Raw genomic sequence first — 54,937 nt, 5'->3', positions numbered from 1 at the left:
AATGACTCCCATCAAAGGAAACGGTTGTTTATTGTATATTTTTCACATCATGATAGCAGGTCTACAGAGCTTGCATATGTTGCTCTGTAGTTCTAACTGTTGTGTTGCACACAAAAACACCTAAACTCTCCCTATTTATGACTGTAAACAGTTTAATGCTAAATTTTGTCATGGACATCAAAAATTGTGTATAGTTTTCTAATATTTCTCATGTTGGTACGATTGGATGATATATCATTTTTATGTTTTAGGTTGATTTATTTCTCCCCCATTTGGGAATTGTTTTGTGTTTTCATTTTGGCCTTGATACAGAGGCTATAAGGACTTCTGCGGCATTCTGTCCAGAATCCCGTAGTTTAGGTGATTACCGTATCATGCCACCATTGTGGTTCTGTTTCCTTTATACCATTGGACCACAAAGGTCTGTGTGTGAAGCTGGACTAAACAACTCCTCTCTGTGTTACTCATGGAACTGTTGTCTGGCTCTTCTATGAGGGGTTAATGTTGACTTGACTGTAAAATAATGACAAATAAATAGATAAATTATCTGTTACACATAAGGCCTCTTGTCAGATGGAATTTAGTGGATTTTGCCTTCAGGACATCTGTCTATTCTTCCGCACAAAAACAATGATGGTTTCGACAGAACTTGCTCAGTTCCTATGAAACACACACATATACCTAACAACACTTTCTGTATGTGGCTGCTGTCTATACATCTGATCCGTTTCTACCCCCCAGCCCTTTCACCTAACCCAACCACGAGAAGAAACCGGTAGAAGTCTACCTGAGAGCGTCATACATCACAGGATTGGAGACAACCACTGTAAAACAACAACGACAACTTCACTTCACACCACTGTTTACCATGGCTAGACAAGCACAGACTGTGTCTCAAAATTGGTCCCATCAAATGAAATGGTGTTGTTTATTGTATTTTTATGTTTGACAGTGGAAGCATATTCTTTGTTCACATCATGATAGCAGGTCTACAGAGCTTGCATATTTTGCCTTGTTGTTCTAATTGTTGTGATCCACATAAAAAACACCCAAACTATCCCTATGTATAACACATTATCACTTTTTCTCACTAACAAGTTGATTAGCCAGAATCCAGAATCAGGATTGCTGTCATAGAATAGCAAAGTATAAACACTTTCAGTTAAAGCTGTCTCTTCCTGCTCAAGGATGATTATTTCCTTGAGTGTTAGTGACTAGAACTATTCCATCCACATCCTATTTCAGTGTAGTATTTGTCCAATGTCAGTTAACTGGAATTGAGTTTATGGTCTGTTGAGATGGGTTCAAAGTGTGAGAATGGTGTAAGCTGAGTTGCCGTGGAACTCTTTCTGACTAATATTTAGCTGTTATATACTTAGTGAGGGTATCATCTGAATGAATTAGGGCACCCATTCTTGATAAAGATATTCTTGACAGAGATCATGGTTTCATTTTGATGCTGCCTGTAACCTCAAAGCTTCTACAAGACACTATCCCCAGGGACACCTGTTACCCTCTCTGTACTCTACCAACTCTCTTCCTCTCTTGCTCTCTTTCTCCACCCCTTCTCTCACTCCCTCTCACTGTCTCTCTCCTCATGGTGTTATCGTGTCATAACCAGACAGGCAGGTCCAGAATGGGGAATTCTCAGAGTAGAAGAAACTACATGACAGTAGATTTTCCAGAAGCTATCATCTTACGCTAGCAGACAGACGACAATGAGCTGCTATTATCCATGCTAAACCAACCCTCTCCTCCCATATTAGACAATGAGTATATTGTTTTTACCTTGTACCTCTGAATGTACATACATATGGAACATACATATGGTTACTATTTCTTATTCAAATACATTGGCTTGTGATGTATTTCTGTATCTGTGTGAATCTTTGAATGTCTGTCGTTTTGCATGCAGGTTTGCATCAACACACAGAGATGTGTACAAAGCTCTCCCTCACCCTCCATTTGTCAAGAATCAAAGTAAGACCCAAGTGCAGACTTTGTGAAGTAACAATATTTTGTAACCACAGGGGCAGACAAACAACAGGTCAAGACAGACAGGGGTTGATAATCCAGAGCAGAGGCCAAGGTACAGGACGGCAGGCAGACTCAAGGTCAGGTCAGGCAGAGGTCGGTAATCCAGAGGTGGAGCAAAGGTACAGGACGGCAGGCAAGCTCAGGGTCAGAGACAGGCAGTGGTCAGTTGGGCTGGTACAGGGTCAGGACAGGCAAAGGTCAAAAAATCAGGAGGACGAGAAAAAGAGAGACTAAGGAAAAACAGGAGCTGAGACAAACCGCTGGTAGGCGTGAACAAACAAGACAAACTGGCAACAGGCAGACAGAAAACACAGGTCTAAAGACACAGGTCTAATGGGGAAGATGGGTGATACCTGGAGGGGGGAGACAAGCACAAGGACAGGTGAAACAGATCAGGGCGTGACACCATTTGGAAAGTCTGACCATAACTCCATCCTCCTGATTCCTGCTTACAAGCAAATACTAAAGCAGGAAGTTCCAGTGACTTCCTCATTACAGAAGTGGTCAGATGACGCAGATGCTAAGCTACAGTACTGTTTTGCTAGCACAGACTGGAATATGTTCTGGGATTCTTCCGATGGCATTGAGAAGAACACCACATCAGTCACTGGCTTCATCAATAAGTGCATCGATGACGTCGTACCCACAGTGACCGTATGTACATACCCCAACCAAAAGCCGTGGATTACAGGCCACATCCGCACTGAGGGTAGAGCTGCCACTTTCAAGGAGCGGGACTCTAATCCGGACACTTATAAGAAATCCCGCTATGTCCTCCGACAAACCATCAAACAGGTAAGGCCTCAATACAGGACTAAGATTGAATCATACTACACCGGCTCCGACGCTCGTCAGAAGTGGCAGGGCTTGCAAACTATTACAGACTACAAAGGGAAGCACAACCACAAGCTTCCCAGTGATACAAGCCTACCAGACGAGCTAAATGACTTCTATGCTCGCGTCGAGGCAAGTAACACTAAAGCATGTATTAGAGCATCAGCTGTTCTGGAGGACTGTGTGATCACGCCCTCCGTAGCCGATTTGAGTAAGACCTTTAAACAGGTCAACATTCACATGGCCACAGGGCCAGACGGATTACCAGGATGTGTATTTCCGAGCATGCGTTGACCAACTTCACTGACATTTTCAACCTGTCCCTGACCGAGTCTGTAATATCAATATGTTTCAAGCAGACCATTATTGTCCCTGTGCCCAAGACCACCAAGGTAACCTGCCTAAATGACTACCAACCCGTAGCACTCACGTCTGTAGCCATGAAGTTCTTTGAAAGGCTGGTCATGGCTCACATCAACACCATTATCCCAGAAACCCTAGAACCACTCCAATTTGCATACCGCCTCAACAAATCCACAGATGATGCAATCTCTATTGCACTCAACACTGCCCTTTCCACCTGGACAAAAGGAACACCTATGTGAGAATGCTATTCATTGACTACAGCTCAGCGTTCAACACCATAGTGCCGTCTAAGCTCATCACTAAGCTAAGGACCCTGGGACTAAACACCTCCCTCTGCAACTGGATCCTGGACTTCCTGAAGGGCCGACCCCAGGTGGTAAGAGTAGGAAACAACACAACTGCCATGCTGATCCTCAACACGGGGGCCCCTCAGGGGTGTGTGCTCAGTCTCCTCCTGTACTCCCTGTTCACCCACGACTGCATGGCCAAGCACGACTCCAACACCATCATTAAGTTTGCCGACGACACAACAATGGTACGCCTGATCACCAACAACGATGAGACAGCCTATAGGGAGGAGGTCAGAGACCTGGCAGTGTGGTGCCAGGATAACAATCACTCCCTCAACGTGAACAAGACAAAGGAGATGATTGTGGACTACAGGAAAAGGAGGACCGAGCACGCCCCCATTCTCATCGACAGGGCTGAAGTGGAGCAGGTTGAGAGCTTCAAATTCCTTGGTGTTCACACACCAAGAAAGTCATGAAGAGGGCACTCAACGCCTATTCCTCCTCAGGAGACTGAAAATATTTGGCATGGGTACTCAGATCCTCAAAAAGTTATGCAGCTGCACCATCAAGAGCATCCTGACTGTTTGCATCACCACCTGGTATGGCAGCTGCTCAGCCACCGACCACAAGGCACGACAGAGTGTAGTGCGTATGGCCCAGTACATCACTGGGGCCAAGCTTCCTGACATATATACTAGGCGGTGTCAAACATGGTCAAAGACTCCAGTCACCCAAGTCATTGACTGTTCTCTCTGCTACCGCATGGCAAGTGGTACTGGAGCGCCAAGTCTAGGACCAAAAGTATCCTTAACAGCTTCTTCCCCCAAGCCATAAGACCGCTGAAAAATTAATCAAATGGCCACTGGACTATTTACATTGACACCCCCTTTGTTTTTACACTACTGCTACTCACTGTTTATTGTCTGTGCATAGGCACTTTACAAATTACCTCAACCAACCTGTACCCCCACACATTGACTTGGTACCAGTACCCCCTGTATATTTTATTTTATCTTTATTTAACTAGCCAAGTCAGTTAAGAACTAATTCTTATTAACAATGACAGTTTAGGAACAGTGGGTTAACTGCCTTGTTCAGGGGCAGAACGACAGATTTTTACCTTGTCAGCTCGGGGATTCAATCTTGCAACCTTTCGGTTACTAGTCCAACACTCTAACTACTAGGCTACCTGCCACGTTATTGTTATGTAACTATCTTGAGTTACTTTTTTTTCATTAGTTTATTTAGTAAATATTTGCTTAACTCTATTTCTTGAGCTGCATTGTTGGTTAAGGGCTTGTAAGTAAGGGCTTGTAAGTAAGCATTTCACAGTAAGGTTGTATTCGGCGCATGTGACAAATACATTTTGATTTGATTTGATTTGGGCCTATCCGTTTGCACAGAAATGTGCTCTCCTGTCTGCAAACGGCTCCTTTACCACAAAAACATAGTGACGTAGACTAGAGATGGTGTTCAGCTAGTCTCAAATAGCAGTGACTAGGGTCTGGTTTCAATAACAGACTCTTTTGGCATAGGGGAACTTTGTCACTACCTAATTCACTACCCTATTCACTTGAATAAAATAGTAGCTAGCAAAATAGAGATCACAGAGTCATTTTAATAAGTGCATTTTGCAAGGAGCTAGTTTGGATCAACTACTTTCACTAAAACCACTGTAAATGTTTTGCCTGAAAACTTTGGTTCCCAATAACGCCGTTCTGGCATGTCTGCCTTGCGATTTGTTAGGAGAGCTGTCTGTCTGAAGACAACCCACACCAGATTTTCTTTTCCCTCATCAAAGTTACATTTAATTGATTGGGCATGATTTGGAAAGGCACACACCTGTCTATATAAGGTCCCACAGTTGACAGTGCATGTCAGAGCAAAAACCAAGAAATGAGGTTGAAGGAATTGTCTGTAGAGCTCCGAGACAGGATTTTGTCAAGGCACAGATCTGGGGAAGGGTAACAAAAAAATGTCTGCAGCATTGAAGGCGCCACAAGCACAATGGCCTCCATCATTTTTAAATGGAAGAAGTTTGGAACCACCAAGACCCTTCCTAAAGTTGGCCGCCCGGCCAAACAACATTCTTATCCATTGCTTGCTAGCCAACTACAAATAACTTACAGTCACGTCAAAAGGTGCACCAAGAATATCAGCAAAGTAGCTGCATTTGCATTTGAAAGGCTGTTTTATCGTGACATTTATTTGGATACATCCATAACAATGGACTAATGAGGTGCGATTTTGCTTTGCAAAGCAAATGTGCTCACTCGTCAGGACACTGTGGTTCCACACCTCGTTTCGTTTGACTTTTTATCCGCAAGGTTAACAAATCTCCGCTGTTGAAAACTAAATGTTAGTCTAAAATAAATGTGAGATAATGTCTAGATGCTTTTTATAGTGGATATCAAGTTTATAAATTGTTTGGCTGGGCTGATGAGATAGTGGATTGCACAGTCAGATGGAACAGACTAAATAGGCATTTTAATGTAATAGATTTAGTCGGTGGTAACTTGTGGTTTAGACACCAGCTGGAATGCAGTTTTAATCAACCAACGTTCAGGATTAGACCCACCTGTTGTTTAATATCTCATATGTATCCTGCTGGATCAGCTCCTAGAAAAATGCTGTTTACTGTACACATCGCGTACAGAAACTGCCTATTCAGGGATCCAACACACGACATGACAGTATGCCCATAGCAAATTCCAGCATCCCCCATGATTTTTACAGTTAAAACATTTCACATTAACATGGGTTTGGACACCATATGCAGTTCACAAATAAATCAGCCCTGTATACCATAGAAAATGAACCAATATAAATATTGATAGATAAACACATGGGCTTTTAACTGGGGACGGGGGACGGGGACATGTCCCCTTCACATTCAGAAATTGCATTTCCCCCCCAGTTTTATCATTGGAATGTAATACAAAGCCAAACAACAGTGTGCTTTCGGACCATGAGAGTGCCTCCGAGCGGTCGGGTAGGCTGTTTGGAGTGTTTATCTGACTGGATAAAAAAAAATACACAACCGGTCAAAGGTTTTCGAATACCTACTCATTCAAGGGTTTTTCTTTATTTGTACTATTTTCTACATTTTAGCTATGAAATAACACATATGGAATTATGTAGTAACCAAAAAAGTATCAAACAAATCAAAATATATTTTATATTTGAGATTATTCAAAGTAGCCACCCTTTGCCTTGATCACAGCTTTGCACACTCTTGGCATTCTCTCAACCAGGTTAACCTGGAATGCTTTTCCATAATTCTTGAAGGAGTTCTCACATATGTCATCTGATGCAGCACACCATCACTCTCCTTCTTGGTAAAATGGCCCTTACACAGCCTGGAGGTGTGTTGGGTCATTGTGCTGTTGAAAAACAAATGATAGTCCCACTAATCCCAAACCAGGTGGGATGGGGTATCGCTGCAGAATGCTGTGGTAGCCATGCAGGTTAAGTGTGCCTTCAATTCTAAATTAATCACTGACAGTGTCATCAGCATAGCACCCCCAGACCATAATACCTCCTCCCCCATGCTTTACATTAGGAAATAAATATGTGGAGATCATCCGTTCACCCACACTATGTCTCACAAAGACATGGCGGTTGGAACCAAATATCTCCAATTTGGACTCCAGACCAAATGACAAATTTCCACCGGTCTAATGTCCATTGCTCATGTTTCTTGGCTCAAGCAAGTCTCTTCTTATTACTGGTGTCCTGTAGTAGTGGTTTCTTTGCAGCAATTCGATCAAGAAGGCATGATTCATACAGTCTCATTTGAACAGTTGATGTTGAAATGTGTCTGTTACTTGAACTGTGTGAAACATTTATTTGGGATGCAATTTCTGAGGCTGGTAACTCTAATGAACTTATCCTCTGCAGCAGAGGTAACTCTGGGTCTTCCATTCCTGTGGTGGTCCTCACCAGTTTCACCATAGCGCTTGATGGTTTTTGCGACTGCACTTGAAGAAACGTTCAAAGTTCTTGAAATGTTCCATGTTGACTGACCTTTGTGTCTTAAAGTAATGATGGACTGTCATTTCTCTTTGCTTATTTGAGCTGTTCTTTTACCAAATAGGGCTATCTTCTGTATACCCCTCCTACCTTGTCACAACACAATTAATTGGCTCAGACGCATTGAGAAGGAAACAAATTCCACAAATGAACTTTTAACAAGGCACACCTGTTCATTGAAATGCAATTATTAAATGTGTTATTTCATAATTTTGATGTTTTCACTGTTAGTCTACAATGTAGAAAACAGTACAAATAAAGAAAAATCCTTGAATGATTAGTTGTTTGAAAACTTTTGACCGGGAGTGCATATATATTATGTCCCCCCCATTTATAAAACCAAAGTTGCGCCCCTGGATTAACATGACACTGTATGACAGAATTTATGCCTGTTTATCATGTCCATATCAGTGTCAAATAAAGTGTTACCTAAATTGCCTTGAATGTAAAATCCACAACCCCACTTGGGAAAAAAACATGCCAGTAGACTAAGCAAAATGGGAACAGTCAAACCAAAGATAGGATCACAGAGACACACTGTGTGATGTACCGTAAGACGTAAAAATTCCAGACAGTGGTCCACTCCACTCATAGGCTCATGCTTCTCCTCAGATGGTGTGGTCGAGTCAGCTGACCTGTGAAAAACACTCCATGGTCTACTACGGTGCAATGGGTTGCAGGGTCAATGCTCTGAATGTCCTGGCCAACGGACCAACAGTTCGGAGGTGCTGTGGGTTCTATTGGTGTAGTAGACATGAAGAAGGAAGGTGAACTGATGGAATAAGAGTTACTGATGCACTTCCCTTCTGTCTGAGAGACTGAAGTCTCAGAGACAGAGCTAGAGTCAGTAATGCCCTTTCTGGAATACTCAAACACGTTCTTCATGAAGGCACTCTTGGTGTTGTGCTCCTTCTTGAAGAGGATGACGTAGCACTTGGGGAAGAAATGACAGCTGAGGACGCCATAGTTGGAGATGAGGATGACCACCATCTCCACTGCTGGCAGGTACTTCCCCGAGGTGGTCACATAGATGGGCACAAACATTACCCAGGACATGAGGTAGAGGAGCATGCTGAAGGTGATGAACCTGGCCTCGTTGTACTTCTGTGGCAGCTTGCGGCCTTTAAACGCACAGGCGAAACAGACAAGCGCCAGTACAGCGATGTAGCCCAGCATCACGCCAAACGCCACGTGGGAGCCCTCGTCACACTCGGCCAGCACAGTGGTGGCGAAGACGGTGGCCTTCTCCCGGGGGCTCTGCAGGACCAGCCACAGGGTGCAGGTGAGGACCTGTAGGGCCACGCAGAGACAGATGATGGCATAGGGTTGGTAGAGGCGGCGGAGAACGTCCTTCAGGTCAGGGTTGAGCTGGAAGGCCAGCAGGATCTTCAGGGACTTGACCAGGATGCAGGAAACACACAGGGTGAAGCTGAGTCCAAACAGCACCTGACGCACCTTGACAATGAGATGAGATGAGAAGAGATGAGACAATGAGACAGCCGTATTCTCTCTTTGTATTTAAATTTGCTTTCCGTTTACAAACTGAATTCCTTACCACAAAGGTACAAAAGGTTCAGAACAATACACACACAATAAACCCTGAATTTACAAAAAAACACTGGTACATTCAGACAACGTCACAGAACACTGCATTACATCAGTGTTTCCCAAAGTGTGTGTACTGTACATACCTTACATTGTAGGCTGCTGGGATGTCCTACAAAGAACACAGCACTAACAAAACTTCCCACTAGGGAGAGCAGGATGATCTGGGAGAGAGGCCCCCCGGCAGCCTTCACAACGGGGGTCCGGTGGTGGTGTAGGAAGAGTGCCCCCACCAGGAGAACCAGGACGATGCCCAGGGCCGACAGCGCCAGCAGCACCACCGCGAAACCATCCTGCCAGGAGAAGAACTCCAGGGTCTTATGGGTACACCCAGAGCTCCCTTCCAGGGACCACTCTCTCTTTGTATCACAAGAGAGACACTGGTCCATGTCTGGAGAGGAAAGGAGGATAGTGCTTGAACACCTGTTTAGCATTTAGAAATATGTCTGTTGTTGCCTAGTACTAACTGTTTTGGATAAGGACAGTGTTGGGAAATCTTAGGAAACATATTGAAGAAATGGAGGAAGATTGTGTGAACAACAGGGCAACTCTAGTTTACTGAGGAGAGATAGAGTGTGTGTATAGACAGACAGTACAAGATAACTAACCAGTGTTGTTGGAGTAGTGGTTCTCAGTGCAGTTGATGCATTCATAGCAGCAGGTGTGCCGACCCTCTGCAGTCTTCTTGAACTTCCCAGGTTCACAGCTAGCTGAGCACACAGACACCACATCCTGCATTGGGATACAATGCACTAATTTAAATGGCTGACCCAAGAAAACTGTGACTGAAATCTATTAATAGTAGCATTCAAACACAGCTTTATATGTACGGACAGTTTACTGGACACAGTTTAACCTAGCTCTCGATTTAAAACCATGTTCAATAGACCAGCTGTATTCAAAGTATTGAACCAATATGCTCTGGTAATTATGGGTTTTGTGTTTTTGTTTTGTTTTTAGATCATCACTGAGATCCAACAAAAATGTGTGGTAACAGACAGCTGCTCCCAGTGTGTGGAAGGTATTTGGTTTTCATATTCAAACAATCCCCATTGTTTCATTGAGTTGAAGTTATTTAATTTCCATCTTTACTTGTTGTACAGTTTGGCTGAGAAGTCTCTCAAACAGGTATGTTTAGTTTTCTTTAGTCACTTTGAGGAAGAAAAAGTAGATTGTTTGTGTTTGTCTCTATGTCAAGTGGGATAGGTTAATATGGATGTGTACTTGAACCTTTGTGTGGCAGCCTATAAAACAGACTAAAAGAGAGTGAGACCTAAACTTATCCCTAACCCTAACCTTGACCCTATCCCTAACCCTCAACCTAACCCTTACCCTCAGGTTAGTGATATTTTTTGTGTTTCCGCTGGTGTAGCTGAAGCTGTTGTTGATTGGATGGTACTCAGCTACAACGTCATGGATGTTGATGACCCCTCTCACAGACCTCCACAGGGTTACATCATAGCCCATGTTGATGTCTCCTTTCTGGTCAAACGTGTAGCTTTTCCCCTCCAGCTCAAACCGACTGCCTCTCAGGGCTTCAAGCACCTGAAATACAAGTTCTCATGCCATAGACCCAAGCCATTTCCAAAATACACTGAGTATACAAAACATTGAGAACACCTGCTCTTTTCATGACATCGATTGACCAGATGGAATCCAGATTAAAGCTGTGATCGCTTATTCATGTCACTTGTTAAATCCACTTCAATCAGTGTAGATGAAGGGGAGTAGACAGGTTAAAGAAGGATTTTTAAGACTTGAGACAATTGAGACATGGATTGTGTATATGTTCTATTAAGTGCCTTTGAATGGGATATGGTAGTATGTGCCAGGTGTCAAGAACTGCAATGTTTCTGGGTATTTCACACTCAACAGTTTCCTGTGTGTATCAAGAGTGGTCCACCACCCAATGGACATCCAACCAACTTGACACAACTGTGGGAAGCATTGGAGTCAACATGGGCCAGTATCACAGTAGACCACTTTCGACACCTTGTAGTGTCCATGCCCTGAGAAATTGAGGCTTTTCTGAGAGCAAAAGTGGGGGTGCGGCTCAAATTTAGGAAGGTGTTCCTCATGTTTGTTATATTCAGATCTAGCTAACAATTCCAAAACTACTACCTTATAGACACAAGTGTAAGGGGATAAAGAATATGTACATAAAGATATATGAATGAGTGATGGTACAGAGCAGCATAGGCAAGATACAGTAGATGGTATTGAGTACAGTATATACATATGAGATGAGTATGTAAACAAAGTGGCATAGTTAGATGAGATACAGTATATAAGTAAAGTTTGATGTGTTGTAGACCTGAGGAGTTGCGCATTAGCTACCTGCCAGGGTTGGACATTGCCTGGTGTCTTGCAGTCCTTTTTGCTGCAGATATCAGCCACTGCATGGGCAATGGCACTGACAGCCATCTCCACATTGAAGACTACGTTCGCATAGCTGTTGTTTAACAGGATTTCTGCTGCGGCTGTGGAGGAGGACACAACCTTGTGGTCTCCCGACCCATTTGGCAGGGAGTAGAACTCCTTTAGGAAGGAGTTGTTTCCTATGACATCATTGCTGTCACTCAGATTCATCAGGTAGTGATGGAAATGAGCCAGGTTCCCTGTTTTGAAGGTGAAGCCTACCACATGACCAATATCTGGGAGGTCCATCTTTCCCAGGACCTCCTTGGACGAGGACCAGCTGTCACTGGCCACCCACACCCTCTCTCCCAGCCCCGACCCCAGACCCCTCAGCTCCTGGTATAGGTACATCATCTGAGTAGGCTTGGCGAATGACACCACCACCTTGACATTGGGGTTCCGGTGGAGGGTGGCGGCGACTTGTCTGACTGCTGATTCACCGTCAGGCCTGGTTAGCGAATTAGGGAGGATCTCCTTGAAGGCCACACAGATGCCTGAGGCGGTTGCCTGGGAGAAGAAGCTGTCCAGGGCAGAACGGCCGTAGTCTCCATCTGTTGTGACCACGCCCACCCAGGTCCATTTGCTGTCGCTAAGCAACTGGACCATGGCCCGTGTCTGGTACAGGTCGCTAGGTACGGTCCTCAGGAAAGTAGGGAAACGTTTCTTGTCACTCAGGATGATGGCGGTGGAGGCGTAACTGATCTGTGATGATTTGAAGAGAGAATTAATTTGTCTACATTCTGTTGGATTGATTTGGCCATTCATCTGTATCATCATTGCTGTCTATTTCATTTATTCAACACAACTCAGTTCTTTATTTTTATTTATTTTGTTACTGTCCATCAACCGTCACTCTGTGGAGGGGGGTTGACTGCTTACTTGAGGGATGAGCTCTAGATTGAGTTGCCGGGCAACGGAGATGGAAATCTCAGAGGAAGAGGCCCCAATGACGGCCATGATCGGCGGGGAAGAGTTAGAGGTGTTGGCCCCTCCCCCACAGTCCGTGGTGGGCTCCTGTGAAGTAAAAAATGTACACCATTTAAATGAGATGCTGGCTAATGGAAGATAAACTATACAAATTAAAACAGGCCACACACTCATCTATACTTGCTGTGGATTGATTTGACAAACGTTTCGGCGAAAGAGCTTTTACCTGTGTGAAGTCAGCTGAGGCTCTCAGAGCGGTGGTGACATCAGAGCAGGAGTCGTGGATACGGTACCCCAGAGAGATCCCTAGTGTAGTCAGGACAGGGGATCTGTTGGCCGACTCTACAGCGTGGATCATAGCCAATGCCTGGGTGAACCCGTCCATGTTGAACCTGTGTGTGTGTGTGTGTGTGTGTGTGTGTGTGTGTGTGTGTGTGTGTGTGTGTGTGTGTGTGTGTGTGTGTGTGTGTGTGTGTGTGTGTGTGTGTGTGTGTGTGTGTGTGTGTGTGTGTGTGTGTGTGTGTGTGTGTGCGTTTGTGTGTGTTTGTGAAAGGTACATAAGGCGTAGTTGGATCATCACACTGTCTGTGGTCAACCTGTCAGAGTAAATCAACTCTCTCTCACGAACACTTAATCATACATGCGGACAGAACCACACACACCCCACAGAGAGAGAGAGAGAGAGAGAATCTTCGGGATTCTCTTTACAACACCAAATCAAATCAAATCAAAATCAAATCAAATGTATTTATATAGCCCTTCGTACATCAGCTGATATCTCAAAGTGCTGTACAGAAACCCAGCCTAAAACCCCAAACAGCAAACAATGCAGGTGTAAAAGCACGGTGGCTAGGAAAAACTCCCTAGAAAGGCCAAAACCTAGGAAGAAACCTAGAGAGGAACCGGGCTATGTGGGGTGGCCAGTCCTCTTCTGGCTGTGCCGGGTAGAGATTATAACAGAACATGACCAAGATGTTCAAATGTTCATAAATGACCAGCATGGTCGAATAATAATAAGGCAGAACAGTTGAAACTGGAGCAGCAGCACAGTCAGGTGGACTGGGGACAGCAAGGAGCCATCATGTCAGGTAGTCCTGGGGCACGGTCCTAGGGCTCAGGTCCAGCATGGTTGAATAATCTTATCTTGGCACTCACCTGGCACACTGTGATGCATGGGGTGCTGAGAGGTTGGCGGTTTCCTCTACTCCCTCATGGATGGCAAACAGCCCTCCAATGATGATATCTCCTGGTGCTGTAGCTCCTGCTGCTTTGAAGTCTCCCACTTTGGCATTGCCTGTCTCCAACAAGGACAGGATGACTAACAGGTGGAGAACATCACCAATGGGTTCCATCACGTCTCTCTGGTGGTACTGTCCAATTCTCAATTTCGGTGTCTCTCCTTTGCAGTTTCTCTCACACACTCCCGGTCTCTCCCCGACTGTGTCTGTCTGTCTCTCTCTCTCTCTCTCTCTCTCTCGCTCTCCCTTCCGCTCACTCTCTCTTTGTCTCTCACTCTGTAAGCTCCTCTAGCAGACTGACACAGTGACCTGTCAGTATCTCCAGTAAAAACACACCTGTTGCTTCCTCCTAATCTCATCTAATGTATGTTTAACCCTGCCCCCTCTGACTGACTCACCTTCTTTCAGCTGAAGATGACAGACAGACAAGTCACACAAATGTAAGTCACAGCTGATCTCTATCTGAAGTACAATATAAACATTTCTTGTTGAAGGTGAAAGACCTTGTTGACTCACCTCTTTTCCCGGAAATGTTCTCACAATACCCAAGTGTTTTTTAACAAAAAAATCCATCATCAATCTACACACAATACCCCATAATGACAAAGCGAAAACAGGTTTTTAGACATTTTTGAAAATGTATAAAAAATAAACTGAAATATCACATTTACATTAGTATCCAGACCCTTTAATTAAAACCTCTTAAAGATCAGACCCTTTTTTTTTCATTTTTCGTCTAAAATGACTCAGGACCTGAAGGACCTGAAGCTCAGGACCTGAAGCAATGATATGTATATTCTTGATACCATTTGAAAGCAAACACTTTGAAAAACATGTGTTGCTTTGTTTTCTTTTGTTCCATCATCTTTGAAATGCAAGAGAAAGGCCTGCCTGAATGTATTATTGCAGATTGGTCGCAATTTATATTTTGGCCACAAGATGGCAGCAATGTATGTGCAATGTTTCAGATTGATCCAGTGAAGCATTTCAATACTGGACAATATTTTGTATCAAGTCTGCCCAAATGTGCCGAAATGGTCAATTGATACATTTTGAAGTACATAACTATAGAGAACATACAAAAATGATATGGTAATATAAAATGTAAGTTAACACACTCCCAGGAATGTCATGATGGATTATTAGCTTATACACTAACTTTCACACATCTAGATGGTCGGGTGGGGTGGGTGTGGAGCCAGACACAGCAGGGGTTCAAACTGTAGAACCCAGGTCCTACAGTTGAATATAAACATGTATTTTATCAAACAAAACTTTGCTACATTTTTATCTCAGGGACCCTCAGGAGGACAAATCAGAGCAAGATGATTGAACGTTAAGTATATTATTTACCTTCAGAGGTGAATGTATCAAACCAGTTACCATGATACAAGTTTTTTGTTGTTGTGCACTCTCTTTAAACAAGAACGTTTTTTTTCCACTGTAATAGCTACTGTAAATTGGACAGTGCAGTTAAACTAACAAGAATGTAAGCTTTCTGCCCATATCAGACGTCTAGGTCCTGGGAAATGTTCTTGTTGTTTACAATCCCATAGAGGTTAAGGGTGCCTTGATTAGGTCTCGCTTTGCTACCCTCAAGGATATGGATGCGCCTAGTGCCTTTTGTTTTTAACTAGGGCAGTAGACATTGCAACGCAAACAGATGATCTGCCTTCGTCTCCCTGATGGGAAGGTGACCATGGAGGATGGTGAGATGCGCCAACATGCCGTGGATTTCTACTCTGCCCTCTATAAGGCAGAGAATTGTGATCCTCTGTGTGCTGAACAGTTGTCACATGGACTTCCTCAATTGGGCCCCGAACAGAGAGCTGCTTTTGACACTGACATTACTCTGCAGGAGCTGTCCACTGCAGTTATGCAGCTCTCATCAGGCCGAGCCCCTGGCATCGATGGTTTACCACTGATTTCTATAAGCACTTTTGGGGGTCTATTAGAGTGGATTTTTATGAAGTGGTGTGTGAGTCTTTTCATGAGGGTTCTCTTCTTGTATCTTGTCAACATGCTGTGCTTTCATTGTTGCCAAAAAAATGTGGATTTGGCTCTTTTAAAAAACTGACGACCTATTGCATTGCTGTGTGCAGAATAAAAGTGTCTCTCAAACAGGTTGAAAGAATAACTAGGGCTGTTGGTCCACAAGGACCAGTCTTACAGTGTACCTGAATGCTCTATTGTTGATGACTTGTTTCTAATAAGAGATGTTTTAGACATTTGTAAACTGTCTGATGTGAATGTGGGTTTGCTTTCTTTGGATCAGGAGAAGGCTGACCGTGTGGACCACCAGTTCTCATTCAAAGCAATGAAAGCCTTTGGGTTTGTGGATGTTTTTTGTTGTCTTGAATGAGTTTACTCTACACTGGGGCCTCATGTATGGTGAAGGTGGGGGGTGGTTGGAGCTGTCCCATACCTGTCCATATGGGTATTAGGTAGGGCTGCCCAATTTCAGGACAGTTATATTGTCCGGCAATTGAACCAATGCTTTGTTTTTTAAGTGCGAGGCTTACTGGTTTCTCTGTGCCAGGGGTTATGAAGGGTCCCACGATAATACTGTCTGCTTATGCTGATGACGTGATCATTCTTATTACAGGGGGTGAGGATGTTAAGGTTCTCTCAAACGCTATGAAGGAGTATGAGGGAGCCTCCTCAGCTAGAGTTAATTGGGAAAAGAGTGACTCGCTGTGGGCAGGTCAGCTTCAGATAGGGTCCGCTCCACGGTTACCAGGGGGGCTTCAGATAGGGTCCGCTCCACGGTTACCAGGGGGCTTCAGATAGGGTCCGCTCCACGGTTACCAGGGGGCTTCAGATAGGGTCCGCTCCACGGTTACCAGGGGGCTTCAGATAGGGTCCGCTCCACGGTTACCAGGGGGCTTCAGATAGGGTCCGCTCCACGGTTACCAGGGGGCTTCAGATAGGGTCCGCTCCACGGTTACCAGGGGGCTTCAGATAGGGTCCGCTCCACGGTTACCAGGGGGCTTCAGATAGGGTCCGCTCCACGGTTACCAGGGGGGCTTCAGATAGGGTCCGTTGTTGGTCTTTATATAAACTGCCTATTGACAAGAGGACAGCTGACCTCCAATGGAGGATAATACATGGAGCTACAGTATAGCCACCAGCATGCATCTGGCACACCTGGATCCTACTGTTTTTTTAGAACCTTTATTTAACAAGGCAAGTCAGTTAAGAACAAATTCAGTTAACCCAACAGTGGGTTAACTGGGGTAGAACAACAGTTTTGTACCTTGTCAGCTCGGGGGTTTGAACTTGCAACCTTCCGGTTACTTGTCCAATGCTCTAACCACTAGGCTGCCCTGCTGCCCTGGGAAGGGTTATCTGTTCTGAAACTCTGGCACATCTGTTTTTACAGTGTTCCAGGTTTGTCAGGATGATTGACCTGATCACTAGCTGGTTCTCAGCTCTGGGAAAGGTTTTCTCTTCCCAAATGTTTATATTTGGGCCAATGTGCAAGTTTAGTTGAAGAGGTGTAGTTCCCTTACTTAACTAGTAAGTTAAATTAGCAATTTGGAAGACACAAAAAGGCATTATTCAGGGACAGGGGTCTGTGGACGTGGTGGGCATGCTGGCAGCGAGACTGAGGGTTGAATTTGCCTATTACAAACTGGTTAATAACATTGATCTGTTTATGAGCATATGGGTTATTCAGATATGGTTGTGTTTAGTTTCTGTGGAGGTGCTCTCTGTTTAGGGCCAAATAACATTCTAGTTTTCTCTGTTTTTTTGTTAATTCTTCTAATGTGTCAAGTAATTATCTTTTTTGTTTTCTCATGATTTGGTTGGATCTAATTGTGTTGCTGACCTGGCTCTGTCGGGTCTGTTTGTTTGTGAACAGAGCCCCAGTGTCACGACTTCCGCCGAAGTCACCGGTCTTCTAGCCATTGCCGATCCACCTTTCATTTTTCCATTTGTTTAGTCTTGTCTTCCTACACACCTGGTTTCAATTCCATCATTACATGTTGTGTATTTAACCCTCTGTTTCCCCCCATGTCCTTGTCCGGAATTGTTTATTGCTTACCCATTTATTAATTGTTCTGTTCACGCTGGTTTTGTTTATTAAACTGCGCCGTTGAAAATCTGTTTTTGCTCTCCTATGCCTGACTTCTCTGCCGCCAATACACACCCCCTACAGAATTCCGGACCAAACTTATGGAGTCAGCAGGAGCAGGTACCCCGGGTATAGGGGTGGAGGAGTGCGTCCGGGAGCACGCAGCAATGCTCCACCATCTTGGCACTACCAAGGACCGCGTTGTCCAGACAATGCACCGCTGGGAGAGACAGGGAGTTCTTCCAGCACCTCCACCAGCACAACCGGGGTCTCCACTACACGCCCCTTCTTCTACTGGACACAGTGGGATTTGTCTCTCCCTTCCCCAGGAATACGATGGGACGGCGAACTGCCAGGGGTTCCTGTTGCAGCTGGACCTATACCTGGCAACTGTCCACCCTGCTCCTTTGGGCCGTAAGAGGGTGTCCGCTCTCGTTTCGTGCCTCACCGGGAAAGCCCTGGAGTGGGCCCATGCCTTGTGGTGAGAGGGAGATGCGGCGTTGGACCAGTTTGAGGAGTTCATCTCAGATGGAAGAGGCGTTCACCCGCCGCTCTACCCTCGGGCGAGTGGTCGAAGACTGCCCAGAAGAGGCAGGTGAACGCCTCTTGCATCTGAGGCAGGGGATGAGGAGTGCCCAGAAGTTCGCCCTGGTGTTTCAGACCCTGGCTGCCGGCGCGGGATGGAACGACAGGGCCCTGATCGAGCATTATCACTGCAGTCTGCGCTGCAGTCGGGAGTTGGCCTGCAGAGACACCACCCTCACATTCGACCAGTGGACCTGGAGGACCTGTCCATCCGGCTGGATAACCTGCTGGCTACTCGCAGACGTTCAGATCGGGGTCTTTTGGTTCCATCCCCCCGCACCCCCTCTCTGATACCCATGGAGTTGGGAGGCGCGGTGCGCAGGGAGACCAAAGGGGGTTCCAGCTCATGCACCATATGTGGCCGTAGAAGTCAAACTGCCGGTCGGTGCCGGGTTGGTTCATCTGGGTTTCGGGATCGCATTGGCTGTTCCCTTCCCCGTTCACGCCTTAGATAGTCGACCATTAGGGTCAGGGTTGATTAGGGGGGTCACCGGACAGAATTCGTCTCTTCCTTATTGACTCTCCTGCGTTTCCTGTGGTGCTGGGCCTAACCTGGTTAGCGTGTCATGACCCCACTGATTCTTGTCCACAGAGGGCTCTCACGGGGTGGTCGCAAGAGTGTTCGGGGAGGTGTTTAGGGGTTTCCATTGGTACTACTACGGTGGAAAGTCCAGACCAGGTCTCCACCGTGCGCATTCTCCCTGAATATGCCGATTTGGCTCTCGCCTTCTCCAAAAGGAAGGCGACTCAATTACCACCCCATTGACGAGGGCGATTGTGTGATAAATCTCCTGGTAGATGCTGCACTTCCCAAGAGTCACGTGTATCCTCTCTCTCAGGCGGAGACGGAGGCTATGGGAACATATGTCTCCGAATCCCTGCATCAGGGGTACATTCGGTCCTCCACTTCACCCGCCTCCTCGAGTTTCTTTAACGTGAAAGAAGGAGGGAGGTCTGCGCCGTGTGTTGACTATCGGGGTCTGAACCAGATCACGGTGAGATATAGTTACCCGCTACCGCTCATAGCCACAGTGATTGAGTCAATGCACGGGGCGCGCTTCTTCACCAAACTAGATCTCAGGAGCGCTTACAACCTGGTGCGTATCCGGGAGGGGGCAGAGTGGAAGACGGCTTTCAGTACCACCTCAGGGCACTATGAGTACCTCGTCATGCTGTACGGATTGATGAATGCGCCATCAGTCTTCCAAACCTTTGTAGACTAAATTTTCAGGGACCTGCATGGGCAGGGTGTAGTGGTGTATATTGATGACATTCTTATATACTCCGCTACACGCGCCGAGCATATGTCCCTGGTGCGCAGGGTGCTTGGTCGCCTGTTGGAGCATGACCGGTATGTCAAGGCTGAGAAATGCCTGTTCTTCCAGCAGTCCGTGTCCTTCCTAGGGTATCGCATTTCCACCTCAGGGGTGGAGATGGAGAGTGACCACATTTCAGCCGTGCGTAATTGGCCGACTCCCACCACGGTAAAGGTGCAGTGGTTCTTAGGGTTTGCCAACTACTACCGGAGGATTATCCAGGGTTTTGGTCAGGTAGCGGCTCCCATTACCTCACTGCTGAAGGCGGGCCCAGTATGTTTGCAGAGGTCAGCTGAGGCGGACAGGGTTTTTAGTCAACTGAGGGATCTATTTACCTCGGCTCCCGTGCTGGCTCTTCCGGATCCCTCTTTGGCGTTCATAGTGGAGGTGGACACGTCCGAGGCTGGGATAGGGCTGAGCTTCTTCTCGAAGAAGCTCAGCCCAGCGGAGCGAAACTATGATGTGGGGGACCGGGAGCTGTTGGCTGTCGTCAAGGCCTTGAAGGCGTGGAGACATTGGCTCGAGGGGGCTAAACACCCTAAACACCCTTTTCTCATCTGGACTGACCACCACAATCTGGAGTACATCCGGACAGCGAGGCGACTGAACCCTCGCCAGGCAAGGTGGGCCATGTTTTTTACCCGTTTTGTTTTCACCCTATACTACAGACCAGGTTCCCAGAACATGAAGGCAGACGCACTGTCCCGGATGTATGACACAGCGGAGTGGCCCATGGATCACACCCCCATACTCCCGGCCTCTTGCCTGGTGGCACCGGTAGTGTTGGAACTGGACGCGGACATCGAGCAGGCGTTACATACAGATCCCACTCCCCTCCAATGTCCATCTGCTGTCCGTGACCGTTTTATCTATTGTGCCCACATGTCACCCTCCTCTGGTCATCCGGGCATCGGTCGGACAGTGCGCTGTCTTAGTGGGAAGTGCTGGTGGTCCACTTTGGCTAAGGACGTGAGGGTTTATGTTTCCTCCTGCTCGGTGTGCGCCCAGTGCAAGGCCCCTAGGCACTTGCCCAGAGGGAAGTTACAACCCTTACCCGTTCCACAACGGCCATGGTCGCACCTGTCGGTGGATTTCGTAATTACCTGACGGATCTTCCTCCCTCACAGGGTAACACCACGGTCCTGGTCATTGTGGATCAGTTTTCTAAGTCCTGTCGTCTCCTCCCTTTGCCCGGTCTCCCTACGGACCTACAGACTGTTTACACAAGTGTTCCGGCACTACGGGGTGCCTGAGGACATAGTATCTGATCGAGGTCCCCAGTTCATGTCAGGGATCTGGAGGGCATTCATGGAACTTCTGGGGGTCTCGGTAAGCCTTACCTTGGGTTTTCACCCCGAGAGTAACGGGCAGGTGGAGAGAGTGAACCAGGATGTGGGTAGGTTTCTGTGGTCTAATTGCCAGGACCGGCCGGGGGAGTGGGCGGCATTCATGCCCTGGGCAGAGATTGCCCAGAACTCGCTCCTCCACTCCTCCACTAACCTCTCCCCCTTCCAGTGCGTACTGGGGTACCAGCCGGTTCTGTCGCCTTGGCATCAGAGCCAGATTGAGGCTCCTGCGGTGGACGACTGGTTTAGGCGTGCTGAGGAGACATGGGACGCCTCTCATGTGCAACTTCAGTCGGCCATGAGGCGGCTATAAACCAGTGCAGATCGCCACCGCAGTGAGGTCCCGGTGTTCACCCCGGGGTACCGGGTCTGGATCTCGACCTGAAACCTGCCCCTCCGCCTGCCCTGCCTGAAGCTGGGCCCGCGGTTTGTGGGGCCATTCAAAGTCCTGAGGAGACTGAACGAGGTTTGTTACAGGTTACAGCTTCCCCCCGATTATTAACCCCTCGTTCCATGTGTCGCTCCTCAGGCCGGTGGTGGCTGGTCCACTCCAGGAGTCTGAGGTGCGGGAGGTTCCTCCGCCCCCTTTGGACATCGAGGGGGCCCCGGCGTATGCAGTTCGATCCATACGATTCGAGGCGTCGGGCGAAGGGGTCTTCAGTACCTCGTGGAGTGGGAGGGGTACAGTCCGGAGGAGAGATGCTGGGTGCCGGTGGAGGACGTGTTAGACCCATTGATGCTACGAGAGTTCCACCATCTCCATCCGGATCGTCCTGCGCCTCGCCTTCCAGGTCAACCCCCGGGTCGGTGTCGGCACGCTGCTGGAGCAGTTCGTCAAGGGGGGGGTACTGTCACCGCCGAAGTCAGTCCCTCTCCTTGTTCAGGCGGCATTCGGCGGTCTATGTCACCAGTCTTCTAGCCATCGCTGATCCACTTTTCATTTTCCATTTATTTTGTCTTTGTTTTCTACCCACTTTGTTTCATTCCCCAATTACCTTTTCGTGTATTTAACCCTCTGTTTCCCCCATGTTTTTGTGAGTGATTGTTTCTATGTTCTTTCGGTACGTTACGGCTGGATTTCAACGGGTGGTGTTTTCACCCGTGCGTATTTGATGACCGTTTATTGTTGGTCAAGTGTATTGTTACCTTGTGCATTTACTTTGAGTAAAGTACGTTGCTCACTCATTCTGCTCTCCTGCGCCTGACTTCATGCACCAGCTACACCCACCTTCTGACAAATACAAAGATTTCACAAGACATACCACCATTTGCCCCCTTTATTAGTTCATCCACAGTAGAATACAGTAGAATACATGCAAAAAATACAAATAGTAGAAATAGGTATTCTAGAGGGGGCTAAAAGGTTGTACTTATGCAATAACCCTCATTCAGGCTATGTAATAATACCTGTTCAAAGGTCGAATAGGGGTGGTTATATTTTTCCTGTTACACACATGTACAAGTGTGTAACCTATCCATTGTGTAGTGAAATGGACATGTGTTGTTTGCATATCCCACTCCCCCTGAGACACCCTGGGAGAGTGGAGTTTTTAGCATGGAATCAGACATTATTGATGTAAACCCGGGCACTCAATTAGCACAATGCTGTCACCTACAGCATATTTATCATGGTCACAGCTTGGATGGAAATATATCCTGCACCTACTTTACTAGTGAAAGCTCATACATATAAGCAGCAAACAGCTTCGTCCCCTCAATGTAGTTGTACCTGAGAGAGAAAAACAATATTCACTATTTTACTGAAGATGATGTTTGCCATGATTCATCAGCTATGTAAAAAAAATCAAACAAATTTAGGGGAGAAACGTATGGAATTTCATCTCTTATTTTTCTCATCTCCTCTTACCTGCTGATCTTCTCGTTCTGAGAGTGCTCTCCATCATCATGGCCTCCTATAGGCAGCATCATCAAACTCTTGCCTGTCTCCTCTTGGAAGTTCTGAGCGATGGGGATGGTGGAGCCCTCACGGATCAGCTCCGGTTCCACTCCAAACACTAACACAAGGATAAACCGCATCTTAACTTAAACAACGAAGTTAGACATGGTTTCAAATGAGAGAGGTTATGTAAATGGCCTCTACAACTGACCCTCTCTGACTGCCCTTTGTCCGGCAACGTACTGTGGGTCCTTCAGGTTAGCCACCCATGGTTTAGCCCCAACAGTTGCGGTCACCCTCAGCCTGTTAGGGCTTTTTAGAGTGGAGAAGACCTGCTGAAGGTGCTCCTTCACCTGTGACACATGGCATTGTGAGAGGGGAGAGTTTGACATGGAGGCTTAAAGAGGGTGGTTATGTTAACATTGGTCTCTGGGTTTTAAATATACACATTGACTCTTGGAGTGCCCAAGATAGAGCGGGCCAACATTTCTATACTGTACACTTACTCAGAGACCAATACATTTACATTTTGGTAATTTAGCAGACGCTCTTATCCAGAGCAACTTATACACACACTGGTTACAGAGGTTATGGGGGTTGCAGGGTTTACAGGGGTTGCAGGGGTTGTGGGGGTTATGGGGGTTGCGTGCATGTACAGTATTTTGATCCTTAAAGGATTTGTTATGGGTGTTCTCCTGTCCCAAGCGTGCTACCCCTGTCATTCAAACCATGACAGGTAGATACTCTTACCTTCCTCTCCACATCTGGAGGGTCCATGTTGGGGACCTGTCGGATGGAGAACTTCCCTGTGACCTGTTTGGGGATGACAGTTTTGGTGCCTGGTTCTGAGAAGGCCCCCTGGATCCCGTGGATGGACAAGGATGGGTTACGCCATCGAGCCATGAGGACTTCCTCCTGTATATATATTAACACACTTTGTTTGTATCATGTTATACAGCTCAGATAGTGTGTATCCCCAAAAAAGTAATCACCCTCTGTCAAACATCGACTTCTACACAACCCACTGACAAAACATGTCTTCCTCCTCACGCCCAGATTAGTTTAGTATGGGGCGGCAGGTAGCCTTGTGGTTAGAGTGTTGGACTAGTAACCAGAAGGTTGCAAGATTGAATCCCCAGAGCTGACAAGGTAAAAATCTGTCGTTCTGCCCCAGAACAAGGCAGTTAACCCACTGTTCCTAGGCCATCATTGAAAATAAGAATTAGTTCTTAACTGACTTGCCTAGTTAAATAAAGGTACAATTTAAAAAATAGTATAGCCAACTCCAATGGTTGTTATGCCATTATAATTTTTTGGCATGACAATGACCATAATTGGTAAGACAAGTACCTTAGTGTCCTGTAGGAAGTGTTTGATCCCAGCCACACTCTTCATCTCCTCCAGGTCAAAGCTGATGTTGTCATAGAGATTCCTCTCATCCTCAGTGAGGGGAGCGACATCATCAGTGACCCCAGGAACCAGGATCTTACCTGTGTGGTCCAACAGACTTCCTGTTTGGGAGGAATAAGAAATAATGAAGACATTTTGAGATGAAACATGTTTTAACTAGAACCGAGTTTGGGTAAGCACCTTAGCTCACATACACCTTTATCTTATTTTTTTGCTTGGTGCAGGGACTTCTGGCCTTAACTATAACGGAATGAAATTATAATTTTTTACTATCAGACAAGAGAGTTGCGCCTATCTTTTCTTGATGATTGGATAGAGCTGTCAGTCAAAAGCCTCTGTATCTCACTGTTAAGGGATTTTTTTTAATCAATAATGATAATTATGTATACATTTCAATCAGGACTGACTAATCAGAATACTATTATATTACTGTATATGTATGAATTTTCTTTATAATCCTAGTACTGAATATAATGTGTGTAAATATAATCAAGAATTAGAACAATGACTGTCTGTTCCTTGGCAGAAATGAATGAACTTATAGCCAGACTGGCTAGAAGGCTTATCTACACAGGCAGATCTTAGCTCTGATTGTAAATTATCTTAGTAAGGATAGACGATGTGGGAAGGCTTGAGAACTATACAGCATTTGTACCAGTGTTAAGAAGAGATGGAACAGTTAGAAAATGCTGACGTCATTTTCAGTTTATAACCTGTGGTAAAATGTATCATGGGCAGGACTCTCGAGAATAAGCAGCTGGTTGATTTTAAAGACTGGTCTCTGTCCATTTTATACAAATAAGAGTTTTACAAATTCTTATGAATTGACAGAGTGTTTGATTTTAATTGGGTATTAAAACATAGAGGAATTTAATTCCTATAACACTCACCCAGTAAGGCTATCAGATCTGACATGGGCTCCTGGATAGAACCCCCATACACTCCAGAATGGAAGTCCAGTTTAGGGCCATCAACCTGAAACACATAACAGAGGAAGATACTGAACAAATGGTGCCCTGGTAGAGAGTGTCATATTTTTATTTGACCAATCAAATAAGCTATACCATCACCTCCACAAAGAAATAGCTGCTCCCTCTGGTTCCATAGGTCAGGGCTGGGTTTCTGGTTGCCCACACGTTGTCAGAGATCACTATGAAGTCCACATCTGCAAATAAGCTGTTGTTTATCTTCCTGGTCAACTCCAACAGACCGTATGAGCCCACCTCCTCCAGACCCTCAATGATGAGTTTTATATTCACTGGTATCTCCTGAAATCAATAAATCCAGGCAATCCTACCAGTGAGTGACCCTTCTCTTATTCACATACTGTTTGACTCCACTACAATCCCACAAATGGTTTTATATTCAGACTCACAGATTACCCCAAACATTGAGGTTATGATACATGCATTACAGAATCCCTTTAATAACCATTGCTATGTAAAGCAGGGCTCCGGGCAGCCGAGCGGAAATGGAGGAAAACTCGCCTCCCTGCGGACCTGGCATCCTTTCACTCCCTCCTCTCTACATTTTCCTCCTCTGTCTCTGCTGCTAAAGCCACTTTCTACCACTCTAAATTCCAAGCATCTGCCTCTAACCCTAGGAAGCTCTTTGCCACCTTCTCCTCCCTCCTGAATCCTCCCCCTCCTCCCTCCTCTGCAGATGACTTCGTCAACCATTTAGAAAAGAAGGTCGACGACATCCGATCCTCGTTTGCTAAGTCAAACGACACCGCTGGTTCTGCTCACACTGCCCTACCCTATGCTCTGACCTCTTTCTCCCCTCTCTCTCCAGATGAAATCTCGCGTCTTGTGACGGCCGGCCGCCCAACAACCTGCCCGCTTGACCCTATCCCCTCCTCTCTTCTCCAGACCATTTCCGGAGACCTTCTCCCTTACCTCACCTCGCTCATCAACTCATCCCTGACCACTGGCTACGTCCCTTCCGTCTTCAAGAGAGCGAGAGTTGCACCCCTTCTGAAAAAACCTACACTCGATCCCTCCGATGTCAACAACTACAGACCAGTATCCCTTCTTTCTTTTCTCTCCAAAACTCTTGAACGTGCCGTCCTTGGCCAGCTCTCCCGCTATCTCTCTCAGAATGGCCTTCTTGATCCAAATCAGTCAGGTTTCAAGATTAGTCATTCAACTGAGACTGCTCTTCTCTGTATCACGGAGGCGCTCCGCACTGCTAAAGCTAACTCTCTCTCCTCTGCTCTCATCCTTCTAGACCTATCGGCTGCCTTCGATACTGTGAACCATCAGATCCTCCTCTCCACCCTCTCCGAGATGGGCATCTCCGGCGCGGCCCACGCTTGGATTGCGTCCTACCTGACAGGTCGCTCCTACCAGGTGGCGTGGCGAGAATCTGTCTCCTCACCACGCGCTCTCACCACTGGTGTCCCCCAGGGCTCTGTTCTAGGCCCTCTCCTATTCTCGCTATACACCAAGTCACTTGGCTCTGTCATAACCTCACATGGTCTCTCCTATCATTGCTATGCAGACGACACACAATTAATCTTCTCCTTTCCCCCTTCTGATGACCAGGTGGCGAATCGCATCTCTGCATGTCTGGCAGACATATCAGTGTGGATGACGGATCACCACCTCAAGCTGAACCTCGGCAAGACGGAGCTGCTCTTCCTCCCGGGGAAGGACTGCCCGTTCCATGATCTCGCCATCACGGTTGACAACTCCATTGTGTCCTCCTCCCAGAGCGCTAAGAACCTTGGCGTGATCCTGGAAAACACCCTGTCGTTCTCAACTAACATCAAGGCGGTGGCCCGTTCCTGTAGGTTCATGCTCTACAACATCCGCAGAGTACGACCCTGCCTCACACAGGAAGCGGCGCAGGTCCTAATCCAGGCCCTTGTCATCTCCCGTCTGGATTACTGCAACTCGCTGTTGGCTGGGCTCCTGCCTGTGCCATTAAACCCTACAACTCATCCAGAACGCCGCAGCCCGTCTGGTGTTCAACCTTCCCAAGTTCTCTCACGTCACCCCGCTCCTCCGCTCTCTCCACTGGCTTCCAGTTGAAGCTCGCATCCGCTACAAGACCATGGTGCTTGCCTACGGAGCTGTGAGGGGAACGGCACCTCAGTACCTCCAGGCTCTGATCAGGCCCTACACCCAAACAAGGGCACTGCGTTCATCCACCTCTGGCCTGCTCGCCTCCCTACCACTGAGGAAGTACAGTTCCCGCTCAGCCCAGTCAAAACTGTTCGCTGCTCTGGCCACCCAATGGTGGAACAAACTCCCTCACGACGCCAGGACAGCGGAGTCAATCACCACCTTCCGGAGACACCTGAAACCCCACCTCTTTAAGGAATACCTAGGATAGGATAAAGAAATCCTTCTCACCCCCCCTTAAAATATTTAGATGCACTATTGTAAAGTGGCTGTTCCACTGGATGTCATGTCATAAGGTGAATGCACCAATTTGTAAGTCGCTCTGGATAAGAGCGTCTGCTAAATGACTTAAATGACTTAAATGTAAAGCAACACTGCATTGGTTAGATAATGTCTGAAAACTAACTAGAGACCACAAGCAGAACATTAAGATTCAGATTTCAGCTGTGCTGTTTCAGGGCAAATCCTAACCTTCTCTGTGGCCTGGTAGGACTCAACAGCATGAAGCCAGGCCAGGACCGGCCCTTTGTTGTCCGTGGCCCCTCGCCCATACAGGTTACCTAGGGAACCAAAATATTGAGCCACCATCATTCTCAAATTGTCACATTTGTAATACCAAGGTACATCAGCTAGCTCAAGCTGGCCTATGAAGAAAACAGGCAGGCAACCTGGTTGTGATTATATCATCTAAGGTTTATTAAAATATCCCGTACGGGAGCAGCAAAACAGTGAGTGGACATTCCTCTTTTCTCTAAGTAATCAAACTGATTTGTTTAAAATATCCCATTTTGGCCCAGTAAAACAGTGAGTGGACATTACGTTCCCTCAAAATTGACTTTCTTTTTGTCCAGCTCATGTTATTATTTTGGATGTACATCAAACCCCTCCATTCATGGCATGTAATGTAACATGCAGCAATACCTTTGATTTCTGTTAGATTGAAGGGGTCAGTGGTCCAGCCATCCGCCATCTTGGCTGGCTGGACATCCACATGGCCGTAGATACAGAGAGTAGCTTTCTTTGGGTCCCTCTCAAACTCAGCCAGTATCACCGGTGGAAGTGACACTGTCTCCCCACTGGGCAGCTTATGTGATAGACCGGAAAGGTACATTCTTTTTAAAAGGTATTTTAAGACAGATCATTCCACCCAATTGTGTGACATTATCTGGAGAATAATACACTTGACTGGTGGTGTGTATTGTAGCCTACCTGATGGTGTGTATTGTAGCCTACCTGGTGGTGTGTATTGTAGCCTACCTGGTGGTGTGTATTGTAGCCTACCTGGTGGTGTGTATTGTAGCCTACCTGGTGGTGTGTATTGTAGCCTACCTGGTGGTGTGTATTGTAGCCTACCTGGTGGTGTGTATTGCAGCCTACCTGGTGGTGTGTATTGTAGCCTACCTGGTGGTGTGTATTGTAGCCTACCTGGTGGTGTGTATTGTAGCCTACCTGGTGGTGTGTATTGTAGCCTACCTGGTGGTGTGTATTGTAGCCTACCTGGTGGTGTGTATTGTAGCCTACCTGTTGGTGTGTATTGTAGCCTACCTGGTGGTGTGTATTGTAGCCTATCTGGTGGTGTGTATTGTAGCCTACATGGTGGTGTGTATTGTAGCCTACCTGGTGGTGTGTATTGTAGCCTACCTGGTGGTGTGTATTGTAGCCTACCTACCTGGTGGTGTGTATTGTAGCCTACCTGATGTGTGCCTACATCTGCAAAGTCCACTGTGCCTCCCATCTCTTGGATCCTCACTGCTGTCATGTTCAGGATCCTTTCAACTTCTCCCCATTTTGTGTGATCTCCTGAGTCACTCTGAACAGCAACCCACTCCCTCAGCCTCTGAGTCAGGCACCACCCAGGAGAGGGTCAGAATATTTCATAGATTGTATAATAACTGGACACAGCCATAGACTGTCTAGGGCAGGGATACGTGCAGAGAACACTGCAACAGCACCACTGACCCACATTCAGAATCATTTTGATGGTTTAATCAGAGATCACAGTATTTATCATGAAAGTGTTAAACCCCTCTCTCTCTCTCTCGTTTCAGTTTCTCTATTCACCTCGCTACAGCACAAAAACATCTCTATTTGTATCATTTTACAGTTCAGTAACAGAGAGTAGGTATGAGTCCCAACTCCAAGTAGAATGTCATAATAGTGCTCGTTCCTCACCTGAACAAACTGATTTTGGTGGTCATCTATGTATTGAAACAGTTGTTTCAACATGCCTGCTGCTCCAGGAGAAGAGGAAGAGGAGGACGAAGAGGAAGCCGATGTGTGGAGTAACAGGAACACAACAACAATGAACTTTGTCTGTGAGGGAGAGTAAGATGCCACAGGAAGCCAGTGAAGATAATAACCAAGTAATAACTTACTCCATAATGTAGCAATATTTGCCACAATCCCTTTCTACTGGCTTCTACTTGTCTCTAGCTACTGACTCATACTTGTACAGGTCGGGTTTTTTTGGGGGAGTTTAGATTTCCATGTTCCTCCAGAGAGTGTAGGGGCATAGAAATAGAATTCCAAAATTCACACAGCAGTGACTTGAATGGAATTGTCTGTTCTAGTAATTCAATTTCTATAGTTGTAGGTAGTCTCTGGTTTCTGATTGACTTGATTGGACTCGAGGATCAAAGATCAGGGTGCAGTATGACACAACACGCGACTTAGCACTGTCTCAACTGGGATTACTGTTTAACTTTCTAACATAACTAATACAGAGACCGGGAAGGATGATCCCAGAAGTTGGTACAGTTGGTGATGCCATAATACTGTTTTAACAATATCTAGGCTACAGTACACTACACCAGCAAGGTTAGCTGCTCATGCAAAGCCTGTTATGCATACAAACACACTCACGACCCCACTCAGGTCATCATACAATCATATTGATGTTCAATATCAGACACATTTTTCTGTTAAGTAATTTCACCCTTCTTCTTCCTCATACCATCTATGCACATGCAGCCACTTCTGTTTTTCCATGACAAAGTCTTTGTAGTGTACTTAATTAAGGAAGTCCTTGAAAAAAATGTATACATGTTTTGCTAAAATAGTAAAGACTCACCATAATGCTGACTAAAAGAGTGTCCATGTGCCAGACATAAAGAGAGAACTGCAATTTTGCTGCTCTTCGTTTTTGTGGCTACTTTTATGTCTTGGTGGTGTGGTGGTATTGTGAAACAGTTGTTATATCTTGGTTAACACTTGAAAATGTTATTTTTAAAGAATCCCGGATGAAAAAGATTAAGAAAACATATAGTGCGTCAAACCAGTTTTATTTACTGTCTCAAGTAGATATTTGTGTGTGAACGAGAGAGAAAATGAGAGAGAGAGACATTGAGAGAGAATGGAGGAAAGTGAGGGAGGAAGAAAGATATAGAAAGAGAGAGAGAGAGAGAGAGAGGCAGAGTGTTGAGGCTATATCAGATGCCAAGAACTCACAGGGTTTCTGGAATGTTTTGATTAGAGGGAAAGAAACAAGAAAAGTTACAAGTTAACGTCAGGAAAGAAGCTAAACAAAGCCAGACTCCACTGATGGGATCTCATACAAGCTAAACATTATAGAACTGTCTTTTAACAGTGGTGATGAAAAGAGGTGCTCTCAGTCCTTCTTGAGATGGGCCACTTCATGGAGGTACGCGATGAACAACTTGGTCCCCTCTATGTAGTTGTACCTGGGAAAGGAATGGGTGAGAGAAAACAATATGTCCTCAACCAATCCTTTAAACAGAAATAAGACTGTTGATACATCTGTGTGTGTGTTCGTGTGTGTATGGGTAAAAATCTCTAAATGTTCAGGGTTAAAAAATGTATACATACAGTACAGTATTAGCAGATTGAAGGGCTAACCTGCTCATCTTCTCGTTCTGGGAGTGGAGGCCGTCGTCGAAGCCTCCGATAGGCATCATGATGATGCTCTTCCCGGTCACGTCCTCAAAGGTCTTGGCGATGGGGATGGTTCCCCCTTCACGGATCAGGTCTGGCTCCACGTTAAACACTAGAGGAAAACAGTGACAAGTCTGACTGCGTCATAATGCATTATACCTGCAGTAGAGGAATACCAACTGCAACCAGTGGGATTAGAAGCCAGGTCTCCTGCTCACCAAGTCAATATCTTAACTGTTAGACCAAGAGTACCTCTGCAAGGTCCAAGGCTGTCATTTGGGAATACAAGCCTCAGACAGGGCTACCTCTTCGCGAGATTGTCATTCCAAGTCCTTTCTGCTACACAAACATTACAATACCACTGCACTATCATGCCTTAACCACTGATGGGTCTACAGTAGAACCACAGCACACTGGCTTCTTTTAGCGATAAGGATATGTATCTATGTCTGGTATCATAACTCTAACAACTACAGATAGGCCTATGACTGTGAAGCTACTCTTGTGCAATAAATGTCCACAGTCAGCTACAATACAGTAATCATTACCCCTATGACCACTGTTCATACAGACACACACACAGCATACGAAACGTCCTCTGAACATCTCCAGAGCAGAGTTGTCTAACTGTACCTCTTTTCACGGCTGCTTTCCCTGCCTCGTACAGGGGGTGCTTGGTGTCTGCTAACCAGGGCTTAGCCCCGATGATCATGGTCACCTTCAGCTTGTTGGGGCTCTTTCTCTTGGCAAACACAGAGTACAGGTAGTCTGTGACCTACAACAGAACAAATATGTAACAGGCATACATACAGTCTTCACATCTCTTTCATTAACTGAAACCAAACTGAAATAGTGTGTGAACTGTGTGTAACTGCATGTAACTGTGTTTGTTGCAACTGTACAATGCACTGGGTGAGAGGCGTGTACCACCCACCTGTTTCTTGACCACTGCTGGGTCCATGTTGGGGACCTGTCGGATGGAGAACTTGGCAATGACCTTAGCAGGGATGACCGTCTTAGAGCCAGGGCCAGAGAACGCTCCCTCGATTCCATGGATGGTAACGGTAGGGTAACGCCAACGATGGGCCAGCAGATCTACCTGAGAAATCAAATCAGATCAACTCTTATTTGTCACATGCACCGAGTACAACAAGTGCAGACTTTACCATGAAATGCTTACTTACGAGCCCTTTCCTAACAAGGCAGGTAAAAAGTATGAAAATGTACAAATAGATAAAAGACAGTAAAATAACACAATAAAAAACATAACAAAAATGAACAATAACGAGGCTATATACATACTGGCTATATACAAACAGAGAAACAGAGATAGGAGGAGCAAAAACCTTAAAAGAACACAATTTTTAAAAAGTATTGCTTTTTTTTTATCCACTCCCCTGTGCATCACCTTGTTGCTGTACATGAGTTGGCTGACGCCAATCTTGGACTTAAAGCTCTCAATGTCAAACTCAATGTCCTGGTACATCTTCCACTCTTCGTCTGAGAGTGGGGCGACGGCCTCTCTGATGCCTGGAATGAGGATCTTTCCACTGGGGCTGATCAGTGTGTCTGGGGGGAGATATAGGCCAACACACAAGCAGTCCTTATAGACACACATTTGTAGGGACATCTAATACTTTATTATTTGTGCCAATAGAGAGCTCACACAGACACACGAACGATAGCTTTGCGTGCAAACATGAGCCAGAGATAGCTATACAGTAGGTGTTAAGATAGTATTACATTCTGTCACTCAAAGAGGTTAAAAACTCACCCAATATGCCGATCAGATCTGTCATAGGCTCTATAACAGTGCCTCCATACACCCCTGAGTGTAGGTCCTGTTTTGGGCCCTCTACCTACCAAACATACAAAGTCACCATTGCTATTCATTAATGATCTTGAATAAGTAACGTTCCACAGAATTGGAAATGCCCCCAGCCCGTCCTACCTCAGCAAAGAAGTAGCAGTTCCCCCTGGTCCCGTAGGTGAGGGCGGGGCGTCGGCTCAGCCAACCACAGTCTGAGATGATGATGTAATCGACGTCGGAGAAGAACCTGTCTTTCTGCGCCACGATCATGGCGTCCAGGCCATTGGACCCGGTCTCCTCCATCCCCTCGATGATGAACTTCACATTGACTGGCAGGTCCTGCATGGGGAGAGGGCAGGGGGTGGAAAGGAGGAGGAGGGGGGAAAAAGTGTTATAACAAAGGAAGGCTCACTAATAATGGGCAGATAGACTGCAACTTAACTTGTTTCACCACGTCTTATGTCTCTACATCTCCTATGAGTTCACTCTGATATCTCTTCTTACTGGACACTCACAATGCTGAGGGCCTGATAGACCTCCACTGTATGGATCCAGGCTAAGACAGGGGCCTTGTTGTCAGACGCCCCTCTGCCGTAGAGGTGTCCTTAGGGGTAGAATCAAAGTAATTATTTTCAAATAAATGTCCATTCTGTTTACCTTACATTGACATTTAACATGCATGTATCAGTTACATCAGTTACATTACAATGGTTGAAAATATGTATGGTAAAAATCATCCCACACCCAAGTACTTGCTTCATTCCTTCACGTTAGCTATCTCATGGCTCTTAGTTGTAGATAGATGTTTCTGTGTGTTGAGTCTAGAATGGATTCATGTAAAGCACTGTAAAAAATCCTTATAATACCTTTCACGAGTCACTTTAATAACTCTACCTACATGTACATTTTTACCTCAACTAACCGTTGCCCCCGCACATTGACTCTGTACCAGTACCCCCCTGCATATAGTCTCGCTATTGTTATTTTACTGCTGCTCTAATTACTTGTTAACTTTATTTCTTATTCTTATCCATATTTTCTAAAACTGCATTGTTGGTTAGGGGCTCATAAGTAAGCATTTCACTGTAAGATCTACACCTGTTGTATTCGGCACATGTGACTAATACAATTTGATTTGATTTGATTGCTGTGATTGTGAACGCCTGGAATCCATAGTTTACAGTTGGAACCCATAGTCTACCCTTGGAACATAGCCTACTGTTGCAACCCATAGTCTACTGTTCGAACCCATAACCTACCCTTGGAACATAGCCTACTGTTGCAACCCATAGTCTACTGTTCGAACCCATAACCTACCCTTGGAACATAGCCTACTGTTGCAACCCATAGTCTACTGTTCGAACCCATAACCTACCCTTGGAACATAGCCTACTGTTGCAACCCATAGTCTACTGTTCGAACCCATAACCTACCCTTGGAACATAGCCTACTGTTGCAACCCATAGTCTACTGTTCGAACCCATAGCCTACCCTTGGAACATAGCCTACTGTTGCAACCCATAGTCTACTGTTCGAACCCATAACCTACCCTTGGAACATAGCCTACTGTTGCAACCCATAGTCTACTGTTCGAACCCATAGCCTACCCTTGGAACATAGCCTACTGTTGCAACCCATAGTCTACTGTTCGAACCCATAACCTACCCTTGGAACATAGCCTACTGTTGCAACCCATAGTCTACTGTTCGAACCCATAACCTACCCTTGGAACATAGCCTACTGTTGCAACCCATAGTCTACTGTTCGAACCCATAACCTACCCTTGGAACATAGCCTACTGTTGCAACCCATAGTCTACTGTTCGAACCCATAACCTACCCTTGGAACATAGCCTACTGTTGCAACCCATAGTCTACTGTTCGAACCCATAACCTACCCTTGGAACATAGCCTACTGTTGCAACCCATAGTCTACTGTTCGAACCCATAACCTACCCTTGGAACATAGCCTACTGTTGCAACCCATAGTCTACTGTTCGAACCCATAACCTACCATTGGAACATAGCCTACTGTTGCAACCCATAGTCTACTGTTCGAACCCATAACCTACCCTTGGAACATAGCCTACTGTTGCAACCCATAGTCTACTGTTCGAACCCATAACCTACCCTTGGAACATAGCCTACTGTTGCAACCCATAGTCTACTGTTCGAACCCATAACCTACCCTTGGAACATAGCCTACTGTTGCAACCCATAGTCTACTGTTCTGAACCCATAACCTACCTACCCTTGGAACATAGCCTACTGTTGCAACCCATAGTCTACTGTTCGAACCCATAACCTACCCTTGGAACATAGCCTACTGTTGCAACCCATAGTCTACTGTTCGAACCCATAACCTACCCTTGGAACATAGCCTACTGTTGCAACCCATAGTCTACTGTTCGAACCCATAACCTACCCTTGGAACATAGCCTACTGTTGCAACCCATAGTCTACTGTTCGAACCCATAGCCTACCCTTGGAACATAGCCTACTGTTGCAACCCATAGTCTACTGTTCGAACCCATAACCTACCATTGGAACATAGCCTACTGTTGCAACCCATAGTCTACTGTTCGAACCCATAACCTACCCTTGGAACATAGCCTACTGTTGCAACCCATAGTCTACTGTTCGAACCCATAGCCTACCATTGGAACATAGCCTACTGTTGCAACCCATAGTCTACTGTTCGAACCCATAACCTACCATTGGAACATAGCCTACTGTTGCAACCCATAGTCTACTGTTCGAACCCATAACCTACCATTGGAACATAGCCTACTGTTGCAACCCATAGTCTACTGTTCGAACCCATAACCTACCCTTGGAACATAGCCTACTGTTGCAACCCATAGTCTACTGTTCGAACCCATAGCCTACCATTGGAAGCCATACCCAACCGTTGGAATCCACAGCCTACTGTTGGATACCATAGACTACTGTTGGATACCATAGACTACTGTTGGAAGCCATAGCCTACCGTTGATGTCTGTCAGGTTGTAGGGTTCAGTGGCCCAGCCGTCCTCTAGCTTAGCGGGCTGGACATCCACATGTCCATACACACAGACTGTCTGCTTACTGGGGTCACTGCCAAACTGGGCTGTCACCACCTTGGGTAAGGCCACTGTCTTGCCATCAGGCAGCTAAGCATGGTGATAAAGACACGATAGATGCAGAAAATGACCTGAATGCAGTTTGCAAGGCAGGGAGCATTTCTGTTAACACCCAACTTTCCGTATTGCTTTCTGCAAAACAGTCTGATCTGCTACTAAAGGACTTTAAAGACTAAGCTAAAAGCAAACAATAAGATCCTATAACATAATCATTAAGTTGACCACATTTCAGAAAACGGACCTCTTGTACGCCGATGTCCACCAGTTCCACCTTCCCTCCAATGGCTTGTAGTTTCTCAGCCGTCATATCCATCATGCGATGGCAGTCTGGCCTCCTCAAGACATCACTGGAGTCGCTCTCTACAGCAACCCAGTCCCTCAGAGTCTAACACACACACACACACACACACACACACACACACACACACACACACACACACACACACACACGCACACGCACACGCACACGCACACGCACACGCACACACACACAGTATTTATTTATAATGAATATTGTATTATCAGATAATAAAACAGTCAACATCATTATTCTGTTTAGAAACTTGCCTGTACATATTCCTCCTGATGGCTGTCAACATACTGGCTCAGCTCATCATACTCAAATAAGTGATGAGGATGAGGAGAGACACTTGATATAACAACAAGGAGCATGGAAGGCAGTTGCCAGATCGTCATCTCGAGACAGAATAGAAGGATTTATTCACTGAAAATTAAGCAATAATGAAAGCAATTTAATAAGAGACATAAATTAGCAAATGATTACATCTTAAAAAGCTAATTGTTACATCTCATTATGTCTCACTACTCTTCTGTTCTTCAACTTTTAAACTATAACGGCAAAGAAAATACATCTTACCGTAGCCTTGTAAGTTTGGTACTTCTTTAATGTTGCCCTTGTCTTCAGAACCCACTGGACTGGAGTCTCTGGGGACACACCGGGTTTTTATACCTCCGGTAACTGGCTCACCTCCTGAAGGGAAGGGTCGCGAGGTCAAGCCTTTCCTGGAGAGAAGCCAAGAAACCTGACAAATTACATTTTCTCGCTGACAGGCACAATTGTGGCACAACTGATCCAACTCCAAGAAAGAATGCATGCTGTGTCCCCTCGACATGAACAACATTAAGTAATGAACAAAATACAGTGAAGGACTTAATAGTCCGGTAATTTGTGGGGCCTTGCCTTAGTAGGCCTTAAAAAACAGATGGCCTAACAGGGGAGTTGTAGAAGAACTACACTTGTTCACCTGCAACACTGGAAGCATAACTTCTGGCAGGGGTTAATAAACGGCTGGCCACATTTTACAAAATAGAAACGTTATAGAGTAAAACATGTAGGGTCTACATTCTGCATAGCTCCTGACCTAGGCCTTATTATATTCAAGAGTAATGGATTCTATTTCCCACACATCTATAAGCCTTTTCTTTCTATAGCCTGAGCCTTGGCCGGTGCTTACTCCTCGTGGCGGAGGAGTAAGGATCAAAATGGAGTCTACGAATAAAAATAACAAACATGTCGATGAACGAAACAGCAAACAAAAACTGAAACTCAAATTATAATACAGTAGAGGCCTCATTATCAACCATGCTTACATTTCTTACTGAAATTCTGGCGTACGTGGAGATTCTAGGATGTACTAGAGGCTACGCATGTTTCCATTGATAAACAGAGCACAGTGGAGGCTCCTCGGAGGAGGAAGGGGTTGGACCATCCTCCTCAGTAAATTACATAAAAATAGTGTAACATTAACAAACATATCCTTTTTAGATGAAACTATAAAAACTATAAAACTATAAACAGTGTATTCAGAAAGTATTCAGACCCCTTCCCCTTTTCCCCTTTTCCACATTTTGTTACGTTACAGCCTTATTCTAATTTGGATTAAATTTTAAAAATGGCCCTCATCAATCTATACACAATACCCCATAATGACAAAGCAAAACAGGTTTTAGATATTTCAGCTAATTTACAGTTTATAACAATAACTTTGGCACTAATTTCAGAACCATGTGGCCATTTTTTTTAAACTAGACACAAAACTCAAAACGGTCATCACTTGTAACACAGGCTGTCCAATGTTCAAAACTTTGCATTGTGCGTTCATATCTTTAAAGAAACCTTGCACTTGCAGAATCATTGGTTCAAATAACTTATTTATCATGAAATACCACAGGAACATTCATTTAGATCACCCACACACAAGATACCGATAGTTTCACTGTGTAGTTGTTCATACAATCATTAAATATTGTAGTACAAAATATGTGATACATTTTTCATTATGCTACTACACGTAAATACATCACTGTAAAATAACTAGTAGAGAGAATACTACAGACACAGTGGAATCCTTAAACAAAATATGACATTTACAGTTTTTTACAATCACTTTGGCACTAATTTCGGAACCTTGATGTTCTTTTTCAAAACTAGACACAAAACTCACAACCAATGATCAAAATGCATTTAAAATAAACCTCTTAACACTTTTTCCAATTACACATAAATACACATAAAGCTAAGATCATTTGTGGACTAAAATCACCTGTTCAACATGACACAACTTAACATCAAAGTATTACCATTTCGAAATGCAATTCACACATTACATCATAGATTACTGTCTATTCATTTCAGTACAATGATCTAACTATCAACTGATACAACTGCTCAAAATGATAAGTAACTGTTGCGTTACTCTAAATGCATAGTTTTCCATGTTTCAATCATGAAAGTTTCAGGATAACGAGATCCATTGACACCAATTACCATGGAACATGAACCGATTGGACTACATTATCTATGGATGTAATATTTCACCATCATTCTTTATCAGACACGGTTTCTATGGTCCCATGTACCACTTTTCCAGACCATGTTTTCAGATTTGACATTACTGCACACTCACCCACCACTTTATTAGGTACACTTATCTAGTACTGGGTAGGACTCCCTTTTGCCTCCACAACAGCCTGAATTATTCACGGTGTTGTACGTTAAGAGATGCCCTTCTGCACACCACTGTTTTAAACAGCTATTATTTGAGCATTTGTGGCCTTTCTGTTCGCTTGAATGAGTCTGGACATTGTCCTCTGACCTCTCTCATTAACAAGGTGGTTTTGCCCATAGAAATGCCGCTCACTGAATGTGTTTTGTTTATCGCAGCATTCTCTGTAAACTCTAGAGCAGGGGTGTCAAACATACGGCCCGCGGGCCGGAACCGGCCCCCAAGGAGGTTCGATCAGGCCCGCAGGATAATTTGAAAGTGGAAAAAATGCATAAAAGACATGGAATTAATATTTTTAATTCGCTGCAATTCATGGATTATCCGCTAAGGGGCGCACTCTTTCCATCAGAGTAGAAGACAAGCCGCATCACTGAGACAGACTGAAAACAGCAGACGGTATCAATGCGCCATCTGCTGCTTGTTACGACGTTGTTAATACCTTGGTCTCTACCTCTCCGCTACACCCTCATTAGCCAAAATGTCGTTATCCAAACGGAGAAAAGTAGATAAGGAGTGTAGAATTTTCAAAGAAAAATGGACCACGTCCTATTTATTTACAGAGATGCACGGAAAACCTTTGTGCTTGGTGTGTTTGCAACAAGTTTCGGTATTGAAGGAATATAATATTCGACGCCACTACGAGACTCATCACAGCGAAAAACTAGACTAACACCTTTAAAATGCTGCCTTAGATACTGTTTGCATTGAAAGAATACAGCTCTGTGAAGATGAATCCTTACTGTGGTGATTTAAAAATGTGCACTTTAATGTTAGTCAGCAGCTTCAAAACAAAAGTTGTGTGATGGAATTCTACTGTTCATACAACTCCATAAATTTTCAGTATGTATTGTATGTGTATGTATGTTTCATGTATGAAGTTTACAGATTTACAGGACAGGCAAACACTTTCTTCATTACACATTTAAAATCACTCTCCTTAGTTTGTAAGGTGTACGCAGGGATTACATTTAGATTTTATATGCGTATGTGTAAGTGGTTTAAAATTCCTTTCTTTAAAAGTCTCATTTAATCTTAAAGTGCATTACTATATTTTTCAGTACCAATTAAAGTTTTGTGCCTTTGTACAATCAGTGGGATCAGTTGCAATGCATATTTGTGAATGATAAAAGTAAATTGCACATTTGTCTAAGGAAATATGAGGTGTTTCATGAAATGTTTTGTAAAAGGATAGTTCATTAAATTTCAATATTTTCCTAATGTTCTTGTGCTTCTTTACACCAAAACAAAGGAAAGACATGATATTTTGGTTATTTATAGCAGAGTATGGTATAATTTTAATGGTCCGGCCCACTTGACATCTCCCTAGGCCGTATGTGGCCCACAATGCGAAATGAGTTTGACACCCCTGCTCTAGAGGCTGTAGTGGGTAAAAATCCCAAGAAGGCAGCTGTTTCTGAGATGCTGGAATCACCATGTGTGGCATCAACAATCATACCACGGTCAAAGTTGCTTAGATTACACATCTTGCCCGTTCTAATGTTTGGTCGAACAACATCTAAAGCTCTCTACTCTATATACTCTATATATTGAGTTGCAGGCAGCCACATGATTCACTGTTTGAATGTAACCGTCCTTGATGAGCTAAATCAGGTCTGTAGAGCTGATGGCATGACTTATGTCATTGTGTGGGATAATGTCAGGTTCCACCATGCTCAAATGGTGCAAGCATGGTTTCAGGCCCATCCACAATTTACCAAGAGTGTGCAAAGCTTTTATCAAGGCAAAATGTGGCTACTTTGAAGAATCTAAAATCTGAAATATATTTTGATTTGTTTAACACTTTTGTTACTACATGATTATTTGTGTTATTTCATAGTTTTGATGTCTTCACTATTATTCTACAATGTAGTAAATAGTAAAAATAAAGAAAAACCCTTGAATGAGTAGGTGTGTCCAAACTTTTGACTGGTACTTATTATATAATGTACCTATACGTCCAAAAATAGATAGCAACTACAGATTGCCCTTTCAAGTCTATCAAAAGTGTACAAGTTTGAACATGTGTCCATTAGGCCTATGGATTAATTGTTTGTTAGCATAAATTAGATTGAGCAATAAAAGCCCCACTTTTATTCCATAGGCTTGGATCTGCACTATGCAGCTATTGTAAGAGCACATTTTTCACTGGCTGTCCACTGGTTTCAAAAACAATGTATAGGCAGTTTAAACTTCTTGAATTCAACCATTATTGGGTTCAAATCCACATTTAGATTTGTGAACAGCCATCCACAACAACCACAATCCTTAAGACACAAATAGCTACATGAGAGAGCAGCTGTGTGATTTACATCAATGCACTATGTAGATATCAATAATAAGTGATATCCATATGCTGTAGACTACAACACTGCTGTCATCCTTACTTCCAAGCGTTTATTCAAGTTGGATAATCCTTGGATGCCGACAGCAGTCGCACCATTGAAAGACATAGCTTGGACTGTAGCCTACAAAAACCTACTCCAGCTCTTTTCCCGAGACCCATCAAACACATTTGCTGATTTGAATGTCATTAAGAAAACAGAGAAGTGTCAAATAATTTGTTTCGCTAAGATCCTTTCTGAATTTAAAAGTAATCCTTGAAGTAATTATCTAGTTTTTCAAAAGTATTGGTAATCTGATTACAATATTTTTGCTGTTAATGTAACGGATTACAGTTACTTTTTTTTTTGTAATGTAATCCGTTACTCCCCAACCCTGAACATAACAAAATGTGGAAAAAGTCAAGGGGACTGAATACTTTCTGAATGCACTGTAAATGTCAACAAATAATAGATTAAAACACCCTGTTTTGCAGTGAAAGTCTACAGTAGCCTCAACAGCGGGTAGCACCATTGTGTAGAACAGTGTTACTCACTATTTTTTGTAAGGGGACCACTTTGGGTTGAGACAATCATTTAGAGGGCTGCACGTATGACATTTAAAGTTTTTTACAATCACTTTGGCACTAGTGATTGAAGCAAATGGAACGAAATGGGGCTAAACATACCATAATTCGCCCAATAGAAATGCTCATTTGTAACTAATGCCTATGTATATATTGTATTTTATACCATCTATTGCGTCTTGCCTATGCTGCTTGGTCATTGCTCATCCATATATTTATATGTACATATTCTTATTCCATCCTTTTACTTAGATTTGTGTGTATTAGGTAGTTGTTGTGGAATTTTAGATGGCTTGTTAGATATCGCTGCACTGTCAGAACTAGATGCACAAGCATTTCGTAACACTCGCAAAAACATCTGCTAACCATGTGTATGTGACCGAAACGAAACGAAACAGTTCTGAAAGGTGACATACACATAACAGAAAAGAATCACCCACGAATCACAGGGGAAAAGACTCCCTAAGTATGATTCTCAATCAGAGACAACTAACGACACCTGCCTCTGATTGAGAACCATACCAGGCCAAACGCAAAACACAACATAGAAAAAGGAACATAGACAACCCACCCAACTCACGCCCTGACCATACTAAAACAAAGACATAACAAAAGAACTAAGGTCAGAACGTGACAGCTTGTGAGTTCGAATCTCATTGGGTGGGCTTATAACACATGTTGAATCTCTCATCACAGACAACTTTAGCATTTTTGCTAATTAGTACTTACTACTTTTTAGCTACTTTGCAACTGCTTAGCATATTAGCTAACCCCTACCCTAACCCTAACCTTAACCCTTTCACCTAACTCCTCCCCTAACACCTAACTTAACCCTAACCTCTACCCCCTAGCCTAGCTAACATTGGCCACTTAGCCACCTAGCTAGAATTTGTAACATTTAATATGTTTTGCTAATTAAAGCGCACCTTTGGTAAATGAGGCCCCTGGACTAAATCATGCCTGAACCTACATCAACCTCACAATGTCTCCTCAGTCCTCAGGAGGCGCTTAAATGTCCTTCTATCGTGACCTTCACCTGGACCATACCAGTATTGATCAATTAGAAACGTTGTCCCCACCCAACACCCATGATAATTGGTGCTTCCGAGATGCAACTTTTCTGAAATTCAAACCCCCCACCTCCTACCCAAGCACAGCAGAGGAGTAAACAATTCACCTCTTCAATTCAGACAATATACACAACAGGTAAGTTTGCAAACATTTCATGTTATTGTAGTGCTGGAATCTTTTTCATACAGTATTTAGCTAATAAGCCTAAATATTTGATATCATTGTAAAATGTATGGATTCCATTATATATATATACACGTATATATATATATATATATATATATATATATATATATATATATATTATTATTTAACATTGATTTAACTAGGCAAGTCAAATTATACAAGGCAAAACCATAAGATACAAGGCATCACCCGCATTAAGGCATTCATAATCTAGGCATGATCAAAGAGGGACAGAGAGACAAAGAAATCATGGCTCATACAGTAAGTAGCTCAAGGAGGGGTGGGCCTTTTCTCTTTTGTTCTCTAGTTCTCCTCTGTTGCTCCTCAAGCAAGGGGGAGGCCGATGACATCATTGATTCCCATCTGACCATATTCTTGAACTTTACAGTTGTGTCTAAAAAAAACTATTTTGCTCAAAAATATGTTTTCATCCTTTGCTGTGTGTACTTTACTGTATTTATACTTGGAATACTCTTTTTGGTAACGTTTTATTTTGAGGGTCCCTAATAAACTATTTATAAGGCATTTATAAAGTGTTTTTACCATTTATCAATCTTTACTCCCACATTTATAAACCATTTACTAATCATTAGTATTTTGCAGTCCCTAATCTAAAGTGACAGCTATTTACGCTTTATACATGTTTTGAGTGACCAATGTAATTTCTCACTAAAGAGGGGCGTGCCATTGGTAGACGTTCCACCAGTACCTGGTAAAATATAAGCACAGAACACAGGATATTTAAGGAAATATACATTTGTGAATAACTAGCTTACTAACATTGACAAATGTGGGAGTAATGATTAATAAATGGTGAGCAAACTGTTTTTAAAGGCCTTGCACTTTGTTTATAATGGCCTTATAAATGGTTTATTACAGACCCTTAAAATAAAATAAAAAAATAAAGTATTACCCTGCATTTCAACAGTAAAAGTTCAAAAATCGCAAGAGGTCGTCTTTAAGTTAACTTCCAATCAGATCATCAGACCTACAGAATGTGATCACAACAGCACCTATGCTTCCCAGACGTGTCAAGATGGAGGCTCGGTGATAGCAACACATAAAAGGAAGAATTCCTGAGAAGACAAAGGAATCCTTGCATACAACATTGTTGAGAGTCATTTCGGGGGCTGGCCTAAAAAATGTAAATAGCGGTCTAATTACCAAAACATCTGCTCTTCGTACATTCGTATTGGTAACATTTATTTGACAAAAGGCAAGATAACAAGTGCTAATATTAACAGAGCAACAAACTGTCCGCGTACGACTAGTCTGCAATCTCCTCTAACAGGCCCAAATACTCATTTAAGATTTCTGAGCATGAATTACATTTTAGCACAAATCTCTCATTGAAGTCAATAATGTAACTTTTGCATAACTGTATTGCCTGTTGATGCAGAATAATCACCACCAATAATGGCCGACACAATTGAGGGAATCCCTCGTGGTCACGCTGTGCGCACAGTATGGACACCAATTAAGAAACCAACTAATAGGAAAACCAAGTATAATCCCATTATCCTGCATGACCGTTGGACAATTGGTGCATATAAAAATAGGAACATTGCTTCCTGCTCTTTGGTGTCCTCAGTCCTCCCAACTTTATAGATGTTTCACTGTAGCCTATCCCACTGGGATTCAGACAACTCTACAGATGTCACAGACACTGTGTTAACACAGCCACCTTCAGAACCCAGATTTTTTTCTCCATATCCAATCTTTTTTTCTGACTGTCTACACTCAGTTTTATATGGCTGTGTTTACAGAGGCAGCCCAATTCTGATATTTTTCCCTCTATTTGTTCTTTTGACCAATCACATCAGATCTTTTCACATCAAATATTTTTCTGATCTGATTGGCCAAAAGACCAATTAGTGAAAAAATATCAGAATTGGGCTGCCTGTGTAAACACAGCATATGTGACCCATATCAGATTTGCATATGCACACTGATGTAGCACACAGATGCAATGCTTTTTTTTCATTGTTCCTTTGACTGTGGGAGTAGTTGTCTTAGTAATGCCAGGTCACGTGCAAAAAACAACAACACTTCGGAGCAAAGAATCTGAGCATCTAAAGTAGATAAAATATGAACTCAAAAGATCAGATTCCATGTGCTTTTTGTTGTTGTTGCTGTTTACACATTACTGAAAAGATCAGATAGGGTCAGGTATGCCAAATATTTCAATAGGGTCTGGCTCCTTTATATACCTTCTCAGGACACAGATGCTGTGAGACATGTGAGCTGAGAAAGGATGTTGAATGTTGCCAGAGAGCTAGCTTCTAGATAGCTAGTGTAGCCAATTTGTCAAGGTGACAGCTAAAGCTTTGTTTAGACTCATTGTAGTGATTTTCACAAAAAAAAAGTATGGTATTGACATTGTAGTATGACAAAAGTAAAATAATCCTGAACAATCAGCTCACTCTCCCAATTTTGACCTCTATGATACGAACGCTGACACCTAACTATCATTAGGCACAGATTTGTAACATATCATACAAATTGTAGGGACAGCTACAAGAGCAGACATATCATAGAAATGTAGATGCAAAAACACCATCTGAGACGCACGCGCATGCACTTTGATATTCACAGACTAGGTAGCTTCAGCCAACACCATCTGAGACGCACGCGCATGCACTTTGATATTCACAGACTAGGTAGCTTCAGCCAACACCATCTGAGACGCACTAGCATGCACTTTGATATTCACAGACTAGGTAGCTTCAGCCAACACCATCTGAGACGCACTAGCATGCACTTTGATATTCACAGACTAGGTAGCTTTAGCCAACACCATCTGAGACGCATGCGCATGCACTTTGGTATTCACAGACTAGGTACAGCTTCAGCCAACACCATCTGAGGTAGCTTCAGCCAACACCATCTGAGACACACGCTTCATCTGAGACGCACGCGCATGCACTTTGCACAGACTAGGTAGCTTCAGCCACTGAGACGCACTAGCATGCACTTTGATATTCACAGACTATTTTAGCACACCAGACTAGGTAGCTTCAGCCACCACCATCTGAGACGCACGCGCATGCACTTTGACAGACTAGGTAGCTTCAGCCACCACCATCTGACGCGCATGCACTTTGATATTCACAGACTGAGGTAGCTTCAGCCAACACCATCTGAGACGCACGCGCATGCACTTTGATATTCACAGACTAGGTAGCTTTAGCCAACACCATCTGAGACGCACGCGCATGCACTTTGATATTCACAGACTAGGTAGCTTCAGCCAACACCATCTGAGACGCACGCGCATGCACTTTGATATTCACAGACTAGGTAGCTTCAGCCAACACCATCTGAGACGCACGCGCATGCACTTTGATATTCACAGACTAGGTAGCTTTAGCCAACACCATCTGAGACGCACGCGCATGCACTTTGATATTCACAGACTAGGTAGCTTCAGCCAACACCATCTGAGACGCACGCGCATGCACTTTGATATTCACAGACTAGGTAGCTTCAGCCAACACCATCTGAGACGCACTAGCATGCACTTTGATATTCACAGACTAGGTAGCTTCAGCCAACACCATCTGAGACGCACGCGCATGCACTTTGATATTCACAGACTAGGTAGCTTCAGCCAACACCATCTGAGACGCACACGCATGCACTTTGATATTCACAGACTAGGTAGCTTCAGCCAACATCATCTGCAGCTGGATGCTTCTCAAAAAATGTGCTAAAGATTTCAAATGGGCTGCCTGTGTAAACACAGCCAAACAGCTTAAAATAAGTTATTGATGCAATCCAGCTATTTTGTGTACCCCAAGTATAAATACTGTCATGTACACAAGGGTAAAATAACTTGTTTTGAGTTTGAGTTTTTTTATTCACAACTGGAAACTTAAAGAGTTGGCCATTTAAGGACTTGGTCTGATGCACTTACTCTGATGTCATTGGCATCTCCCCTTGCTTGTGAGAACAATAGAAGAGCAATAGAGGACAAAAGTGGAAAGGTCAACTCCCCCACTTTTATCATGTCATGTCGTACAGTACCTGGACCCCCTGATGATTTGTGCCTTGTGTTAAGTAAATCAGGTGATAAATGAGGTGAAAAGGAGCCTGGAGTGATTCTTTAAATGAAAATGCATAACAATATTACACTTTTTACAACACCAACACACGGTGTACTCTAGTCTCTTTTAGCAGTCTTGTGTGTGTGTGAGTGTGTGCTTGTGATGTAGAGTGTTTCTATAGAAACAGATTAAGCGCATTCCTTTGAGATTAAACGCTAGGAAATAAAGCATGTACCTCATCACTACTTTATTTACAGAGCTGAAAATCAGATTAATTAAAAATAGCAAGATCAAGGACCTTTTAAAACTGACATACAATACATTTATTTATCCTAAAAGGTTGTAAAATAAGGGTTTACCTTCCCTCAAAAGTTTGGATTTTTAACCAGAAAACTGTTTGATTTGGCCTACTTTGCCCTGTATCGTTCTTTGTGTTTCTTAGTTCTCTTTCTCTTTCCCCTTTTCTAGCGTTTCTTTGTCTGATTCAAGGTCAACAAAACACATAGGCCTACCTAGCCAGAATGGGTCCTATTTGAGGTTCAGTGGTAAGTTCAATTTTCTCCTTAAAGTCGAGACGATAATATGACTATTTGTTGGCACTGCAGTGACAAATGAAGGATATGGCTTGTAACCGTATCTTATTGCCAGGATGGAAGATGTTGCTGTACTACTATTTATCCCAATTTCGAAATCAAGAATATTTAAATACTTCTAGTTTATAAATAAATGTCCTTTTTTGTCAGCATTCTAGGCTAATGCAATAGGAATTTCCAGGTGAACAAAACTTTGAGCAGTTGTTGATAAAGTCAATCAAAATTCTATCCGGTTTACTACATTTTATTTGTCACATGTGCCGAATACAACATTTCACCTTACCGTGAAATGCTTACTTACAAGCCTTTAACCAACAATGCAGTAACCCCCCCCCCTGTCACGAATCCCGTTTCCTGAGTCTGTTTTTTGCCTGTGTTCTGTCCTGGAGTGTTTTTTCCGGCGTCCTGGAACGCACCCTGTCTGGTTGCCGGGCAATGTAGCCAGTTGGGAGTTCTGATTACCCGCACCTGTATCCCATCAGCTATCTGCACACCTGGTCCTGATCATCATCTCTCCTCTTCATAAGCCCGGACCTGACATCCATTCACTGCCGGATCGTTAGCCATGAACAGTATGTTGTGCAATAGTATCAGCCTCAAGTTGGATAGAATTTGTTTTGTTGGTTTTTATGTATTGCTTGCCTTAAACTTACCTCCGTTTGTTCTGTCTTCAGTTACTCACCCGGATCATTTACCCCATTCCCGCCTGGTCGTCGGAGGATTCCTCTACCCCATTGGATCCACCTATTTACTCCCATCAACTCACCACCGCTGCCTGCTACGCCACCTGGATATATCTACCCATTCACATTCACTTGTAAATAAATACTCACCTTCTTCCTACTCTCCTTGTCCTGGTCTGCTTCTGGGTTCGATTTTGAAAGAACGTGACAGAACGATCCGGCCATGGATGAACCCAGCGGACCTGGACTCCGTTTGCCATGCCATTACCCAGCAGGGGAAGATATTGGGACAACACAAGACGGCGCTACAGGAGATAGCGGGTTCAATCCAGAACTTATCTGCTAGCTTGACACAAATCCAGGATCAGCTCAGTTTGCCGGCGATTCATTCACCACCTGTTTCACCCATCTCACCTGCCGTGTCTGGTGCAGTTTCCTTCCGTGAACCCAAGGTACCGACGCCTGATAAATATGAAGGGGATTTGGGAAGATGCCATTCGTTTCTTATGCAGTGTGGGTTAGTGTTTGATCTACAGCCCCATTCTTACGCCACTGACAAGGCTAGGATAGCCTTTGTTATTGAACTGCTGCGTGGAAGAGCTCTGGAATGGGCTTCAGCCGTTTGGGAACGACAGGAGACCTGCATGGCTTCATACCAGAATTTCACGGGAGAGATGAGAAAGCTTTTTGACCATCCAGTCAGAGGTAAGGACGCAGCTAAACGTTTGTTCACTCTTCGCCAAGGAGCTCGCAGTGTGGCAGACTTTATGATCGAGTTCAGGACATTGTCTGTGGAGAGTGGTTGGAATGAGGAGTCACTACAAGCGGCTTTTTACCAGGGGTTGTCGGAGCAACTCAAGGACGAGCTGATCTCCTATCCAGAGCCTAGTGACCTAGATAGTTTGGTCACCTTAGCTATTCGGGTAGATAATAGAGTCCGAGAGAGAAGGAGGGAGAAGCAGTGGGGTCCATCTAATCAATCTGAGACTCGGTTACCATTCGGGTCAGGAAGTGGACCAGAACGGGTTGATCATTTTCCCCTCACACGGGATTAGTGGAGGAGTCCTGCCGCCAGATCCTGAACCTATGCAAGTGGGGCGGCACGGGTTAACTAAGGACGAGCGCCAACGTAGACGTGAGACCAACAGCTGCCTCTACTGTGGTAGCTCGGGACATTACATCTCCGTTTGTCCTCAGCGCCCGTTAAACTGCTCGGCTCGTTAAGTTTGAGAGGTTTGTTAGCGAGCCAGTTTCAACCTCTCAAGAGCCCTGTCAGATCTCGTTTTCCTGCTACCCTCATAAATAAGAATCAGAGTTTAGCGTTTAACGCTTTCATCGATTCAGGTGCCGATGACAGCTTCATTGATGCCGACTTAGTGGAACAGTTGGTGCTTTCCAAGGAGCAATTACTGGAAGCCATTGAAGCAACCACTCTGAACGACAGAAGTCTGGCACGGATCACTATGAGGACTGAACCGGTTAAGATGTTGTTGTCGGGGAATCATTCAGAGGTTATTTCTTTTTTAATTTTGCCTTCCCCCCACGTTCCTCTGGTTCTTGGATACCCCTGGCAAAGAGAACACAATCCTTCGTTCGATTGGGTGACTGGTAAGGTAACTAGTTGGAGCATTGAGTGCCATGCTAACTGCCTCAGGACTGCCTGTTCTCATGCTGTCCCCAGTCGGGTCAGTGAGTCTGCTCCTCCTGATTTGTTCCTGAAACATATCACGAGTTGGGTGAGGTGTTCAGTAATCAGAAAGCTCAGTCACTTCCTCCCCACCGACCTTATGATTGTACAATTAAGCTGTTCCCAGGAGCTGCCTTTCCCAAGGGACGGTTATACAGTATTTCTCGACCTGAGCGGGAAGCCCTGGAGACCTACATAAAGGAGTCTCTTGCTGCAGGTCTCATTCGTCCCTCGTCATCACCCCTGGGAGCTGGATTTTTTTTTGTGAGTAAGAAGGATGGCTCTCTTCGACCGTGTATTGATTATCGGGGGTTGAATGATATTACGGTCAAGAACAAGTACCCCTTGCCCTTGATGAGCTCCGCTTTCGATTCTTTACAGGGTGCTACTGTGTTTACGAAGCTTGATCTACGCAATGCGTATCATCTGGTTCGGATCAAAGAGGGGGACGAGTGGTTGACTGGATTCAATACACCTATGGGACATTTCGAGTACCAGGTGATGCCGTTTGGACTTTCCAATGCTCCAGCAGTGTTCCAAAGTTTGGTGAATGACGTGCTGAGGGATATGATCGGTCTGTTTGTGTTTGTTTACCTGGATGACATCCTGATTTTCTCTAAGGAGCTTTCCAGCCACATCCAGCATGTTAAGCAGGTCCTGCAGCGGTTATTGGAGAACCGTCTGTTTGTGAAGGCAGAGAAGCGTGATTTTCACGCCCACACTACATCCTTCCTCGGGTACATCATCTCCAGGGGTGAGATCAAGATGGACCAAGAGAAGGTTCGGGCGGTTCGGGATTGTGTCCGGCCCGGTACGAGATTGCAGCTCCAGAGATTCCTGGGATTTGCAAACTTCTATCGGAGGTTTATCCGTGATTACAGCCGGGTGGCCGCCCCTTTAACTGCTCTGACGTCTTGCACCAGAATTTTCTGTTGGACTCCTGAGGCAGACCGAGCATTTCTGAACTTGAAGAGCTGATTCACCAACGCGCCGATTCTCTCTCAACCTGACACTTCGCGTCAGTTTTTTGTTGAGGTGGACGCGTCTGATGTGGGGGTGGGCGCCATCCTGTCCCAGCGTAGCTCCACTGACGGTAAACTCCATCCCTGCGCCTTCTACTCTTGTCGTCTTTCACCAGCTGAGAGAAACTACGATGTGGGTAACCGGGAGCTTCTCGCTGTGAAGCTTGCCTTGGAGGAGTGGCGTCACTGGTTGGAGGGAGCGGAGCAACCGTTTGTGGTCTGGACTGACCACAAGAATCTGGCTTACGTGCAATCGGCTAAACGTCTCAACTTCCGTCAGGCCAGGTGGGCTTTGTTTTTTGGACGCTTCAATTTTTCCCTGACGTTCCGACCTGGGTCGAAGAACGGCAAAACGGACCCCTTTTTCCCGGATGTTCTCCAAGACGGATGAGAGTGGGGCCAAGACTGAGACGATTCTTCCCCAGAACCTTGTCGTGGGAGCCGTTACATGGAAGATTGAGGAGGATGTGATGGCGGCCCTTCGGACGCAGCACGGCCCCGGTAACGGTCCACCCGGTCGTTTGTTCGTGCCTGAGTCGGTCCGTTCTGCTGTTCTTCAGTGGTCCCACGCCAGCAAGATAGCTTGTCACCCTGGCGTTGCTCGGACTATGGCGCTACTGCGCAGATGATTTTGGTGGCCTGCCATGGGAGAAGATACCCGGAGGTTTGTTGCCGCATGTCCTGTTTGTGCTCAGAAAAAAGTACCAATCGGCCCAGCTCTGGGCTTCTTCACCCCCTACCTATTCCTCGGCGACCTTTGTCGCATCTGGCCCTGGATTTTGTCACGGGATTGCCCCCTTCTGTTGGGAACACTGTCATTCTGACCATTGTGGACAGATTCAGCAAGTTTGCTCATTTTGTCCCTCTCTCCAAGCTTCCATCTGCCACGGAGACGTCCGAGATCCTGGTTAGGGAGGTTTTCAGGGTCCACGGATTGCCCAGTGACATTGTTTCTGACCGTGGTCCTCAGTTTACCTCTGCTGTCTGGAGATCCTTCTGTTTGACCATTGGAGCGACAGTCAGTCTCACTTCTGGATTTCACCCACAATCTAATGGTCAGGTGGAGAGAGCCAACCAGAAGATGGAGTCCACGCTGCGTTGTCTTGTCTCCTCTGATCCCACCTCTTGGTCATCTCAATTACTCTGGGTCGAGTATGCCCATAATACCCTTCCTTCATCTGCCACTGGGATGTCCCCATTCCAATGCCTGTACGGATACCAACCTCCCTGGTTTCTTTCTGAGGAGAGGGATCTTTCGGTTCCTTCTGTCCAGGCCTACATTCGTCGTTGCCACCGGACCTGGCATCGGGCCAGGAAGGTCCTCAGAGTTTCTGACCGGTATCAGATCCAGGCGAATCGTCGCCGTATTCCTGCTCCCGCTTATACCATCGGAGATAAGGTTTGGTTGGCTACAAGGGATCTTCCTCTACGGACTGAGTCGAGGAAACTGTCACCAAAGTTCATTGGTCCGTTTGTGGTGGAGAGAATCATTAACCCTGTTGTGGTCCGACTCAAATTGCCGGCAACGCTTCGAGTACACCCCACCTTTCATGTCTCCTGCCTCAAGCCGGTTCTCCTCAGTCCTCTGTTGCCCCCTCCTCCTCGTCCTCCTCGGATGATCGGAGGTGGTCCTGTCTACACGGTGCGCCGCATCATGGACTCCAGACGGCGGGGTTGAGGGTTCCAGTATTTAGTGGATTGGGAAGGATATGGTCCTGAGGAGAGGAGTTGGATTCCTCGGCGTCAGATCCTTGACGATGACCTGCTTCGTGACTTTTACCGCCTCCATCCTGGCGCTAGTCTCCATCCTGGCGCTCCGGGTAGTCCGCCCGGTGGCGTTCGTCGGAGGGGGCAGCAGTAAAATAACAATACTGTCACAAATCCCAGAGCGTTTCCTGAGTCTGTTATTTTGCCTGTGTTCTGTCCTGGAGTGTTTTTCCACCATTGGGGGCCGAGCGTCCAGGAACGCACCCTGTCTGTTCTGTGGATGAACCAGTTGGGAGTTCTGATTACCCGCACCTGTATCCCATCAGCTATCTGCACACCTGGTCCTGATCATCATCTCTCCTCTTCATAAGCCCGGACCTGACATCCATTCACTGCCGGATCGTTAGCCATGAACAGTATGTTGTGCCATAGTATCAGCCTCAAGTTGGATAGAATTTGTTTTGTTGGTTTTTACGTATTGCTTGCCTTAAACTTACCTCCGTTTGTTCTGTCTTCAGTTACTCACCCGGATCATTTACCCCATTCCCGCCTGGTCGTCGGAGGATTCCGCTACCCCATTGGATCCACCTATTTACTCCCATCAACTCACCACCGCTGCCCGCGACGCCACCTGGATATATCTACCCATCTTCTTCTTACTCTCCTGGTCTGCTTCTGGGTTTGATTTTGAAAGAACGTGACACCCCCCCCTCCCCAAAATAAGATTAAGATATAAAAGTAACAAATAATTAAAGAGCAGCAGTAAAATAACAATAGAGGCTATATACAGGGAGTACCGGTGCAGAGTCAATATGTGGGAGCACCGGCTAGTCGAGGTAATTGAGGTAATATGTACATGTAGGTAGAGCTATTAAAGTGACTATGCATTGATTATAACAGAGAGTAGAAGCAGCGTAAAAGAGAGGGGGGAGCAATGCAAATAGTCTGGGTAGTCATTTCATTAGACGTTCAGGAGTCTTATGGCTTGGGGGTAGAAGCTGTTTAGAAGCATCTTGGACCTAGACTTGGCGCTCCGGTACCGCTTGCCGTCGGTAGCAGAGAGAACAGTCTATGACTAGGGTGGCTGGAGTCTTGGACCATTTCTAGGGCCTTCCTCTGATACCGCCTGGTACAGAGGTCCTGAATGGTAGGAAGCTTGGCCCTAGGGATGTACTGGGCTGTACGCACTACCCTCTATAGAGCGTTGTGGTCGGAGGTCGAGCAGTTTCAATACCAGTCAGAGATGCAACCAGTCAGGATGCTCTTGATGGTGCAGCTTTAGAAACTTTTGAGGACCAATGCCAATTATTTTCAGTCTCCTGAGGGGCAATAGGTTTTGTCGTGCCCTCTTCACGACTGTATTGGTGTGCTTGGACCATGTCAGTCTGTTGGTGATGTGGACACCAAGGAACTTGAAGCTCTCAATCTGCTCCACTACAGCCCCATCGATGAGAATGGGGGCGTGCTCGGTCCTCCTTTTTCTGTGGTCCACAATCATCTCCTTAGTCTTGTTCACGTTGAGGGAGAGGTTGTTGTCCTGGCACCACACGGCCAGGTCTGTGACCTCCTCCCTATAGGCTGTCTTATCATTGTCAGTGATCAGGCCTACCACTGTGTCATTAGCAAACTTGATGATGGTGTTGCAGTCGTGCCTGGCCGTGCAGTCATGGGTGAACAGGGAG

At 45.0% G+C, this 54,937-nt stretch overlaps 3 protein-coding genes and 1 long non-coding RNA gene across 5 annotated transcripts; all 4 read right to left on the bottom strand.

Annotated features, from left to right (window-relative positions):
• Window positions 1-5,728: 5,728 nt before the first annotated feature.
• On the bottom strand, window positions 5,729-14,182 carry LOC118364078 (G-protein coupled receptor family C group 6 member A-like). Its single transcript, XM_052489822.1, has 8 exons — window positions 13,665-14,182; window positions 12,736-12,901; window positions 12,462-12,596; window positions 11,502-12,284; window positions 10,497-10,709; window positions 9,773-9,896; window positions 9,251-9,555; window positions 5,729-9,014 (listed from the first exon to the last, which is right to left on the bottom strand). The coding sequence occupies exons 1-8, from the start codon at window positions 13,859-13,861 to the stop codon at window positions 8,148-8,150; spliced, it is 2,790 nt and encodes a 929-aa protein (XP_052345782.1). The 5' UTR covers window positions 13,862-14,182; the 3' UTR covers window positions 5,729-8,147.
• Window positions 14,183-22,331: 8,149 nt separating this feature from the next.
• On the bottom strand, window positions 22,332-30,743 carry LOC118364577 (beta-Ala-His dipeptidase-like). The gene is made up of 12 exons (XM_035746240.2): window positions 30,578-30,743; window positions 29,680-29,820; window positions 29,201-29,344; window positions 28,429-28,591; window positions 27,979-28,067; window positions 25,450-25,647; window positions 25,270-25,354; window positions 24,320-24,480; window positions 23,720-23,884; window positions 23,181-23,322; window positions 22,940-23,087; window positions 22,332-22,801 (listed from the first exon to the last, which is right to left on the bottom strand). The coding sequence occupies exons 1-12, from the start codon at window positions 30,602-30,604 to the stop codon at window positions 22,735-22,737; spliced, it is 1,530 nt and encodes a 509-aa protein (XP_035602133.1). The 5' UTR covers window positions 30,605-30,743; the 3' UTR covers window positions 22,332-22,734.
• Window positions 30,744-30,769: 26 nt separating this feature from the next.
• On the bottom strand, window positions 30,770-37,365 carry LOC118364578 (cytosolic non-specific dipeptidase). Its single transcript, XM_052489820.1, has 12 exons — window positions 37,207-37,365; window positions 36,897-37,053; window positions 36,571-36,714; window positions 36,197-36,359; window positions 33,724-33,812; window positions 33,350-33,547; window positions 33,173-33,257; window positions 32,807-32,967; window positions 32,333-32,497; window positions 32,032-32,173; window positions 31,363-31,510; window positions 30,770-31,187 (listed from the first exon to the last, which is right to left on the bottom strand). Exons 2-12 carry the CDS (start codon window positions 37,023-37,025, stop codon window positions 31,115-31,117), a joined length of 1,497 nt encoding a protein of 498 aa, XP_052345780.1. The 5' UTR covers window positions 37,026-37,053; window positions 37,207-37,365; the 3' UTR covers window positions 30,770-31,114.
• On the bottom strand, window positions 33,827-35,796 carry LOC127914307 (uncharacterized). Of its 2 annotated transcripts, none has more exons than XR_008087974.1 (3): window positions 35,455-35,796; window positions 35,218-35,391; window positions 33,827-34,753 (listed from the first exon to the last, which is right to left on the bottom strand). It is a non-coding gene; the product is annotated as an uncharacterized LOC127914307 (long non-coding RNA). The 2 variants fall into 2 exon arrangements; XR_008087973.1 differs by having other exon boundaries at window positions 33,827-35,217; window positions 35,276-35,391.
• Window positions 37,366-54,937: the final 17,572 nt, after the last annotated feature.

Source organism: Oncorhynchus keta, chromosome 31 (assembly GCF_023373465.1).
Source record: "Oncorhynchus keta strain PuntledgeMale-10-30-2019 chromosome 31, Oket_V2, whole genome shotgun sequence".
Taxonomy (NCBI): domain Eukaryota; kingdom Metazoa; phylum Chordata; class Actinopteri; order Salmoniformes; family Salmonidae; genus Oncorhynchus; species Oncorhynchus keta.
Note: the sequence above shows the minus strand (reverse complement) of the source record. Positions and strands in the feature narration are given on the sequence as shown.

Coding starts and splice junctions, on each gene's coding strand:
- LOC118364078 (XM_052489822.1), bottom strand. CDS start 13,861: ATGGAACCCATTGGTGATGTTCTCCACCTGTTAGTCATCCTGTCCTTG. Junction 12,902..13,664: donor CATGCATCACAGTGTGCCAG/GTGAGTGCCAAG, acceptor ACACACACACAG/GTTCAACATGGACGGGTTCA. Junction 12,285..12,461: donor ATCTAGAGCTCATCCCTCAA/GTAAGCAGTCAA, acceptor AAATCATCACAG/ATCAGTTACGCCTCCACCGC.
- LOC118364577 (XM_035746240.2), bottom strand. CDS start 30,604: ATGGACACTCTTTTAGTCAGCATTATG. Junction 28,592..29,200: donor CAGATGTAGGCACACATCAG/GTAGGCTACAAT, acceptor CTATCACATAAG/CTGCCCAGTGGGGAGACAGT. Junction 25,355..25,449: donor GCAGCTATTTCTTTGTGGAG/GTGATGGTATAG, acceptor TATGTGTTTCAG/GTTGATGGCCCTAAACTGGA.
- LOC118364578 (XM_052489820.1), bottom strand. CDS start 37,025: ATGACGATCTGGCAACTGCCTTCCATGCTCCTTGTTGTTATATCAAGT. Junction 36,360..36,570: donor TGGACATCGGCGTACAAGAG/GTCCGTTTTCTG, acceptor CACCATGCTTAG/CTGCCTGATGGCAAGACAGT. Junction 32,498..32,806: donor AACTCATGTACAGCAACAAG/GTGATGCACAGG, acceptor TTGATTTCTCAG/GTAGATCTGCTGGCCCATCG.